The sequence below is a fragment of the Pinus tabuliformis genome, chromosome 3_1 (assembly GCF_031772625.1).
Source record: "Pinus tabuliformis cultivar Carrire ecotype Pingquan chromosome 3_1, CPIR1, whole genome shotgun sequence".
Taxonomy (NCBI): domain Eukaryota; kingdom Viridiplantae; phylum Streptophyta; class Pinopsida; order Pinales; family Pinaceae; genus Pinus; species Pinus tabuliformis.
In genome coordinates, this window is record NC_142301.1 from 532837053 (window position 1) to 532909141 (window position 72089).

At 38.8% G+C, this 72089-nt stretch overlaps 1 protein-coding gene and 1 pseudogene across 2 annotated transcripts; both read left to right on the forward strand.

The window, feature by feature from the left end:
* The first annotated feature begins 30270 nt into the window (after positions 1-30270).
* On the forward strand, positions 30271-31074 carry LOC149188172 (putative serine/threonine-protein kinase PBL22 pseudogene; annotated as a pseudogene). Its single transcript, XR_016255586.1, has 3 exons — positions 30271-30480; positions 30581-30789; positions 30931-31074. The product of XR_016255586.1 is annotated as a putative serine/threonine-protein kinase PBL22 pseudogene (transcript).
* A 1121-nt stretch (positions 31075-32195) lies between these two features.
* LOC149188173 (calmodulin-binding receptor-like cytoplasmic kinase 2) lies at positions 32196-32994 on the forward strand. The gene is made up of 2 exons (XM_089412951.1): positions 32196-32379; positions 32548-32994. The coding sequence occupies exons 1-2, from the start codon at positions 32273-32275 to the stop codon at positions 32720-32722; spliced, it is 282 nt and encodes a 93-aa protein (XP_089269077.1). The 5' UTR covers positions 32196-32272; the 3' UTR covers positions 32723-32994.
* Positions 32995-72089: the final 39095 nt, after the last annotated feature.

Below are 72089 nucleotides of genomic sequence, written 5' to 3' on the forward strand. Positions count from 1 at the left end.
GTGTGACGCTGCATCTGTAAAGGTAACTCGTCAATCTGTACACCTGGAAGGCCACGAGTAAGGCTCTCAACCTGCTCCTACACAGCTGTAAGAGTCTCAGTGTCGTCAAGATCGCGGATAACAACTCTCCTAGCAGGCTCCCCTGCTGGGGCAGCAGCTGGCGATCTCGGACGAACTGCTGGACGAACAGGACCAATGTCTGCATGCACCCAAGAGTACGATTAAAAGTCTTGATAGAATAAAGCACAGCAACGTTATGGATAAGAACAATAAACAGTAATGTGGTCAAAGAGTTTACCAATAGCGCCCCACTGCTCGCCATCCGGTAAAACCAAATCCGGATCACCTCGGAAATCCATACCCACATATGGATACTCAGAAAATGCCATCTCCTGGCACTCAAACCACCTAAAGAAGGCCTCAGTGAAAGTAATATGAGGTTGACCTGCATGCCTAGACATGTGGTCAACCCACCTCTGCATGCGTGGCTCGGTCGAAGAAGGCAAGTCAAGTATGATGTACTGAGGCTGCATCAGTGGGATTTTCTCCAAGGCAAAGGCAGTCAGAATAGAACCAAATCCAAAGTTCTTCAGCTTCCCGTCCTTTATCGTGGTCAATTGACTTTTCATCTGAACAAGTACTGCATCACACCAGTTGAATACTTTCGGTTGGAGACACTCCAAGGCGTGCTGCATATAGGACCTGTTGGCAATTTCTAACATAGTTTGTTGCAGCAATTGAAAAATACAGTACTACATTTGAAAAGAGAAAAGCTAGTAATGGTAAAAAATAAAAAATTTGACCACAATTCGAGCAGTTTTAGCATAAAGTTCATGCTCGTTAAAAAATAAACGCAAGTTCGAGCAGTTTTACCGCGGAATTTATGCTCGTTAAAAAATAGAAAAGCGAGATCCGAGCAGTTTTAGTGTCATAGTTCATGCTCGTTAAAAAATAAACATAAGCTTTTGAGCAAATTAAAGCTCGTTAAAAAATGAACTTCCCGGTAAATAACCATTGTGATCGTAAATTTATTAGCCATAAAAGCCTTGGTCGTGTTTGCACCCGCCACCTCCATTTCATTTGGCCGATCATTCACCCCCATATGATTGTTTACCCATTTTGAGGAACAGCTGCGAAGAGTGATTTCACTTAGCCATCCTTGTGACACTGCCGTGATTGGAAAATTCCAGCCTGTACCTGGAATCTGCTGCTATCCCTGTTTATCACTCGTTCCTCAAAAGACGAGTCTTCTTTGAGCTCTTTTCATCTGACTCGTAAAATATGAAAAGTTTGCCGAGTTTTGGCCTTCCAGCTCATTAAAAAGACCGGAAAAGCTATCCCTCCTTTAGATTTTAATCTTTTTGGACCTGAGGGATTATTGCACAAAAATGTCGAGCGCTTGTTTTATTCGGCTCGTTAAAGTTATCGAAAATTCATCCCTCCTGTATTGTTTTATACTTTTTCGGACTTAAGGGATTAGATGACGAAAAAGGAATTTTGGAGTTAACTTTCTATACCTTTTCAGACTCTCTAAAAATGAAAAGGACCGAGTTGTCTTTGTCGCTAGACTCGTTAAAATGATTAAATAGCGACAAAATTATCTTTAGACGAGAACGAGTTTCCGTATCGCTAGGCTCGTTAAAACATAGCGATGGGCTTGCCCGAAGGGCAGGTTATAGAACAAGCATATGTTATCCTCCTCAAGCTTGACAAAAATAAAGAGCTACTGGTCAGAAATGACTGGGGAAAATTGGGAGAATCTCGAAAAGCTTTGATGGTAGCAAGTCGCTCTTGAACATGACACTTTGTCCTCCGTACCACATCGGGTTGGGTTGTTTCATTCACCGGTCTCATCACCATGGTCCTCGCCAAACCATCCGTATTTGGGGTAATGCTACCGATCCATCACATTAGTGTCGTTATATGTTCAAGAGATGTGTTCAGAAAGAGTCAACCGTGTCCCATCCACTGCCATACATTATCCTTCATCCACGCATGATCGCCACCCTGAATCATATCTCACAGTTTGTTTTCACCTCCACTAAAGTCATTAGCTCCGTTCCGTGTCACTAATGTGGGATTCATTAAGGCCCTCCTTTGACGGATCGCTTCTTGTCGACTTCAGCTCATTATCCAAGAAGTTGATCTAGGAACAACCCCCCCCAGTACTTTGAAGCTTGCATGCCTCAATGGCAAGTTTCTCACTTTCGGCGACAGGTATACATCAATGACCTTCGACCAGATGATTTTGCGTGGTGTTCGACGCCAAGTCCTTTATTCACACCACGTGAATTGTACTGTAGTACATTGAGGGTCATTGTCATTATTGGTGATTCTTCTCGCGCTTGTTAACGGTTTACATTATTGACCGGTAATCAAGCGATGTCTTTCCATGTTCGACTTCAGCGTAATTCTCACATGGATCGACTTGTACTTGGAGTGAAGATCGAACGAGATTGAAGACCCCGGATCTAGTTTCATCCATCTGGGCTGCGATATATATTCAGGATATAAAGACATTTGATATGTACATTGTTGCAGCAGATGATCATCCTACTCAAAGGATGATAATTTCAGCAAAGAATTATCAGTCTATCATCAGACGGTCGTCTGTTATATGTACCAAAATGAATTTATAAAGCTGACCATGGGAATGCCCGCCTCAGCTAGATCATGAAAGGAGAATGAAAAATAATTTATTGTATTGTATTTTATTGCAGGGCACCTCTCAGCCGATTGAATGAACTTCGGATCCTCCTAATAAAGCATTTCACCCGATAAACGACCTCATACTTTAGGGGGAAACTGTTATAGACATTTTTGTGGCTAACAGCATGGAGCATGAAATGTCAATAATCTGAGGGATCCAAAGTCCCTAAACATGTTGTTCTTACCCTTAGAGGAACAAGGTCTGCAAACCACAGCACTGAAAATCAGTTCTCCACTCAAAAACAGGCTATTTTTGGATCATGTCAGCTGCTCCACTGAGCATTTGCGCTGAATGTCAACTGCTCCTCCTTGTACCTGCGCTGAAGGTCAAAATCAATGAAGGCTACCTGCGCTGGGCGAGATTTGCCAAGTGGCACAGTCATTCTGCAAGGTGTCAACTGCCTAGGAAGCTTCCAAACTGACACTTGGTTCAAGGAATTCACCATATGATGAGTAAGAGGGTCTTGATCTCCAAGTGGAAGCAAGATTCTCCAAGTGGACTCAAGAACTGAAGATTAACTAAAGTGGGAGAGGACACAAGTCAGCTTCAGGCCAGTCTCAAGATGACTCACCCTTTCTCCAAAACCCTATATATAGAGCTCTCTCATGAGGTCTAGGGGGGCTGGAATTTTGTGCAAGTAAGGAAGTGTTGTTGGTTTGTGATTAGAGCTATTGGGTGTTTGCTTGAAGGAGGTGAAGAGGAGATTTCATTCAGCTAGGAGGTGTTGCTGGATTGGGCCCATTGTGGTTGTAACTCTCTCAGAACTTTACTTCTATTATCAATAAAGTATTCAAGATTCTTCTATGTTCATGTATATTTATGATGAATAGATGTTTGTATATTTGATTTATGCTAATCCTATAATCGATTATGGATGTATGCTTCTTGTAGTTTCCTTTTCTTGTGCTTTTACAGGATCTGTGTGTAGCTGGGCCGGTGAAAGGGCAAGGAGCTAGGAGCGAGCAGCAAGGAGTGAAGACTGGATTCGACTATAAGCGCAAGATAACGGTTAGTAGATCATCCTTTTCTTCCCTCTCTCATCCCATAAAGAAGAAACTTTGAATAGCTTTGCATTCAGTTGTTGCTGGAGTACTATCACCTTCAGAGTAGGGATAGAGGCATTCTGCATTAGATACTTTTCCCCCCAACACACTGTAAGAGAAGCCTTAGCAACAACAACACAAAACAAGTAGAATGTATATTATATGGATGTGAAATGAGCATTCTTGAATGGAATTCTAGAAAAATATTTATGTGCAACAACCTCCAAGATATGAAGTTGAAGGGCAATAAGATAATGTTCAGAAGTTGAAAAAAATGCTATATGGACTCAAGCAAGCACCAAGAGCTTGATATAACAAAATTGACAGTTGCATGACCAAGAATGGATTTTAAAAAAACAATGTTGAGCCTACCTTGTACACAAAGTTAAATGAGCATGGATATATTTTGATTGTTTGTTTATATGTTGATGACATGATTTATACAAGTGATTTTGAATTAGATGAATTCAAAGCAGCCATGAAGAAAAAACTTGAGATGACAGATCTTAGACTTATGAAATATTTTCTTTGCATAGAAATTGAGCAATATTAAAAAATAAATTTTATTTGTCAAAATAAATATTCCAAATATTTACTAAAAATATTCCGGATGGAAATTTGTAAACATTCCCCTACACCAGTTGCAATAGGTAGAAAGTTAAGTAAGGATGGTGAAGGATCAGATGTCAATCCAACTCTATTTAAAATATTGGTTGATAGCCTCATGTATCTCACAGCTACAAGACCAGATATTATGCAAGAAGTTAGGTTGAATTCTAGGTTTATGGAGACTCCAAAAGTCACACACTAGAGAGAAAGAAAAAGAATTCTGAGAAACATACAAGGAACTAGAGATTGTGGCGTAATGTATGAAAACACAAAAAATAAGGATTTGATTGGATATACAGGTAGTGGTTTTGAAGGAAGTTTGGATGATAGGAAGAGCACTCCACATTATGTGTTTCATCTTGGTTCAAGTGTGTTTTCATGGGCATTTCTAAGAAGCTACCTATTGTGACACTTTTGGTAGGAGAAGACGAATATGTAGCAACAATATTAACAACATGTCAAGTAGTGTGGTTAAGAAGAGTATTGGATGGACTCAAATAGAAACAACAAGGATCAACATCAATATATTGTGACAATAACTCGGCCATTGCACTATCCAAGAATAGTGCCTTCCATCAAAATAACAAGCATATTGATACTAGATATTATTTTATTAGAGAACTTGTGAGAAATGGAGAAGTCCACTTGAAGCGTTGTAAATCAAGTGATCAATTGACTGATATATTCACTAAGCCATTAGCAAAATAAGTCTTTGAGTTTTACAAAGGAGATTTGTGTGTTGTAAACCTAGCTGAGACATATACTAGCCATTAGCAAAAGAAGTATTTGAGTTTTACAAAGGAAAGTTGGGTGTTGTAAGCCTAGCTGAGACATAGACTAGCAAGCATGTTTTAGTTGTCACGAGTCATGTTTTAGTTTAGTGGTCATAATTAAGGGAGAGTGTTAAAGATAGCTAATTACTCCCACATGGAGAGTTATGTAAAATGAGAGAGTCAGTTAATCGAGTCAAGTCGTTAAGTCGCATTTTGAATAAAATTGAATTTAGTATGTGGTTGCATGTCAAGTTATTTTAAGCAAGTCACTAGTTGGAAAATGTTTAAACACCCCTCAATGGGTTCATTGTAATCATCAAGTTTTTGTGTGATCAATAGAAAAGCCACACCTCATGTGTGTTTTGTGTGAACTATTTGTGTTATTTTATGCCTATCTTCTTCTACCTTTCCAACACTTTCTTCCCATATTGGAAGGTGATTATGCATTTTAATCTTATTTTCACTATCCACTTCTACAAGGGATTTGTTATGTAAACTTTGGAATCCAAGGGATTTGTTCTATATAATTTGGAATGTCAGCCTACCATTCCAGCTAGATCCATCCCATATTTTTATTGCCATATCCCTCTTTTCTCCTCTTAAAAATTTGACAATGTGAATATTTCTTTTTTATCTGTATCAAGTCCAACGTAACTAATTTTGAGTGTCTTTTCTATTTCACTCAGAAGTTTTTGTTGAAGTCCTTCCAAGCAATGTGTCCAGTCACGTATGCCATTTTTTCCACTAAGACTTTCCCCAAGCACATTCAAAGATAAAGGCAGTCCTTCACATGCATTTAAATACTCATCAACAAGAGATTCAAATCCTGGAAGTGGATTGGGCTGGTCGAAGGCATGTGAGCAGAAAAACATCTCAGGAATGTTGAGTATTTAAATTTTAGGGAAATTAACTTATAACTTAATGAGTTATGTACTCTCGAGTCTATGAGAACTTCTCTATCTTTAGATGTGATCAATATTAAGCTATTTGAGCTGAGAACAGTTTTGAAGGCCAAAAATGCAACCAACTGATCCTTATCATCGACACTGTCTAAAAGCAAAACAACCTGAAATTTTGAATGCACTTTAAGTTTCTCTATAGCTTCATCTATTTGTCTGTTCCCGGATCTGATCCAGTCAACCTTTGATAAAGCTTTCTTTGTAAAGAGTTTTTGTCTCTATTTTCATTTGATAAAAGACAAGATTTACTGTAACATGAACTATTCTTATTGGAGAGTTCTTTTCCATGGGTTGTCTTTCCGACTCCACCCATCCCAAAAATTCCCACTACCAGAGGTTTCCCACTCTACTGCTGCAGTAAGACTGTATTTTCAAAATCTTCAACCTTTTCATCCACACCATATGGATATTCGGCCACTGTGAAGATTATTTTTTCTATTTTTTCACTCTCTTAACAACCTTGTTGATCAGCTCCCCCTCATCGCTGGGTATACACAAGAAATAAATACAGCTAGTGAAAAACAAAATCTTGTATATAACTATACATAAAATAATACGATACGATACAGAGGGGATAGGTTGAATTCCTCCAATTTTCTATAGTCTCAGAGTCATATCACGGCTTATCTTTGTAAATGTGTTAGAAAACCTGCACAGATGAATCTAGCTAGTAAAGGTTGAACACATAGATTTGCAGAGCAAAAACACTAAAAAAATCGAAAGAACAAAAAGAATGATTGATTAACAGAAAATAGGTTACAATGCTTATGATATACTACATGAGATTCAACTAATACGCATCACTAGGTGAAGATCCCAAGGTAATGGCCATAGTGGTGATCAATGAGTGGACTCAACACCTACAACAAGTTCTAGAGAGAACTAGTGAGTTGCGGAGTGAAAGGAGGAGAAAAACAGGGAGTAAATCATGCAAAAAGGATCTTGCATGTAGTACCATGCATGCATGGACAGTCAAAGGTGCCAATCTGGTGAATATTCCAATGTTGAAGCCTTGCATGTCAATGAATGCTCTAACTAAGTGTTTGCATGTGCTAGTAATGAATATCCTAGGTGTGTAGTACCTCCAACACCCCCCGTGAACACCACTATGGGGAAAAATAGAAAATGATCCTTGGAAACTAAGGCCAAAGGTCAGCCAAAATACAGTGAAACTTGTACTAAAATTGAGGAAAGAGGGAAAACCTCATGGGAAAAACTCCCCCTCAAAATACAATGTAATCAAATGAAAAGAGGAAGAAAAGACAATTGCTAAGCAACCGTGTCCTTCACTCCAAGACGATCGCGCAGAGAGTGAAACTTCTACTCAGTGAATGTCTTGGTGAAGATGTCTGCAGTCTGTTCTGCTGAAGGATAGAACTGCAAATCAATGACCCGATCATGTACCAAGTCTCTGATGTAGTGCATATGGATCTCTATGTGCTTCGTCCGCTGCCGCTGTACTGGATCCCTGCAAAATTTGAGAGTGCTTTGGTTGTCACACCAAATGACAGTGGGTTGGTGGAACTGGATGCCCAACTCAGTGAGGAAGTGTTGTAGCCACAGACCCTGAATGGTGATGTTGACTACTCCTCTGTACTCGGCCTCTGCTGAAGAGAGAGCAATAACAACCCGCTTCTTTCTCGACCAATGGATAGGGCCAAACCCTAAACTGAGTGAATATCCAGAGGTGGACTTGCGATCAATGTTATCGCCCGCCCAATCAAAATCTATGAAGCCAAGGAGATTCAATGGAGTGCCTACTACATAGTGAATCTCGAAGGTGATGGTGCCCTACACATATCGGAGGATGCGCTTGGAAACTTTCCACTGTAGCTCATGCGGCTCCTACATGTATCTGGAAACTGCCCCTACTGCATATGAGAGATCTCGTCGAGAGTGGGTGAGGTACAGTAACCTCCCCACTAGCTATCAGTAGAGAGTGCTGTCAACTAATGGAGTGTCACCTCCATCCTCAAGGCGGACCCCACACATAAAAGAAGTTGGTGCTGGCTTGCAGTTAGTCATTTGAAATCTCTCGAGGAGATCCCGTGCATACTTAGCCTGAGAGAGTTTGATGTCTGTGGCATACTGGCTGATCTCAAGACCAAGAAAGAAGTGTAATGGACCCATTTCTATCATCAAGAAACTATCATGCAAGGTCCTCTTGACTGCAACCATGGCTGAAGCCGAGCTGCCGGTGATCAGGAGATCATGCACATACAAAAATAAAATAAGAAGAGAGTCATGTGTCCTGAGCATGTAAATATTCAGATCAGACTTACATGATCTATCGAAGTTTTGTGATAAGAGGAAATAATCCATCTTCACATACCAAGCTCTCGGGGCCTGCTTAAGGTCGTAGAGAGACTTCTTCAATCTGTAGACCAAAGATGAATCCTGAATGAAACCATGTGGCTGCTCCATGTAGATCTCCTCAGACAGGTCTCCATGAAGAAAGGCATTATTCACATCCATCTGATGTACTTCCCACCCCTGGGCATCCGCAATGGCAAGTGCAAGGTGTATGGACTCCATATTTGCTATTGGAGCAAAGGTATCATCATAATCAATGCCATGCACTTGCTGGAAGCCTTTGGCTACTAGCTTGGCTTTCTGTCGGGTGATTTTCCCATATATAGCACTCTTGATCGTGTAGACCCATTTGCATCAGACAAGTTTCCTTCCTGAAGGAAGGGGTACCAGATCCCAGGTCTGGTTCTTGAGGAGGGAGTTGTACTCCTCCTCCATGGCGGAATCCCAAGAGGGATGCCCAACAGCCTCAGCATAAGACTGCGGATTAGAAGACTGAACCAAATGACAATGTTGGGATGGTGTTGTTTCAGTGGCAGTGAGGGCAAGAGGAGGCTCAATAAACTCTGATCTAGTCCTTCACGGATCAGAATTATCCCCCATAAGGCCATTTCTAACAACTGGGTGGTCTTGTGCATATAACTCACTTAAGCTCCTTATTCTTTGATTTATGACAAGGGAAGTTGATTCACTGTTGGAAGCCCGATCTGGGCTTGGATGTGGATCATCATATGCATGCACTAGATTTGTATCTGAAGACTCTATCTCTGCATCTGCATGCTCTACCTCGGCATCTTCATGCTCTGTATCTGCATCTAAGTGTACTGAGTCATCAACTCGGTCATGAGTTAGATAAAAGGTGTATACATGCGGAAATTGAGGTGCATACGAGAGACTTTCCTCAAATTGGACACTTCGCTCAATGATGAGCTTTTTCGTAGAGGAAATCAGGAGTCGGTATCCCTTCACACCATCAGGGTATCCAACAAAGATGCACTCAATTCTCTGTGGATCAAGAGCTTTCCGCTTTTAAGAGGGGATCCTGGCCCATGCTTGAGAGCTAAAAACATGGAAGTGGGTGACCTCCGATTTAGTGTCGCTCCAAGCCTCAAAGGGGGTCTGATCCTTGACAGATCTATGAGGAGATCTGTTCTGGATGTAGTTAGCACAATTAAGTGCTTCATCCCATAGCTTATGAGGTAGTGACTTAGCATGCAACATGCAGGAAGCCATCTCTTTGAGAGATCGGTTCTTTCTCACAGCATCTCCGTTCTACTGTGGAGCGTATGGAACTGTGTGTTGCAACTGTATGCTGGACTGAAGGGAAAGGTTCTAAAGTGTTGTGTTAACATATTCCCCCCCATTGTCTGTACAGAGGGCTTTGATCTTTCTCTCTGACTATGTCTCAACTAGTTCTTTGAAATCTTCAAAGTGCGCAAAAACCTCAGATTTGGCCCTAAGAAGATACACCCAAGTATACCGTGAGAAATCATCAATAAATGTAAGCACATACCTTGCTTTGTTGATCGAAGGATGAGGAAAAGGCCCCATGAGATCACTATGGATCAGATCTAGAGGAGACGATGCTCTATGAGTCTTGTCGGTGTCAAACCTTTCTCTAGGATGTTTGCCAAGGATGCACCCTTCACAAACTCCTTTGGATAAACTGATATTTGGCAAGCCTTCCACCATCTCATGCTTGCTTAGCTATTGCATATACCTGTAATTTAAGTAACCAAACCTCTCGTTCCAAAGGCTACTACTATCATCTGCATGTGTAAGCAATAAGGAGGATTCAGATTCAATAAATTCAGAAAATGTATACAGCCTAGCTCCATTGTTTACCTCACAGGTTGCGATTTTAGAGCTGCTATGTAGGTCATATATGTTCACTGCATCTGGAGTGAATTCCACTCTCTTTCCGGTGCCAGAATGAGTGATCTGATAAACTGAAAGCAGTTTTACCGAAAGTTTTGGAACATGAAGCACATCTTCAAAGCTTCCGTGTAAAAGTTCCACTCTACCTGTCCAGGTGACCTCAATAGGTGAGTCATCTCCCATGAGGATGGCAGGTCCTTTGCATGCATCCAAAGAGGAATAGACTTCCTTTGTAGTAGCCATATGATGTGATGCACCAGAATCTATAATCCATGTATCATGGGAAGAGTTAATTGCAACTAAACCATGAAAATTGTTACCTTTTCCGTGTGGCGGATCCTCAGTTTTTTTCTTGGCGCCCTGAGGGATGTGGTCCCCAAGGTTGTGCTTCTGAAGGATTTCTGCCATTTGGTCAATTTTTTTCTTCATGCAAGAGGATTCTAGATGGAATCCTCTGTGACAATAGGTGCATTTGTCTCCTTTCTTCCCTTTGTCATTTGTGGAGCCAGAGGAGTCATTGAAGGGCTTGGTGTACCCTTCCTTCTTTGGATGGGAATGCACTTTGACCATGTATTTTTGCTACTGATTTTTCTAATTTGAATCAGATCTGTGATTTTTGTTGTGGTTGCCATCATGCATAGTAAGTGCATGCGCTTTTGGAGGTTTGATTTTCCCCATGCCAATGAGTTTATCTTGCTCAAAATTGAGGGACTCCATGTACTCTCTTAGAGAAGGCATAGTGTAGGATTTACCTGTTGTGAGCCTTATTGAATGAAATGTAGACACAAAGATGGAGTAATTTGGTCCGAGCTTTGACATAATAGAGAGAACTTGGTGACTCTCCTCCTTGGATTTGTCAATTCCATAACCCTTGAGTTGCAGCAATAGATCATTATATTTGGTGAAGAAGTCTTGAATAACTCTATGGATCCAATGAGAGTAGCTCCACTTGGAACAGATGTCCTTTCATCTCATCCTGTTTCCCGTAGAGTTCTTCAACCTTTTTCCAAATCTCATTGGGAGTACTGTAGTCGGATAGATGAAACTGCAACTCTGGGGAGATGCACATGCATATGGATCCGTGGGCCTCATCCATGCGGTTGGGGTACTTGGATTTCTATATGGCTGAAGTGGGTTCCACTTCTGCAGCCACAGTAATCCTATACAACCCTTTCCGATGAAGGTATCTAGCCATTTGGTCCTTCCATTCATGATAGTGTACGATGTTAGGATTGATTCTTTAGGAAACTCCACTTTTCTGTCGATCTTCGATCTCCAAGCTGTAATACCTGCAAAATAAAGTATTGGTGCGCCTTTTATCTAGAAATTTGTGGGCTTCGATACCATGTAAATGTGCTAGAAAACCTACACAGATGAATCCAGCTAGTAAAGGTTGAACACATAGCTTTACAAAGCAAAAACACTAAAAAAATCAAAATAACAAAAAGAATGATTGATTATATTAAGTAGAATTTTGGCATAAATCACATGAAGAAAACCTTTGTCGACACGTTTTGAAACAACTAGTGTGGTTCATCGTCAGGACAAGTTGAATGAACAGATCACACTTTTCATCTTAAATAGATAGCAGAACATTCTAGACTAGGTAACGGCTATAATGACAACGGCTAGAATTGACCAGGAAATGGTTAGTTGACTTAGATAAGGGTTAAAAACTTTATTAAATAAGTTAATATTCTTATTAAAATACGAAATGGATCATTTTATAATTATAAATATATATTAGAAAAAGTAAATTTGAATGAGTAAAAAATAAATTAATTCAAAATTGTTAGTTATCACAGTTATTATAAATATTAGTTAGTTATACAGTGATCTATAAATAGTTAAATTATATTTTTAATTAAAATATAAGTTTAAAAAACATATATTTATAAATATATATTCAAAAAAAAAAAAAAAAAATTAATTAATTAATTTAAATTAATTTTTAAATTAATATGTATTAAAATAAAATAAAATAATTTTAATTAAATGAATCTAAAATTGTTAGTTATAAAGTTATAAATATTAGTTAGTCTATAAATAGTTAAATTATATTTTAATCAAAATATAAGTTAAATCAAAATATAAGTTAGAAGGATATATATATATATATATATATATATATATATATATATATATATATATATAACTAAATTAATTTAAATTAATTTTAAATTAATAAATATTAAATTAAAAATAAAATAATTTTAAATAAATAAAGTTATAATATATAAAAATTAGTTAGTTATAAAAGAAACCTAAGAATAGTTAAATATATTTTGATCAAATTATAAGTTAAAGGGACATATAAATATATATTAACAATCAATTTTCAATTAATAGTTAGAAAGTTTTTAATATTAGAGAATTCAAGGGTTAGAAAAATTAATAATTTTAAATAGTTATTTATTTATTTATTTATTTGTTTTGTTTTGTTTTTGTTTTTTTTTTTTTTTCAATTAAAATCCTCAGGGATAATTAAAGGGGGGTTTTTAGAAAGTTTTTCTTTGGTTATTAATTTATTTAATTCCATAGGGACAAGAATGCTATTCTATTTTATTTTTATTAAATCTTATTCTATGGTTGTTAAATTAACTAACAACATTTAAAAAAAAAATAAACAAGAAGGTCAAGAACAGGACCATTAGAGAAACACTGAGCCAAAGGAGAAACCCTAGGAGGAAAGAAAAGATAAGGCTCAAACGAGAAGGATAAGGGAAATAAGGGGGAACTACGAAAGCTATAAAAGGTTAAAAAGCGGGGGGGGGGGGGGAGGGAGGGAAAGGAAAGCAAGATTAAGAAGAAAGGGTAGAGATCCAACAACTACTGATCTTCCAGCCATCATCTCTATTGAGATTGTTAGGCCTTCTTTCAATTTCAATAGCTTCCCTGAATTTACGGTGATGGAACTGCGCAACCTTGGAAATAACCTTGGCCTCCTCTATACAAACATGATGCTTGGTCTTTTATGCATGCTCTGCTAACACTGAGGACTTGGTTCTCCCATGTCTTAGGTCAGCTGCATGTTCGTTGATCCTCTGGTGGATGGAGCACCCTGTTTCCCCGATATAAGGGGTCCCACAAGAACAAGGGATCAAGTAGACTCCCTTCATGTCTTTAGGGTCAATGGGATCTTTCACCGACTGGAGGGATTTACGAATGGTGTTGAGGGGCCTAAAGGTTGAGGGAATGCCATACTTTCTAAGGATCCGAGCAATCTTGTCCGTGGTTCCTTGGACATAGGGAAGATTGACACCTAGAAGGCGTTCTTTAGGTTCTTTTTTAATTAACGAATTTTTAGAGGATTTACGAAAAGCCTTCTGACCGAGGCGCCTACTATAGCCATTCTCCACGAAGACATTAAGGAGATTGGTTTTCTCCTTATCGAAGCTCTCATTATTAGAAATCCTCAGGGCACGAGTGGCGAGGGTGTTAAGAACACCCAACTTTTGAGTAGTGAAATGATGGGAATCGGCATGAAGATACTGCTTAGTATGAGTTTTCTTCCAGAACACTGAGTGGGAGAGGGAACCGTCCTTATTCTTAGATATATGAATATCCAGGAAAGGGAGGAAACCATTGACCTCTTTTTCCATGGTGAACTTGATGGTAGAGGACTGATAGTTGAGGTGATTGAAGAAGAGATCCAACTCCTCTTGGCCATGGGACCAGATGACATTAGTGTCATCTACATACCTTTTCCACAGCCTGGGTAGGAGATGGGCTGAGGCTAAAGCTTTGGCTTTGAAATCTTCCATAAAAAGATTCGCAACAATAGGGGATAGGGGGGAGCCCATGGCAATGCCACAGGTCTGTTCAAAGAACTCACCCTCGAAACAGAAAAAAGTGGAAGTGAGACAGATCTCAACCAGATGCGCAGTATCGGGATCTGTCAGGCGATAGATCACTTCTAAGGCCTCCTTTATAGGGATACAAGTATAAAGGGAAACCACATCAAAGCTGACTAGAATGTCCTCAGGGTTAAGTTTTATGTCCTTAAGCTCTTTAATGAAGGATGTAGAGTCTTTCACGAAGGACTCTGTACGGCCAACTAGGGGCTTGAGCTTAAGGGCAAGGAACTTAGCTAGAAGGTAGGTCGGACCACCAATGGTGTTGACGATAGGCCTCAGAGGAGCCCCTTCTTTGTGAATCTTTGGCAACCCATAGATCCTAGGAGTAATGGGACTGCTCTCAATGAGTTTATGACATAGGGAACTCACAGAGCTACTGGACTTGATGGCGAGAGCCACCGCCCTAGAAATTTTCTTAAGAGGGTTCTTAGGCAGTTTTTTATAACTGCCACTATTGTAAAGATGATCTAACATCTTCTTGCGGTAATCATCCCTATTAAGGATGACCGCAGCCCCTCCTTTGTCAGCCTTCAGAACGATGATATCTTTGTTCTGGTTTAAGGATTTAAGGGCAATGAGTTCCTCATTGTTGAGGTTCTTCCGAGGGGGCTTAGCCTTTCTAAGGACGACAGCACAATCCTGCCTAATAGTGTCCTTGATATTATCCGGAAGATCTCTAATCCCATATTCTACGTCGCATATAATGTCATCCATCGGGATTTTTCTAGGGGCAAGGGCAAAGTTTAAACCTTTGCCTAAAAGTTTAAAAATCGAAGGGGAAAAGGGAAAACTAGATAAGCCAAAGCTTTAGCCTCGTCCCGTCTCCTACCCAGGCTGTGGAAAAGGTATGTAGATGACACTAATGTCATCTGGTCCCATGGCCAAGAGGAGTTGGATCTCTTCTTCAATCACCTCAACTGTCAGTCCTCTGCCATCAAGTTCACCATGGAAAAAGAGGTCAATGGTTGCCTCCCTTTCCTGGATATTCTTATATCTAAGAATAAGGACGGTTCACTCTCCCACTCAGTGTTCCAGAAGAAAACTCATACTAAGCAGTATCTTCATGCTGATTCCCATCATTTCCCTGCTCAAAAGTTGGGTGTTCTTAACACCCTCGCTACTCGTGCCCTGAGGATTTCTGATAATGAGAGCTTCGATAAGGAGAAATCCCATCTCCTTAATGTCTTCGTGGAGAATGGCTATAGTAGGTGCCTAGGTCAGAAGGCTTTCTGTAAAGCCTCTAAAAATTCGTTAATTAAAAAAGAACCTAAAGAACGGCTTCTAGGTGTCAATCTTCCCCATGTCCAGGGAACCACAGACAAGATTTCTCGGATCCTTAGAAAGTATGACATTCCCTCAACCTTTAGGCCCCTCAACACCATTCGTAAATCCCTCCAGTCGGTGAAAGATCCTATTAGCCTCCTATTGCAATAGGTTTCATATTTCATGATTGACAGTGGAAGTTCCAAATATGTTCATCTTTTCCATGCTGCAAAAGTTCGATATTTGAAAAACTTCAATTTGTAATTTTGTCACAGTTAAGGGAAGGCCAAACAGCTTAATCTTGGCTTCCCTAGGTTTAAATTTCTTGTTTTAGAGATAGAGAATAAATATCTATCGAAATTGTTTAATCTTGGCAGATTAGTAGATAGGTAGAGAATCAAGGGTGCTCAACAGCTTAATCTGAGCCCCTGGAAGATATAAGGGTAGATTTAGATAGGAAAATAGCTAAAAGAAAAGAAGGAAAAGCTGGGTTTGCTAGTTCAAGTGCACCCAAACAAAAAGAAGACAAAATGTTAGGCAAGTAGGTAGGGTAGGTAGCTTTGAGGTTGTAGAATGAAGACTTGTGATCAATTTTGTGTTTCAAAGTGTCAATCTACTTCAGATCATAGGTATAGAGGCATTTTCCCTTGGAGCAGCTCAAGTGAGGCATGACTAACTTCCCCTTCCTCCTTCTTCCCCAATTTACTCACTAATTTCCCCAAAGGATATTGGGATCTACTCAATACTCCTAGATTGCTCCATTTAACTCTTTTCTCCCCTTTTAAAGCCTAAGTTTTCTATACTTAGCGCTTTCTCCTCAAAATTCATATTAAATTCTAAATTATTATATAAATCCCATGCTTTCCCCTTTCCCTTACTAAAAATATAGTAAAAATCCCCTTATAATACATATCCCCTCCCTCTGGTTGAAATATAACCATAAATAAAGCTTGGGAATTACTAAGTTTGCTTGAAGCTTAGAAAGAACCCCCATTTTGCTCATCTAGCCATCTTCCAATGCATTTGGACCCCTTCCAATGCATAAAAGCCCCTATTTCCTCATAAAAACCCCCTCTGATGTGTTTGGACTCCTTCCAAATGCACAAAAAACCATCTTCCAACCTTATTCAACCTCTTCCGATCATATAAACACTCTTCCGATTTCAGTAACCCTTTTTCAAAGTATAGAGCCATCCTCCGATCACATTGATCCCCCTCCGACGCGATATCGCTGTCGGAGGCGGCATGCACAAGTGTTCAGCCCCTTTGTTAATGCCCCGATATCAATCCCGCCAATGCGATTATCGCAATCGGAAATCGCAAATATATATTGGCCCACACCCCATGTCCCCCACCGATGTGATATCGTCGATCGCGCGGCAGCCTTCCGATCTGCCCCCAGATCCAATGGTCCCGATCATGTCGCAAGCCCCCATTTCGCTATCGCCCATTAATAAAGGCCTTTGCCCATTCTGCCCCAATGTGCGATCGCCAATACAAATATCACAGGTCGCATACATATGTAAGTCTCCGCCCCCCTGTCCCCTCCGATTGCGATATTGCGAAATCAATCTCAGTCGTCCGATCTGCCCACACTAGATCCAACGGCCCAAATATTTCCAGAGCTACAGTGTTCACTCCCGCCTCTATTTTCATCAGATTTCCCGTGTAATATGGTTTTTGCCTTTTATAAGGAAAAAGGGCATTTCTTCATGTTCTTCTGTTTGCACCCTCGTGTGCTCCTTTTTCAAAGGAAGCTTTGTCGTTCTTCGGCCATTTTGCATCGCTTCAGCCCAAATTAGCTCCGGACAATGAGCTCAACCTCAATACAGTCATCTTTATGCAATCCTCCGCCATTTTTGCAATATTTCTTCATTTTGATAAGTATTTTGATCGGCCAGCACCGAAGCATGCCTAAAGCCCGCAGAAAGTAACAAAAGCGCAGTTAGCAGTTAGATTTCCCATAAAGTGGTAGGCAGGGGTGATTTATCAGCATTAAAGAGTATCAGTTGAGAGAAAAGGGCCCGATTCAGTGAAAGAGGATCAGTTCAGCCGAGAATTCAAAGAATATCAATGCAGCAGTAAAGCCACAGCAAAAGAGCATTAAAGAGGATCCATTTAAGTCAAAGAGTATCAGTGAGGAGTTTAAAGCCATTAAAGGCTCACCAGATCAGAGTTAATGCATATAAGGCCACCTAAGGGCAGCGCTGCAGAAACCAAAGCGCAGTTATGGCCAAATGAACAGCGCAGAGCTCAAAGGACACATATGAGCTCATTTTTGATGCTGCTGCCGCCAGCGCAGCATTCGATAGATATTTTTGAATTAATTTCAGTAGAAGTTAGGTTAAACAAAGTTATTTCCTTAGATCTTCCCTGAGATTTGTTTTAGTAGATATTTTTCCTATATATACCACCCTGAGCTATGTAATAAGGGTTGGTTGGTTGATTAAGTCATTCTAGACTTGCGCTGTATCTTTTGAGAGCTTCTATGAACAAAGATTGCTGGAATATTTGCTTCTGAACTGGCTGGTTGTGGTTTTAATGGCTGAAGAGCATGTTATGGAATTCTTGTGCTTCCTCATGGATCAATAAGTCTTTTCTCACCTCTGTTTCAATTTATATATGTCTATATCATCTATATATCATGATCTAAGTTGCAGAAAGAAAGAATAGCTCAGATGTTACTTAGGTGTACTCTGTGCTCAATTTCTGTGATTTCTCTATGTTTTCCTCTGAATTAGTCATGAATATGCATACTTCATTGATCATGTTTAAGCTAATTCTCTCATTTCTGAATGTTGTTTAGGAATCCTTCATTGCTCCTAGATATTATTCATTCACCTTCCCCCTTTGGCTGAATGAGAGATCCTTAATTGCCTCTCATTCCCTGACCTCCATTTCATCTTATTTCCAGCATTAAAGATTGTTCCATGAGTAGCTACCTTGCTCTATATTCCTCTCTTTTACCAAAGATAACACACCCAGCAGTTCACATTCATTGACTCCATGCCCAATGGTCTGAACTTCTTATACTTTGTATGCCAACTCTGTCTGAAAACATCAACCATCCCACCAAAATCAAACAAAACCCATGCACATCATAACTAGCCTAAAATCACCCTTAAACAAAGCTAAATCATAAAGAGAGAGCCCTCTCTGATTGCAGGTAGGCTAGGACCTGCAATCCAAAGATTGGTCTATGGTTACCTCGGTCGTATTCCCTTAGGAGTCAAAGGGAACAACCTGAGTGATAACAGATCCCATTGACCCTAAAGACATTAAGGGAGTCTACTTGATCCCTTGTTCTTGTCGGACCCCTTATATTGGGGAAACAAGGCTCTCCATCCACCAGAGGATCAACGAACATGTAGCTGATCTAAGACATGGGAGAACCAAGTCCTCAGCGTTAGCAGAGCATGCGGAAAAGACCAAGCATCATCTTTGTATAGAGGAGGCGAAGGTTATTGCCAAGGTTGCGCAGTTCCATCACCGTAAATTCAGGGAAGCTATTGAAATTGAAAGAAGGCCTAACAATCTCAATAGAGATGACGGCTGGAAGATCAGTAGCTATTGGATCCCTGCCCTTTCTTCTTAATCTTGCTTTCCTTTCCCTCCCTCCCCCCCTTTTTTAACCTTTTATAGCTTTCGAAGTTCCCCCTTATTTCCCTTATCCTTCTCGTTTGAGCCTTATCTTTTCTTTCCTCCTAGGGTTTCTCCTTTGGCTCAATGTTTCTCTAATGGTCCTCTTCTTGACCTTCTTGTTTTTTTTTTTTTTAAATGTTGTTAGTTACTTTAACAACCATAGAATAATATTTAATAAAAATAAAATAGAATAGCATTCTTGTCCCTATGAAATTAAATAAATTAATAACCAAAGAAAAACTTTCTAAAAACCCCCCTTTAATTATCCATGAGGATTTTAATTGAAAAAAAAAAAACAAACAAATAAATAAATAAATAACTATTTAAAATTATTAATTTTTCTAACCCTTGAATTCACTAATATTAAAAACTTTCTAACTATTAATTGAAATTGATTGTTAATATATATTTATATGTCCCTTTAACTTATAATTTGATCAAAATATATTTAACTATTGTTAGGTTTCTTTTATAACTAACTAATTTTTATATATTATAACTTTATTTATTTAAAATTATTTTATTTTTAATTTAATATTTATTAATTTAAATTAATTTAGTTCAATATATATTTATAAATATAGGTCCTTTTAACTTATATTTTGATTAAAATATAATTTAACTATTTATAGATTATATTTAACTAACTAATATTTATAACTTTAACACTAACAATTTTAGATTAATTTAATTAAAATTATTTTATTTTATTTTAATATATATTAATTTAAAAATTAATTTAAATTAATTAATTTTTTTTATTTTTTTTCAATATATATTTATAAATATATGTCTTTTTAACTTATATTTTAATTAAAAATATAGTTTAACTATTTATAGATTACTTTATAACTATCTAATATTTATAATAACTGTGATAACTAACAATTTTGGATTAATTTATTTTTTACTTATTCACATTTACTTTTTCTAATATATATTTATAATTATAAAATGATCCATTTCGTATTTTAATAAGAATATTAACTTATTTAATAAAGTTTTTAACCCTTATCTAAGTCAACTAGCTATTTCCTAGTCAATTCTAGCCGTTGTCATTATAGCTGTTACCTGGTCTAGAATGTTCTGCTATCTATTTAAGATGAAAAGTGTGATCTGTTCATTCAAATTGTCTTGAGGATGAGCCACACTAGTTGGTTCGAAACGCGTCGACAAAGGTTTTCTTCATGTGATTTACGCCAAAATTCTACTTAATATATGCTATGGATCATAGAAGCCTCAATTCAACAGAATGATTGATTAACACAAAATAGGTTACAATGCTCATGATATACTACATCAGAGTCAACTAATACGCATCATTGGATTAAGATCCCAAGGTAATCTGCCATAGTGGTGATCAATGAGAGGACTCAACACCTACAGCAAGCTGGAGAGAACTAAGGAGCAAATCACGGAGTAAATCATGCAGAAATGATCTTGCATGTAGTCCCATGCATGCATGGACAGTCAAAGGCACCAATCTAGTGAAGATTCCAATGTTGAAGCCTTGCATGTCACTAAATGCTTTAACAAAGTGTCCGCATGTGCCAGTAATAAAGGTCCTAGGTGTGTAATACCTCCAACAATCTTAGTTGCAACGTCTTGAAGGGCTTTAGTGTACAAGCCTTTTCCTCCTTGTTTCCATATGAGATCGGAAGGCTTGACATGGTAAAATACTAGAATACCCTTCAGCGTATAAGTCTTTTCCTTATTGTTTACATCTGAGATCGGAAGGATTGATATGGTAAAATACTGGAATAATAGTACTGCCCGTCTTCAGAAGGATTGATATGGTAAAATAGTGGAATAATAGTACTACCCGTCTTTTAGATTCCTTATACCCTGGAGAGAAAATAGCGATGTGGAGGGGGGTGCTTTTGATAGCGCGTTCAATTTGAGAAGTTATATTTTCTCCCTCTTGCATTCACCATTTGTCCAGAAAGACCTTCAATCCATGCGAAATAAGGGAGGGAGCTGGCGAGGGTTTTCTTGACATGGGGCTCACGATGGTTTATGTATATCTATGCATAATAATTATTTCTAGGAAGAGCAGGGCCGTAGGTAGAGGCAGATGGATGATTTGTTTCAACCACAACTTCAGTTTCAGGGTGTCTTGTGGGGGTTGAGGATGCAGATGGTAAGGAAGCCATTCTTCCTTTACTCTTATGAAACAAAGTCATGAGCAAGAGGGACCCAAGTGAGAGGAAAGACAGGAGGAAGGTGCATTTTTAGACTACCCCATTCTTCTTTACTCTTCACGTACACGCGTTTAGATAAAGCATATAACACTTGCAGTTCTTTTGAAATAGGAAGCAAATCAGTCTGAATCCTCCTTCCATTTCACTGCTAGAAGTATAAAGCACCTTTTAAAAATTGGGGGAACAATGGACAAAATTCGTTATGGAAAAAGGAGCTGTTGGATGCAGCCAATGGGCGTTCTCTTGAGTTTGCTAGCTTTTGTTAGTCCTCAGCAACCAGGTATATGATGTAACATTCCAAGTTCAAGAAATGGCTCAAGTACACTAATGCAGAACTTAAATGTTAAGCGTTCTCGTTTTGTCGACTCTTTTAGAATTGTCCATCGATCATTTCTTTTTCATATTTCGTGAACACTATATACTTTGTTTTTCACTTTTTGATAGTGTGCCAGGGTTTTTGAGTATCAACTGCGTTGGGAAACCAATCACAATGCTGAAAATAATATAATATGGATTGGTGATGTTGGTTACATAAACGTGGGTAAGGCAGTAGAGATAGGGAATGCCTCTGCCTAGAGTTCCTATTTCCATACTCTCTGTTTATTTCCAAAGCCTCTCAACAAGTCGTGCTATCAACTGCCTTTGACACCCAATACGACTTACCTCTTAAGATTATCGTTTGCGATGGAAATTACGGTGGATTCCAAAATTTGCCAAGGTTCTCTTTCTTTGTTGAGACTGTAGATATTTTGGCTAAGAAAACCGTAACGCTCACAAATACAAACACAATTTATTACGAGATGATCTTGGCCAGTTTAGGCACAGTGTTGAATATTTGCTTAATCAGAATCTCTGAGAGCGATGATCCATTTATCGGTGCCATCGAGTTGAGGACCCTTTGAAATGGCATGTATGATGGGCAGGCTAAGCTAGGAACATTGCTGGAATCAATATGGAGAGTGAATATTGGTGGAGATTTGACGGTTAGGTGATCATTTTGAACTTTATATGTTTCCCTATGTTGAAAAAATATTTGGCGAATTTAATTTTCGTTTTGCGGAGGGGGGAGACATAGAGTTGTGACTTTCGTGAAGCTATTTTCACGAAACTAGGTTCGTGCACCACGAGGCCGATTTCGCTGAGCTACCTTTGCACACTGCGAGACTATTTTCAAGGTTGAATATCGCACAACTACTTATTTCAGAGACTTATGAATAATATTTGCTCACGACAAAATGAGGAAGTAGGTTTTGGAGCAATACAATGAACTTAGTATTGAATTCTAAAACATGAAATACATTTACATGAGACTGCTGCTTATTCATCAAGTAGAATAAAAATTACAATGATTTAAACTTATACGCAACACTACACAGTGAAACACAGTAACTGTTGTTTTACACGCCCACCAAAAAATTGCTCCACAATTTTCTCCACAGAGACTTGCGCTCCTTTTCTACTTGCTCTCTAACATCTCCACCCAGTCTTACTCTTCTACGCTCTTTTTCTTCAAAATGAATTTTTACCTTCATATTTAACTCAATAGACAATTTTACATTTAATTTATGACAGAGTTGTTGTTGAGTGTGATCAGAACAGCGCAGGTGTTTCTGGAGTGTGGGCAAGGTTGTTGAATTAATGCTTGCCCATATCAGTTTACCTAAGTACATAAATTATTTAAATGCCTTTTCTAAGTTTTTGAATGGTTCACATCTGGCTTCGGTCATCTATCTTCACGCTGAGACGTAACCTACAAAAATGTCTTCAAGCAGAGACGCATCCTGCAGAAGGCACGTCTGACAAGTATGGCTCCTATCCGACTGTTTATTGCGGTGGTCGGGATTATTATTTCCAACACCCCCCCTTAATCACAACTGTCGCCATTGACAATTCCTACACAGTTTATGAGATAAACAAAATTTTCTCCTGCCAATGGCTTTGTGAAAATATCAGCATGCTGTTCCTGTGACCTGCAGTGCTGCAACACAATCTCAACATTGTTAATCAGCTCTCTAATAAAATGATATTTAGCATCAATATGCTTGGTCCTTTTGTGGAAGACATAATTCTTTGACAATGCAATTGCTGAGGTGTTGTCGCAGAAAATAGTTGTTGCGCCCTCTTGGTCATGACGAAGATCCCTCAACATCCTTCTCATCTAAACTCCCTGACACGCTACTACTGTTGCTGTGACATATTCAACTTCTGTTGTTGACAGTGACACTATTGGCTGCTTCTTGGAGGCCCATGAAATGGCTCCGAAACCCAAATGAAAAACATATCCTGACGTGCTCTTTTTGTCATCGACACTGCCTGCCCAATCACTGTCAATGTAACCAACCAGCCTAAAATCATTGGTTGTTGTGTACAAAACGCCATACTATTTTGTCCCATTGACATACCTCAGAATCCTTTTCGCTGCTTGCCAATGTGTCTCCTTGGGTGTCTCCATGAACCTTGACACCAAACTTACTACATATATTATATCTACCCTAGTGGTGGTCAAATAAATCAGGCTGCCTATCATGCTTTTGTATAATGTCGAATTGACATTGGTGCTGCAATCTCCTTTGCTCAACTTCAACCCTATGACAGTTGGAGTTGGTGCGCACTTGTTGTTCTGCATTTTAAACCTCTCCAAAATTTTTGCCACATACTTTGCTTGAGAGATAAAAATGCCATTTTCTATTTGCTTCACTTCTATGCCCAAAAAATATCTTAGCAATCCCAAGTCAATCATTTCAAACTCACTCTTCATTACTTGTTTAAAATCACCGATGAGGAAATCATCACTGCCTGTAAAAATCAAATCATCTACATATCAGACGACAATGAGAATCTTACCTTCCCTCTCTTTGATGTAGAGAGTAGTCTCACCATCACACTTGTCGAAACCACTGTCCAACAAGTAAGCATCTATCCTACTGTACCATGTGCGCTGTGCTTGCTTCAATCCATAAAGAGCTTTCTTTAACCGATATACTTTGTCTTCTTGGCCTTCAATCTCATAAATAGGCGGTTGCGTGACATACACTTGCTCTTTCAGCACTCCATTCAAGAACACTGACTTTACGTCCATTTGATACACTGTCCATTTATGCTGCGCAGCAATCGCCACAATTGTGCGCACTATCTCCATTTGCGTGACTGGCGCAAACGTCTCCGCGTAATCTCTTCCATGCTGCTACTTGTATCCTTTGACAACTAGCCTTGCTTTGTGCCATTCAATCTTTCACTCAATGTTGCTTTTGGTCTTGTAGACCCACTTTACTTCAATGACATGTTTTCCTTTCGGAAAGCTCACTAAGGCGCATGTGTCATTCCTTTCTATTGCTTCTATTTCTTCCTCCATTGCCACAACCCTTTTTTCTTCTTTTTCTACGTCTTCAAAGTGGATTGGGTCATCTACATGACAAAATAATGTACATAAGGAATTCAGACCTGTGCCACTATCAACTTCATCTTGCTCATAAATTTCATTTAAATTTCTAAATTTTGGCCTTCTTGTGCTTGCTGAAGATGGACTTGATATGTCACTTGGTGTCGTGCTTCATGGTGTGCTTGAAGAGGCACTTGATTGGCTGTGCAAAACTGTCCTATTATTTGTTGATGGCATTTCTTGCTGCCTACTTTGCTGCGCTTGAATAGGAGTAGAGGGAGTCACAGTTGGGGAATTACTTGTTGCTGTTAATTCCTCTATGTCCTCATTTCATATGCATGCTTTGACATTGATTGTCTTTTCTAAACTTCCATCCCATGCTTTCTCTTCTATGAGCTGCACATCTCTACTGATGATGACTTTCTTGGTTAATGGATTGTAGAGTTTGTATGCCTTGGATTCATCGTTGTACCCTACAAATATGCATTTCTCCCCCTTGCTATCCAACTTCTTTCTCAACTCATCTGGGACATGTGCATAAGCCACACATCCAAAAACTCTCATGTGAGTGACATTTTGTTTTCTTCCACTCCATGCCTCTTCAGAAATAATGTTCTAGACGCTTTTTGTTGGACACCTATTCAAGATATATGCTGCACAAGCGACAGGTTCAGCCCAATAGTCATTTGGCAAATGCTTTGCCTTCAACATACTCCTTGCCATTTCCATAATGGTCATATTCTTCCTTTCTGCCACACCATTTTGTTGTGGTGTATATCTTGTTGTAAACTGCTTGTGAATTCCATGCTCCCTGCAAAATTTAAGGAAGTCATTTGAGATGTATTCACCACCTCTGTCAGTCCTAAGGACTTTGATGTAATGTCTGCTTTGCTTTTCAACAAGAGCCTTGTATTGGCGAAAGTGCTCAAACACTTCACTTTTCTGTTTTAGGAGAAAGACCCACATCTTCCTTGTGTAGTCATCTATGAAGTTCAATATATAGTGACTGCCACCAATTGATGGTGTTTGCATTGGTCCACATAAATCTGAGTGGACAATCTCCAAAGGTGCCCTCGCCCTCACTAAATTTCCTGTTGGAAATGTCTCTATGTTGCTTGCCCAAGATACATCCTTCACATATGCTGTCTGGTTTTTCTATGAGTGGTAAACCCTTCATCATGCTTTTCCTATGCAGCAAATTCAAACCTCCAAAGTTGAGATGTCCAAATCTCAAGTGCCATAACCAATTTTCATCTTCTACCTTTGCTTGAAAGTTCACTTGTGTGACAGTTGCCCCTTTTCTTCCATCCTCTTTTGAGTTCATTGATAGTTGTGCTTATGCACCTTCTTTCAAATCTGATCTTATCTTCAGGGGAAACATTCTATTGTCTGTCATCTGAACCTTTTCAATCAACTGTCCGCTTGGAGGCCTATCCAAAATTGTGCACACAACTTTTTTGAAGAAAACATTGTAGCCTTTCTACTTGAGCTGTCCAACGCTCATGAGATTATGTTTCAAACCGGGGACAAAGTAAACATCAGAGATGTATTTCTTCTCCCCCTTCTTTGTTAGGATATTAACTCTTCCTTTACCCATGACAGAGACTTTGCTATCAGTCCCTAATGTCACTTCAGATTTCACACTTTCATCTAGATCGGAAAACATTTCTATGTTTCCTGACATGTGGTTGCTACACCCTGAATCTAGATACCATATATCACTCTGTTTTTCTTGTGCTACATTACAAGCTAAAAACATGCTATCATGGTTATGATTTTCTCTTCTGCAATTTATACTTGGTTTGTTACTAATATCATATTGCTTCTTTCTACATTCATTTGCATAATGACCATACTTCTTACAGTAATGACATTGAACTTGAGATTTATCATACCTATGACCTTGTGCTCGATTTTGGCTTGGGCCTTGACTTGGATTTTGATTGCTGCCTCTTCCATTTGAGCTTGAAGGGTTGCTTTATCCACCTCTGTGTGGGCTTCTTCCTCTTCCTCTAGCATATGATCTTCCTCTACCTCGACCTTGACCAAATGACAATTGTGTCTTGAAGGCATGCTCCAATGAGGAGCTTGCTGCTCTGTTTAGTCTATGTTCATGAGAAATCAGTGATGCATTAAGCTCATCCACTGAAAATTGTGAGAGATCTTTTGTCTCTTCTATGGCCACAAGAATGGCCTCAAACCTTGCTGGCAAACTTCTCAAAATTTTCTCAACTATTCTTCTTTCCTCAAGTGTCTCACCATGAGACCTGATTTGAGTAACAAACCCACTTATATGTGTAAAAAATGAGTCTATATTATCAGACTCTTTCATACAAAGTGTTTCAAAATCTCTCCTCAACATTTGCAGCTTCGCTGTCTTGACTTTTTCCATGCCTTGGTACATTGGCTGGAGGATGTCCCATGCTTGCTTGGACTTCGTTGTTGCTACAACCCTTGCGAAAATACTTTCATGAACTGCTTGAAAGATATAAAATAGGGCTTTTGAATCCTTCTTCTTGTTGTCCCTTAACACATCTCTTTCTTGTTGAGATAAGGCATTGTATGCTACTGCATCTGCTGGTTCTTGAAAACCATTTTCCACCAAATCCCAAATATCTTGAGAAGAAAACATGGTTTTCATTGTAATAGCCCAATAATCATAATTTTTTCCATTAAACTGAGGTATTTGAGGATTAGTCAAGCTTGTGCTTGATCTTGCCATTTTTTACTGTAAAAACAAACTTTCTACATGTTGGTAAATTTGCTAAACACAATCCGCGCTCAAAACAACTTTCACTATTAGTAAAAACACTTATTTTTACACTAATAGAGTTTAACCCGCTTTGATACCATGTTGAAAAAATATTTGGTCAATTTAATTTTCATTTTCGCAGAGGGGAGAGGCAGAGAGTTGTGACTTTTGCGAAGCTATTTTCGTGAAACTAGGGTCGCACACCGCGAGGCCGATTGCACAGAGCTACCTTCGCGCACCGCAAGACTATTTTCAAGGTTGAATATCGCACAACCACGCAACTATTTCAGAGACTTATGAATAATATTTTCTCATGACAAAATGAGGAAGTAGGTTTTGGGGCAATACAATAAACTTAGTATTTAATTCTAAAACATGAAATACATTTACATGAGACTACCGCTCATTCATCTAGTAAAATAAAAACTACAGTGATTTAAACTTACGTGCAACACTACACAGTAAAACAGTAACTGTTGTTTTACGCGCCCACCAAAAAATTGCTCCACAATTTTCTCCACAATGTTCTTTTTCTACTTACTCTCTAACCTCTCCACCCAGTCTTACTCTTCTATGCTCTTTTTCTTCAAAATGAATTTTTATATTCATATTTAACTCAACAGACAATTTTACATTTAATTCATGACAGAGCGAAATTATTTTTGATGTTGTTGAGTGTGATCAAACAGCGCATGTGTTTCTGAAGTGTGGGAAAGGTTGAATTAATGCTTGCCCATATCAGTTTACTTAAGTACATAAATTCTTTAAATGTCTTTTCTGAGTTTTTGAATGGTTTGCATCTAACTTCGGTCCTTCTATCTTCACGCTGAGACGCAACCTCCAAAAATGTCTTCAAGCAGAGACGCAACCTGCAAGAGTTATGTCTGACATGTATGGCTTTTGTCCAACTTTTTATTGCGGTGGTTGGGATTATTATTTCCAACACCCTATTGAAATCTAAGAGCCATAATTGTTTAGCTAGTCATGTTGATATTTATTGTGACATGTTTTTCTCCCGGTCAGAAATTTATATATTTCCATGCTAACAGAGAAATATCTCTATGGCTAAAAGAATTATGATATCCGAGTGTTAATTTTGATGCAGTACTTATATTTGGCTGAGTAGTTTTGCATGGCTCATCAAGCAGGTATCCTCAAGACAACTTCAATCGCCTCTAGAGATCAAATTTAGAGGTGAATGTTAGAAATACAAATCTTTTACGGCCTGTATCATTGGAAGAGCCTATTTCAACAAACAATACCAATGACCTTCCTCCAATTGCTATCATGCAAACAGCATGTGTTTTATACGATGACATTAAGTTTCCTCCATCATCTTTGCAAGGAAGCAAAGCATTACTGGTGTTGTATTTTGCAGAAATCCACACGCTAGACATGTCTGAACCGAGATCATTCTACATTGACATAAATGGTGTAAGACCATCAGAAAACATTACTCTCGTGCCAAATTATTCTACCGTGGAGCTTACCTTCCAAATCAATGCACCAAATTCCTTTAATCTTTGGAATACCTGTGACTCCACTCTTCGTCCAATAATCAACGCTTATGAGCACTACGGGCTGGTTCACACGAAACAGGCCACATACTCACAAGATAGTAAGAGTTTCCGTAAGTAAGTTTATCATTCAGAAACCACTGATATCATAATTCAATGCCTAACTGAGTAGTTATTAAACTGCACTTGACGCTCTTGACACTATCAAAAATTGGTTTGACATTAAAGATTGGATTTCCGATCCTTGCTATTTGATACGATGGGCAGGTATTGGTTGTGATCACACCTCATCAACTAGACGAATTTCGGAAATGTAAGTAGTTCCTTAATTTGATTACAGATGATAAAACTATCGAGATTTATATGTCAAATTATGTGAGCTCACCACATTACCCTTGCTGCCAGCAATTTGTCGGGAAGTAATCTCACAGGATCAGTGTCTCAAGATCTTGCGAATTTAACTGCATTAGTTAATTTGTAAGCACAGTTCGACATTTTTTCTCAATAAATCCCAATAGAGTTCGACCTTTTTTTTTTCTGAATATATCCCAAGTGGCCCTTTAAGTAAAAAAACTTGAAAATATTAAAATACCAATGCTAACATTTTGTATTTAAACATTAAACAGAAGGTTTCCATTGTTTGTTTTGAAATTAACAGGTCGCTTGACAACAATCATTTGATGGGATCATTGCCAGATTTCTCTCATTTAGCTATGCTGGAGAGACTGTGAGTTTCAGCTCAATATAAAATTCCCATTTTCCTAAGTCTGGCTGCTATGCATTTTGAGAAAACCAAATTTATTTTGTTATTATGTTTTTCACAAACCGAAATTACTTGGTTATTGTGTAGATATTTACAAAACAATAACCTTAGTAGCATTGTTCCACAGTGGCTTTCTAAACTGAAAAACCTTAAAGAATTGTAAGTCTTTGTTTCTCCTACTTTCTATTTATTTTTCTCCATAGATTGGAATTAATCAGTAAATGTTCTATGCCAGTGTTTTTGCCAAGGGAATATAGAGAACGATAAAATTTGTACTGCAATCTATCTTTATTTATGGCCACTGGAATATAATTATTTATTTCCACAGGAATATAGAGAACAATAGTTTCAGCGGGGTAATTCCTCCGCAACTTCACAAGGGTTCATTGAAGTTCAGGTATTCATATCTTATTTTATATTTGCTATCTTTCGACACAGATCCTATTTTAAGATTCCGAGGTTCAGAATTATATTTCTTACTTCTTTATCAGAAATGCTGGAAAAAAATAATGAAAAGTTCAAATGCTAAATCAATCTCACCGCAGGATGTTCATCAAAAATCCTTTTGTTTGGTGTGTTGCAGTTAATCTGGGAACCCCTACCTGCTTATTGGTAAGGGTGAATGTTTTCTGCAGAATTCAAACAAGGAGAAAAATAATTTGAAGCTTGTAATCAGAATAACACTCAACGGAGTTCTACTCATCGCTTAGTGGTACCAGTGCGTATTGTTGTGCATCGCAAAAGACTCGGGAGAAGTAAAGAAGAGAGGGTAACCACCAGAAGCAGTGGGGTGGAAATGGAACCAAGACGTTTCGTGTACCAAGGTCACGAAATAATATTTATATTATGACACCTAAATGAAGCTAGCTAAGAAATTATCTGTTTTTACTGCTACTGACTTTACCTCCTATGAATGGATTGTAGATTACTCAATGATTATGGTGCCGAATCCAACAAAGTCCCGTGCCTTCACTCTAGATGAAATGGTAGCTGCTACACAGACCTTCAGTCGGGAGATTGGGCGAGGGGGATTTGGATCGGTGTTCTTTGGCAAACTGTCAGATGGAAAGGATATAGCTATCAAAGTGTTGTCATTGTTCTCCCGCCAAGGAGCTCAAGAGTTCTTGAATGAGGTAACTCTCACGTATAACCATGTAATACCGTCCACTTTGGATCCGATTTAAGAATCTGTAACCCCAAACAGTTTTGGTTGCACTGAGAAGTACCATATATATATAGTTAAATTCACGCCAGTGGTTTGACTTGATGAACAGGTTGATCTTCTTTCTAAAATCAATCATAGAAACTTGGTGTCTTTGCTGGGATATTGTAACGAAACTAGAGAAGTTATGCTGGTCTATGAGCACATGCCAGGAGGTTCCCTAAGGGACCACCTTTATGATGAGTTATATTTCTGAGAGATATGTCTGTTACAGTTGATATTTTTTTCAGCGGCAAAAAACATTATCTTTCATTCAAAAAAATTTGATTACAATTGATATACATTCTTTACCAAAAAAACAAACAAAACATTTCTGTTACTTGTTTGTCAATTTACTTAATAAAAATTTAGTACAAAATATTATTTATTTATCATAACCCCATTATCCCCTATGTTTCTACTTTGATAATCTATTAACATATCTTTATACGGAATTTTACAGGATCAAAATAATTCTTCCATTTATTACTTTACTTCGGAAAGCAGGAAAGTAAATCAAACTTGTTTTTGCTGCAATACCTTTTTTTGATAACTTGCTGCAACCCCATTTTGTTTCGGGTACACATGCCTATATGTAATTTATTGAAAGGTCTGCTCTTTCCAGATACGCCTCATCTATGCAGAAAGATTGATAGGATTGAATTGAGTGTATTCTTATACGAATTCAATGACACTTTTTGAGTCCCCCAATATCTTATCTTTATAGCCTCAATACCCAGGCATTTTGCATCCCCTATCCTATGATTTCTTTTCGACTGTTTGTACCACTTACTCCTTCTTACCCAGAGTGATAAAACTTAACAAGTTCCAATACAATATATAACCTGTATCCACATTTCTTTTATAAACCCACTCCATAAAAAACTCATTGACAGTTCACTCCAAATATTAATATATTTGAAATTACCTCTGTAGACCTTTCTAATAATTGATCTAATCTCCTCGTAGTATATGTAGCAGTCTTAATAATGGTCGTCCCTATGTCTGGTTCTTGCTCCTCAAAGAGACTTTTGTTTCTGCATCCCCAGAATATAACCAATGTGCATTTCGTTTATATGTTTTTCTCCAGGAACTGGGGCTGAACATTCCGAACTAAATTGGAAAAGAAGGCTTAAAATAGCTCTAGATGCAGCGCAGGGTAAGTCGTCATCTAAATTACTTTGTAGAGCACTACCTTTATGATCTAAACGTTGGTTGTTTGAATAATTGATTACAAGAAAATCACAGTTAAATTTTATTTATTTATGTCAGTAACAACAAATCACCAGTTATCATATATCTAATATTGTTGACTTGTAAACTGTGTCTGAAGACTCGAATACCTGCACGTGGGTTGCACTCCAAAGATAATTCACAGGGACATCAAGAGCGCCAACATACTTCTAGACAGCAATATGAATGGAAAACTAGCCGATTTTGGTCTTTCAAGGATGACAATTGATGGAGAGGCTACTCATGTTACCACTGCGGTGAAAGGAACGGCAGGATACCTCGATCCAGAGTATGTCTCACATCGCGCTTTCTTTGCCATATTATTGATGTCAAATGAACTGTAATATTCAGCATGTTAGACGAAGTCATTTAATTATTAAGAGGACATTAAATTTCATTTTTTTATATCCACCCTACTTGATAGCCTTATGAGTTTTTTCGGGCAACGTTTCGTCAGGTATTACAGTACTCAAATGTTGACGGAGAAAAGTGATGTGTACAGTTTTGGGGTGGTTTTGCTAGAGATCATATGTGACAGACCACCAATAGATCTAAGATTATCTATCCATGAACTAAACATCGTCCGACGGGTAATGAATCTTGGCATCAATCATCCAGAATATAAATTTTAGTATTGCATCTTCTCCTAGATGGCTGACAGCAATTATTGGCATAATTACAGGTGACACCGTATGTAATGGAGATGGATGAAAATAGTGGAAATATAAGAGAAATCATAGACAAGAGATTGGGCGGAAGTTACAACATGAATTCCATGATCCGCGTTATAACGGTAGCCATGAGATGTGTTGAGCTTGAACAGTCTTGTAGGCCTACCGTGAGTGAAGTAGTGGCAGAGCTTAAAGAAGCTATCAATCACCACAATGAGGATATTGCTTCTATTTCAATGTCGTGTTGGGAATTTTCTGCTAAATTCCAAAACAAAATAATGAACAGAGAACAATGCTCTGTTTTTACATAGGATCTTTAACACAGGGAATCAAAAATTATTCGCTGAGAGAGTTTCTTACACCCACGAAACAAACATTGTATTCATTAATAAAAACTGCCTGATACAAATTTCTTCCTCTCAACAGAGGGATTCACCAAGAACTTCAAGTTCCATACAAAAAAAAATTACTCTGTCTCTTCTGGAAATTTTACTCTGTTTCAACTGCAAATTTTAACACACTGATGTAAGGAAAATTACATGGATTTACTGCTGTAAAAGAAATCTCTTACATATGCTCTACTGCGAGTTTCATTTTTTTCTTTCAAAGAACAGCCACTAAATAAAAAAAACTTCACGCTGCTGCACTCTCTGTATACATCTTTTCTTTACACTGCTGTGTAATTTTCATTGCATATTCACCAACAAAAAAAAAAATTACATTACCCTTTTCACTGCTGTGTGAAAGATTTCTTCATTCGCACTGATGCGTGCTTCCCTTTTCGTTTCAACCAACCACACTCACACTACTGCGTCTCTTTACATTACATTTCATATACAAAAATAAAAACAAAAAACATTACATATACCATACGAAAAAAAACTTACATCCGTTTACTTGTGCCCCTACTCCCACGGATAAAAAAACATTAAAATTAAAATACTTCACCTACGTTCTACCAAACACAATTAATTTCATTTATTGTTTTACTGGCGGTCAAAATGAAAACTTCACGTTATGTCCATGGTGCAGGCCTGTATGCAACTTTAGTTTCAATCAACGGTGGTCTGCCTTCCTTCCAATCCAACGGATATCACTCGGTCAAATCACACGAGCTTTACGCTCCGATGAAAAAGTGGTTTTGGAAAAATGCTGTGGACACACGTCTGCGCAGGGTTTTATCGCATCCCCTCCTGAGAATATCACCGCTTGCTGAAAAGTGGTGCGATGGAGTCTGGTGGTTTTCCGGAACAGTACACAGTAGGGGAAATTACATTTCAACACTCCCCTTTAATTTCAACTGCTGGGTTATCAGTCATACCCAGACATTTCCTCAAAAATTCAAAACTTTTCTGTCCCAATGGCTTGGTCAGAATATCAGCAACCTGCTCCTGAGTCCTGCAATGTTTTAAAACAATTTCTCCATTCCTTACCAATTCCCTGATGGAATGAAAATTTGTTTCAATGTATTTTGTTCTCTTATGAAACACCGAATTCTTAGATAATGCAATAGTTGAGCTATTGTCACAAAAAATCACAGTTCCTTTTGTTTGCTCTTGGCATAAACTCCTCAACATCCTTCTCATCCAAACTGCTTGACATGCTGCTGCTATAGTTGCCACATATTCTGCCTCTGCTGTAGACAATGCTACAATAGGCTGCTTTTTAGAAGCCCATGAAATGGCTCCTGAACCCATGTGAAAAACATAACCGGGTGTGCTTTTCTGATCATCTACACTTCCAACCCAATCGCTATCAGTGTATCCAACTAAATCTAAACATTCTGAAGTAGTATATAAAATGCCAAACCTTTTAGTACCTTTAACATACCTCAGAATCCTTTTCGCTGCCTGGCAATGTGCTTCTTTTGGCCTCTCCATGAATCTGGAAATTAAACTAACAACATACATTATATCCGGCCTAGTTACAGTCAAATACATGAGGCTGCCAACTATGCTCTTGTACAAACTAGGATCAAAATCCTTGCTACTGTCCTCTTTGCTGAGTTTTAATCCCATCACTGTGGGAGTGATTGCTGCCTTGCTCTCCTGCATGTTAAATCTTTCCAACACTTCCTTAACATATTTTGTCTGTGAGATAAAAATCTCATTTCCATTTTGTTCTACTTCTATTCCTAAGAAGTATCTCAGCAAACCCATGTCAGTCATTTCAAATTCTTCTTTCATGATTGTTTTGAAATTTTCAATAAGATAATCATCATTACCTGTGAAAATAACATCATCAACATATAACACAACAATTAGTAATTTACCATCCTTTTCTTCGATGTAGAGGGTGGGTTCTCCCTCACACTTTTCAAATCCATTTTCCAGTAGATAGGAATCTATCCTACTGTACCACGCTCTTGGTGCTTGCTTCAGCCCATAAAGAGCTTTATTCAATCTGCACACTTTGTGCTCTTGGCCTTTCTTTTCGTAGCCTAGAGGTTGTTCAATGTAAACCTCTTTCTTTAACACTCCATTTAGGAATGCTGACTTCATCTCCATTTGGTAAACTTTCCACTTGTTTTATGCTGCTATGGACAACACTGCTCTCACAGTTTCCATTCTAGCAACCGGTGCAAAATTTTCCTCATAGTCTCTCCCATACTGCTGCTGATATCCTTTGACAACAAGTCTTTCCTTGTGTCTTTCTATTTTGTCTTCAGCATTACTCTTGGTCTTGTAGACCCATTTAACTCCAATGACTTCCTTTCCTTTTGGTAGTTCAACTAAATCCCATGTCTTGTTTCTCTCTATGGCATTGATCTCCTCATCCATAACTTCTATCCATTTCTTATCCTTAATTGCTTCTTCGAAATGAATAGGGTCATCAACATGACAATATAAAGCAAACAAAGAATTCATACCTTCATTTGCTGCCTCTTGCTCATAAATATCACTTAAATTTCTGAACTTCTTACCTCTTTCATTTGGTGTACAAGTGCTTGAAGAAGCACTTGAATTTCCTCTTTGTGGTGTGCTTGTAGAAGCACTTTCATTTCTCCTCAAGGGTGTCCCTTGCTGTCCTTGTGTTGGTGTTGTTGTTTGGGGATGTATTTCAGCCATCTCCTCATCATGTTCATCATGTGACAAAGAGATTTTAACATTCATTGTTTTCTCTATGCTTCCATCCCAAGCTTCCTCCTCAATGAACTGAACATCTCTACTCACAATGAGCTTCTTGGTGGATGGGTTATACAACCTGTAAGCTTTGGATTCCTCATTGTACCCAATGAATACACATTTCTCCCCTTTGATGTCCAACTTCTTCCTTAGTTGATCTGGAATGTGTGCATAAGCCACACATCCAAAAACTTTCATGTGGGTGACTCCTTGCTTTCTCCCACTCCATGCTTCTTCCGGAACTCTATTCATCACTGCTTTTGTAGGGCATCTATTCAAAATATACGTTGCACAGTGTACAGCTTCAGCCCAATAATCATTTGGCAAATGCTTTGCCTTTAACATACTCCTCGCCATATCCATGATTGTCTTGTTCTTCCTTTCAGCAACTCCATTTTGCTGCGGGGTGTACCTAGTGGTAAACTGCTTATGAATTCCATTTTCTCTACAAAAACGTAGAAATTATTTGGAGATATACTCACCTCCTCTATCAGTTCTCAGAACTTTGATATGCAGCCCGCTTTGGTTTTCCACAAGTGCCTTGAAATTGCAAAATCTTTCAAACACTTCACTTTTGTTCTTAAGGAAATAAACCCAAGTTTTTCTTGTAAAATCATCAATGAATGTTAATATGTAGTGGCTGCCTGCAAGTGATGGAGTTTGCATCGGTCCACATAAATCTGAGTGGACAATCTCTAAGGGTGATTTTTCCCTTATGCTTTTCCCAGATGGAAAACTTTCTCTGTGTTGTTTCCCCAAGATACAACCTTCACAAAGGCTGTCTGGTTTCTCTATCAATGGTAATCCTCTTACCATTCCTTTTCTACTCAACAAATTAAGACCTCCAAAGTTGAGATGTCCAAATTTCAAGTGCCACAACCAATTTTCATCCTTTGGTTTGCTTTGGAAAGCCTCTTGAGTCACTGCTGCAATTACTTCTTTATTTTTTAAATCTTCCTTCATTCTAAGAGGGAACATCCTGTTCCTTGTCATCTTCACTTCAGCAATACATTGTTTGCTGGGTGCTCTATCCATGATGGTGCATACATCATTCACAAAGAAAACATTGTAACCCTTTTGAACAAGCTGTCCAATACTTAAGAGGTTACATTTCATTCCAGGAACATAATAAACATCTGCTATGGTTTTCTTTTCACCTTTTTTTGTTAAAACTTTTACTTCTCCTTTTCCCATAAAAAAAACTTTATTATCAGTCCCTAGTGTGACTTGTGACTTCACACTCTGATCTAACATAGAAAACAGGGCTATGTTTCCTGTCATATGGTTACTGCAACCAGAGTCTAGGAACCATATATCTTCACTCTTTTCTTCAGCCATATTACAATCTAAAAACAAATTGTTTTGGCTGATATTTTCTCTAGTGAAATTTGCACTAGTTCTATTACTCATATCATGTTGTTTCTTCCTACATTCATTTGCATAATACCCATATTTTTTACAATAATAACATTGGACATTGGATTTTTCATACCTTTGTCCTTGAGCATAATATTGTCCACTTTGCTGGTTTCTGCCTTGGCCTTGGTTCTGATTTGGATTGCTGCCTCTTCCTTGAGCATTCGCTGGACTGTTTCTTCCACCTATGTTTTGGCTTCTGCCTCTTCCTCTCTTGTTTCCTCTGCCTTGACCTCTTCCTCTTCCAAAGGACATCTGGGTCTTGAAGGCATGCTCTAGAGATGATTTTTCATTCCTACTCAACCTATGCTCATGTGTTATCAGTGATGCATGTAGTTCATCAACTGAAAAGTTTGTGAGATCCTTTGTCTCTTCTATGGTGCTGACAATCACATCGAACTTTGAGGGTAGGATCCTCAATAGTTTCTCCACAATCCTGCTTTCTTCAAGAATCTCTCCATGAGACCTTATCTGTATGACCAGACCAATTACTTGTGTGAAGAATGAGTCAATATTGTCTGACTCCTTCATGCAAAGATTCTCAAAATCTCTCTTCAGCAACTATATTTTTGTTGTCTTCACTTTCTCCATGCCTTGATAGGCTGTCTTGAGAGTTTGTCATGCTTCTTTGGATGTCTTGGCTGCTGCTATCCTTGGAAACACACTCTCACACACTTCTTGATACAAAAATACGAGGGCTTTTGAGTCCTTCTTCTTATAGCTCTTCAACAGATCTTTCTTTGCTTGAGTTAATCTATTAAACTCATCTTCATCTGCTGGTTCTTCATATCCATCCTCAACAAATTCCCATAAATCTTGTGAGGCAAGCAAAGCCTTCATGGTTATTACCCAATAGTCATAGTTTTTCCCATTAAACTGTGGGAGCTGGGTATTAAAGATACCCATGCTAGTGCTGGTTCCAACCATCCTTGCACTCTCTCAGCTATGCTTCAAAATACAGTCAAGTATTTAAATGACAGGCTTGAGAAATACCTTTGAATCTTTCTTGACTGAGTCTTCACTCTGCTAGAGAAGCTGCTTCAGCAAGGAAACCCTTCCTTCAGCTTCTTTGACACCTTCAAAGAGCCTGGACAAGCTCTGATACCACTGTTGGGAATTTTCTGCTAAATTCCAAAACAAAATAATGAACAGAGAACAATGCTCTGTTTTCACACAGGATCTTTAACACAAGGAAGCAAAAATTATTTGCTGAGCAAACAGAGTTTCTTACACCCACAAAAAAAACTTTATATTCATTAATAAAAACTGCCTGATACAAATTTCTTCCTCTCAACAGAGGGATTCACCAAGAACTTCCAGTTCCATACAAAAAAAAATTACTCTGTCTCTTCTAGAAATTTTACTCTGTTTCAACTGCAAATTTTAACACACTGTTGTAAAAAAAAATTACATGGATTTACTGCTGTAAAAGAAATCCCTTACATATGCTCTGCTGCGAGTTTCATTTTGTTCTTTCAAAGAACAACGACTAAATAAAGAAAAAACTTCACGCTGCTGCATTACAAACTCTCTGCATACATCTTTTCTTTACAATGTTGTGTAATTTTCATTGCATATTCACCAACAAATAAAAACTTACATTACCCTTTTCACTGCTGTGTGAAAGATTTCTTCATTCGCACTGATGCATGCTTCCCTTTTCATTTCAACCAACCACACTCACGCTGCTACGCCTCTTTACATTAAATTTCATATACAAAAATAAACACAAAAAACATTACATATACCATACCAAAAAAAACTTACATCTATTTACTTGTGCCCATACTCCCGCGGATAGAAAAACATTAAAATTAAAATACTTCACCTATGTTCTACCAAACACAATTAATTTCATTCATTGTTTTACGAGCGGTCAAAATGAAAACTTCACGTTATGTCCATGGTGTAGGCCTGTATGCAACTTTAGTTTCAATCAACGGTGGTCTGCCTTCCTTCCAATCCAACGGATATTGCTCAGTCAAATCACACGAGATTTACGCTCCGATGAAAAAGTGGTTTTGGAAAAATGCTGTGGACACGCGTCAGCGCAGGGTTTTATCGCGTCCCCTCCGGAGAATACCACCGCTTGCTGAAAAGCGGTGCGATGGAGTCTGGTGGTTTTCCGGAACAGTACGCAGCAGGGGAAATTACATTTCAACATGTCACAATAGATTGGTATCGCAAATGATGATTCGTCGACAACCCCAGTGTCTTCATCGTTGGAATGGAGTGATAACAGATCCAACATTTCAAAAGTAGGAAGATAGGTTCGCGAGAATGTCAAATCTAAGGGTTGTGACGATGACACAGATGACATTAGGGTGACGTGTTTAGTTGCCGAATCTTTATGCATTCATTGTAAGGCCGTGGTGGTGCATGTTAAGAGTCAGAATGAAACTTCTTATAGTTGGTTTTGAATTTGCAACGTTATTAATGATTTATAGATTATTTGGTAATTCAATCGATAGGGATACTTTTGTTTTTTAATTCTGAAGCTTTTTAATATCAATTCTGTAGAGATAATAAATACATTTAACTATTATATTTATTTTTTAAATGTGTTATAACTCTGGACCAAACGTGCTCTTTTTATTTTTCAAAATCAATAAAAATTATCTCATGATTTGATGGGACAAATGTGTTTTTATTTTCTTTATTTTTTTAATTTAAATAAAATAGGATCGTGAGGTGGATCTGGGTGTATGTAAGACTAAGGTATTTTAGGAGTCTATGACGTAGTTATAGGAATGGATTGGTTGGAATGACATGAGGCACTCTTAGACTACAAAGACAAGATTCTACATTTCATAGACGATGATGGCCAAAGAAAATCATTAAGGGGAAAGGACCGAGGGGTGTCCCTAAGGTTCATCTCCTCCATACAACTAAAGAAATATAGGTGAAAGGGATGTCAAATGTTCTCGATGTTAGCTCTAAACGATAAGGGTGGTTTTGAAAACCTTGATAAACATCCATTTCTTGTTGAATTTAAGGATGTATTTCCCGAAGATCTACCCTATATACCCCCAAAAAGGGAAATTGATTTCACCATCGATCTTAAACTAGGCACTGAGCATATTGCAAAGGAACCCTATTGTATGTCAACTCTATAGCTAAAGGAATTGCAGATCCAATTAAAGGAACTGTTGGACTTGTAGTTCATATGAACTAGCATATCTCCGTGGGGAGCCCCTGTGATTTTCGTTAAGAAGAATGATGGGTCTTGGAGACTGTGCATTGATTACTGCTAGTTGAATAAAGTGACGATAAAAAATCAATACCCTCTGCCAAGGATAGATTACTTGTTTGATTAAATGAGGGGGGCGACTGTGTTTTCAAAGATAGATCTAAGGTCAAAATATCATTAGTTTAGAATCAAGGAAGAAGATATCCCGAAGACATCCTTTAAGACAAGATTTGGGCATTATGAATTTGTAGTTTTACCCTTCGGATTGACAAATGCCCCGAGTGTCTTCATGAGTTTGATGAATGAAATATTTTGGGATTACTTAGACAAGTTGGTTCAAGTCTTTATCGATGACATTTTGATCTACTCAAAGACCCTAGAAGAGCATGACGAACACTTGAGGATAGTTCTACAATGTCTTAGAGAAAACCAATTATACAGGAAGTTATCAAAGTGTTCCTTTTACCAAACCAAGATTCATTATCTTAGGCACATTATCTCTGGGGATGGTATCACATTAGACCCGGTAAAGGTCGAGGCCATCATGGAATGGCCAACACCAACTAATGTTCATGAAATATGAAGTTTCATGGGCATGGTAGGGTATTATTGTAGATTTTTCGAAGGGTTTTCGAAGATAGAAATCCCCATTACCGAGCTCCAAGGAAAGAACAAGAAATTCAATTAGACTGAAAAATGCGAAGAGGCATTCCAAAGGTTAAAGTGCTATTAACGATAACACCAATTTTGAAGGTGCCAGATATAAAACAAGAATTTTTGGTTTGCACTGATGCCTCCAAGGAAGGGTTGGGTTGTGTGTTGATGTAAGAAGGAAGAGTAATAGGTTATGCATCAAGGAAACTTAGAACGCATGAAGAAAACTACGCAACCCATGATCTAGAAATGGCAGCCATTGTTTATGCACTAAAGATTTGGAGACACTACCTTCTAGGTTGGAAGTTTGATCTTAGGACTGACCATTGTGGGCTACAACACATATTCACTCAAGACCACTTAAATGCAAGATAAAGACGATGGTTTGAGACAATTAGTGAATATTATTTTGATATCATTTACATAAAAGGAATGGTAAATAGGGTGGCTGATGCTTTAAGTAGGAGGCATCATATATTTTCAGTGATTCCCTTAAAGACAAATTTGAGGGAGAAGCTGCTTGATTTACAATTTAAAGACACCTGGTATGAGGAGGTTAGCAAAAGTTTTAGAGAGGATGAGATGAGGGTCCCAAAATATGAAGAATACTCCCTTGATAATATGGGCTACTACGATTTCGAGGAAGGATATATGTACCACCAAATGAAGATATACACCAGTTAATCTTGAATGGAGCACATCACGCAGTATACATGGTACACCTTGGTGTTAAGAAGATCAATGCAGACCTGAAACCACTCTTCTTTTGGAAAGGGATGAAGAAGGACATCGTAAACTTGGTAGGAAGATGCTTAGAGTGTCAATGAGTAAAAGTTGAACACAGGCATCCAACAAGATTATTACAACCCCATGAGATACCAAAATCAAAATGGGAAGTTATATTAATGGACTTCATTGTGGGACTACCAATGACCTCAAGAAGACAAGATTCCATATTTGTAGTGGTGGAAACGTTGACCAAGAGCGCCCATCTCATACCAGTTAAGACTACATATAAGGCACCAGAAATAGCGAGATTTTTTATTGATGAGAATATGAGATTGCACGGAGTGCCTAGGAAGATCATATCTAATAGGGGGGAAGTCTTTACAGGAAGGTTTTGGACCAGTTTCCAAGAAGCCTTAGGAACCCAATTGAACTTCAACACTACTTATCACCCTAAGACAGATGGGTGGACAGAAAGGACTAATAAAATCCTCGAAGACATGCTTCAGATGTATGTGATGGACCAACAAATGAGATGGGAGGAGTTTTTACCCCTCGTGGAATTTGCTTACAATAATAGTTATTAGAGTTCCATCAAGATGGTGCCATTTGAGTTCTTATACGGGAGACCTTGTAGAACACCTCTCAGTTGGGACTGACTAGAGGACAGAGTATTAATAGGACCAGAAGTGGTGCAAGAGATGGAAGAACAAATGACTATGATTAGAGGAAGGCTAAAAGAAGCACAAGATTGACAAAAGAGCTATGTTGATGCTCATCGGGTAGACCGAAGTTATGAAGTGGGAGATAGGGTATTCCTGAGAGTAAGGCCCCAAAAAAGGCTCTATAATATTTAGAAAGCGAGAAAAATTATCTCTGCGGTTTGTGGGACCTTTTGAAATCTTTGAAAAGAAAGGGCCAGTGGCATATAGGCTTGCCTTACCTCCATCTTTAGTGCGTATGCATGATGTGTTTCATGTTTCTATTTTGCGTCATTATATTTCAGATCCTTCGCATGTTATTGACTTTGGTTGTTCGCAGGTTTCGGACGAGGGAACAGTGATGGCCAAACCAATTCACATACTGGACCAACGAACTTTGCAGCGTAGACGATAGTTAGTGGACCAAGTTAAGGTCCAGTGGGACAATTATAGTCCCAGTTCAGCTACTTGGGAGGACACCGAGGAGATGCGTCACCATTTTCGTTTCCTATTCCAAGGACTTCGAGACGAAGTCTATTATTAAGAGGGGGTGTATGTAGTTCCCCACTCTAGTTAACTGACAGTGATATGACATTAACATTTATTTATCCCTAAGCCCCAAACTTTATCTTTTGAGGTCCTCAAGTTGAGGATATAGACACATGACTCTATTATTAATGGTTGTGATGTTTATGGATGTTCTCCATTGATATTATGATGAAGATAGCATTAATGGTTATGCATGTTCTCCATTGGTATTATGATGATTGTAACATTAATGGTTATGCATGTTCTCTATTGATATTATGATGATTGTGGCATAAATGGTTATGTATGTTTCCATTGATGTTATGATGATGACAGCCATGATGGATGTGTCCCCTATGTTACCTACTTGCATTAGTTCTGGTTCACAATGAACAATGATGTGCATGACCAGGTGATGGTAATGATGTTATTATGACAATGAATAACACTGAGAAACCTTGTTACTGATGATTATTGAGTATGGAAGGAAACCACCAGAGGGACTCGCATATGACGAGTTGATGACACCTAGTTTGATGAAAATTTATATTATTTTATCCTTGAAATTCTAAGTCAATTTTGAAAAACCTGTTATATATGTTTATCTATATTTTGATGATATGTAGTGGTTGCGGGCACCAATTAGTTGCTTGTCTGAATGACTCACATATGGGTGAGGGGGTTGTACAATTAGATGGAACTGCATGGGAGGGGTGAGATAGTGTCCCTGATCTCACCCACTAGCACTCCCGACGTGACTTGGGCTGCAAAAGTTGAAACACCTTCACCTTGAAGATCATGATGTGATGAGGGCAGGTCCCAAAGTTGGGTCGCTCATGAGGATTTTACCAGGGGGCACACATCAAGGTGGATTCCTTGATCCCCAACACCATTAGTCTCACTATAGTAGGAAACATAAGAGATGATAGTAGTCTCTGTCATTGCACCTATACTTTCCCCTCGTAGCCACTGAATTCTTAAAGGGAAACTGGCGTGGCACCCTTAGAACTTCAAGTGAATTTCTTGAAGGGAACGACCAACTTGTCACCCTTGGCATAAAAAATAAACTATTAGCTGTGGCACCCTTGGAACTTCAAGGGAATTTCTTGAAGGGCACGACCAAACTTGGCACCCTTGGAATCATTAAAACTAAAAAAATAATAATAAATATAATCAAGATATGAAAACCAGGTAAATTCACATCAAGGATTAATGATTTTAGAAACCGAGGTAATTAAATCATGAATAAAACTTGGGTTAAGAGGATCACAGGAAGAAATAAAATATTTTACCTCAAAAATTCTACCCTTCCATGTTGGAAAGTATTAGGTGATAATGTAGTTTAATTAGGTAAAAAGGGGAAAGATGGACATAAATTTAAGGATCAATAGTAATCTTTAAATAGTTAAACCTATTTAAGAGAAGAGGATGGTGAATTAAAATAAGATTAATAAATTAAATTTTAGAGAAATATAGAGAACCTCCATGTGGCAACAACCAACATAAGAATATCCATCTAAGAGATAACTTGAGTTAAATTAGGGAGTAGATAAGGGATCAAATCTTGACTTATCAATTGACTTTAGTAATGAACACAAATTATGGAGTAAGAAGGGGATCAAGAGACAACTAGGAGAAGAAATATGAATCTTGTTGAGGTGAGGAAAAATATTATGTTTAAATTAAAATTTAAGTAAAAAATTTTGGAGATCCTTGATGAGAGAGTGACACATGGGTGGGTGAATAATCAAACTATTGAATTATAAAAAATAATTAATTATGCATGACATGCCAAGTGACACCTATGAGGACTCCTATAAGAGAAGGGGCAAGCCATGGGAGGTTGGATGGATGAGACTATGTTAGAGTAGTGACTGTGGCTATAGTGAGTTTGGTAAGGTAGAGAACTTTAGAGAGGGGACTCTTGAGCCAAAGAGTGCTCTCCTCTACGAGCTATTATATTTGTCCATTGTATAACCCCATTGCAGCTTGGGGGTTCGCGGGGAAGAAGAGTACCCAAGGAGTAGGCTGGGAGGTCAACTGGTGGGTCACTGCATTCGGATCAAGCACGTCGTCGTTCACACTCAGAGGCGACCAACAACAAAGGAAGACAAGTAGCGGCAAGTCAAGTTTGAATCTCATGTTCTGGTGAACATTACCTATGTGTTATAATATTCTCTTGTATGACTTCTTTATGGCTTTAGTTAAATATATACAAATTAGATTATATGTTCAATGAAATGAAATTTAGAGATGTGTTAGATAGTGCTTAATAAATTTGAATTCCCAATGCTATTCTCTTTTGGTTGTATTTTTATTTTGATTAAAAAAAATATAGGATTGGTCCCTACAAATATGAAGGGACATAAGGTGAAAATATGAGTTGAAAATGTAGTTTATTTATTTTGGTAATCTTTTACATACATAGATAACTTAGAAAAAATGTTAATTATAGATATTGGATTTTTATATTTTTATTACTTAAATTTAAATATGAAAGGAGATAAGCTGAAAACACGAGTTGAAAAGGTAGTTTATTTATTTTTTGTAATCCTTTTATTTTTTAACTCCAAAAATGGTGAATCATCCCCATGGTTGACATCATCATCTTGAATCCTATTGGTTCTTATAAAGTTGATTTTGGTTGTATGCTTTTATTTTGAATTCCATTTTTTACATCAAAATTTCTCTAATCACTCCGCTCCTAACACCTCTTCCTTCTCATGTCCATTCTTGTGGTCGAAGAGGCTATTCCAATTCTTAGACACAGATGGGTGGAGACAAAGAAGAACAATTCAAAATTGTTGTTGTATATATTGTTTCTCATCCGTTCCGCAATATTTATGTGAGCCACATGCATAACATTAGATCTCTTGGCAATGGGATTAGCATTCATGTAGCTTGAGAATACCAAGGATTTTGTAGTTGTGTTAAGCATAATGAATGGGAAGCTTGGAAGAGAAACATCAGCGAGTTGTGCAGAACAAGAGAAGAATTCTTGGATCAAGATGAATATCAATATGAGTAAAAGAAATAAAATATTAGAGAGATAAAACAACAAAAATAAGAGCCATGCCAGAAAAGGCATATAGCCTTAATGTATATTGTGTCTCATTCACACACACTCTAAAATAATGAGAATGACACAATATTAATACATCGAGAGTATGTCTCAACATAATGTGCCTATCTTGGAAACTCAATCACTTTGGTTGAGTAAATATCTCAACCATACGCTAATATAGGAGCCTAACTAGTTGGAAAGAGTCTCTCAACCAACTAGACCTAAATAAAATCCCAAGTTTGAGGAACAAACACATTCTAGAATAGACAAGTAGGAATTAATCCAAGATTTACAATTTTAATTATTTTGAATATTTTGGACTTATTCATTGTTTTTATGTGAGAGTGATGCTAACATTCCCCCCGAAATCATAAGTCCAAAGTAAGAACTTGGAACCATCTCCAAAACCTCATGCTGAAACTACTGAGTCGATCCTGAATGAAGAACTGCCTGAAAAACTGCCAAAACTGGATGCCAAAAGCTCTAATATGAAGAGAGAAAACCAAGAAACATGAATCAACTGCAAGTCTAATACATCCTTGGAATTTTCTTGACAACTCCATCAAATGTCAAGATGTAATGCAAAAGGATCCATCCGTCCTTTGCTTGGTCCAATGATCATAAAAAAGAATGTCCACAAATGCTCTCAATCAATGTCCCAATAACTTGTCCATTGAAATTTTTTTGATGATTCCCATTGGCATATTTGTTGAATTTTATATTCCCAATCGCTTGTCCACTGAAAAATATTTGATGACGCCCACTGACATATTTGTTGAATTTCAGATTCCCAATCACTTTCCCAAATGGAAATTTTGACGATGCCCACTAGCCGATTTGTTGATGCCCACTGGCAGATTTGATGATGATGCCCGCTAGAAAATTTGTTGAGTTTGTCAAAAAATTTAGTTTGACAAGCATCTTCAAATCCATTATCATTTCCCCCCTTTGTCAGCTGAAAGGAGAGACAATAATCTACATTTGTTTTTTGAACTCCCCCTCTTAAGGTGTAGGAGAGTATATCTTTTTAATCTTTACCTCTGTCTTAAGTATATTGTAAGACTTATGTAGTTTCTTCAAATCTAGAGTCCATCTCCAAGGGTTTATCCAACCATAATTAACTATCACTTTAGTCTTCTTTTGCATTCAACATTTCTTAGATTGATGATTTTTCTTGCCATAATGAAGGCAAGGATGGAGGTCAAAACATTTACTCTCTATATGACCATTTATTTTAAAATGGTTACACTTAACAAGATTGTGGGCATTTTCTAGAAAACCTGCACTTACAAACTAAATTGGTTGTGAGAAATCTGGAACATAAAATTTGTTTTCCTTGTTGTACCCCAAAACATGTCGATATTTCTTGAATGAAATTTCCTCCCAAGGCCTGATTACCTTCTTGGAAAGACCATTTTGTTTTTTTCTTGACACCTACTACTGCTGCTAACATTCATTAAGTCATATGTATCACACTGAGCATCAATAATTTCTATTAACAATTCATTTGTATCACATGTTGTATCAAACTTTTCAATTAGATCTTGAGTACTACTAGTTGTTGTTACTTGCCATATGAATGGTCATCTCATTAATAAGCTTGACGATTACAACAACTTCCACTAAGGGTTTTTCCTCCCATTATTCATCACGTGGAAGACATCATCGACATCCTTGTTAAGAGCATTGATCTCATTGGCTCATCCTTGTCTACTAGCTATCATAGTTTGTTTAATTCAGTTGAGTTAGCTTTAGTTTAGTTGAGTTTTACTCTAGTTATTTATTGCTAATACTCCTTTGTCTCCTATGTAATCTATTCAGCTATTACTCAATGATGAGAAGAGTCAGTTCACTCCACTTCTATTTTGAGTTTATTATTTTCCATGGTTTTTGTCTCTCAATTGTTGTCATGGTATCAATGCGTGAGGTTGCATAAGTGTTATAGGAAAATTTGGAAACATCAACCCCAACTTCCAGATCAGTGATATTAGGGTCCATCAACCCCTAATTTAGTTGTTGTCATTCCCTAATGAAGTTAACCTACATCATGCTTGCTTCCCAAGAGTTTCATGACACCATTCATCCAAAAAATGTCCCTAAAGAGACCATTGCAGGTATCCTTATATTTGGTTGGCAATGAATGGCAGGCACTACACTGTCAGGGTGTTATGCATAGCACCTCACCTTTGTATCACATGTGATGGGCGAGATCCAACGAATTTTTCAAATGAATCCATTGGATTCCTCATCCAATGGATGCTTCTAGATGTTTCTAGAGGGATTGGGCTCACTTTTGGGTGAGGAAGGAGATGAATGAACCTTAATGTATTATCCCTTCCTCCATGGAACCACTTCCCAAATAAGGAAAAGCATTCATGATGGCCATTAATGGCTTAACCTCCTCCATTCAGCTATAAATGGAGCAAGCCTTCAAAGGCTAGGGAAGGTTGGAACTTTGTAAGTTAAGGAAAGGCTGCTTGAGTGAGACTTGAAGCAGAGTAATGTTATCATGTCAAATTGTTGTTTCCATGAGGAGAGAAGGGTTTGAAGCTGGGAGGATGACATTGAATCGAACATGCATCTACATGGGTTGTAATCTTCCTTTTTATGAATAAAGAGTTCTATGCTTTTTCCCATTCATGTGTTATGAAATGTACATTGTATTTTTGATTCTATAATGTGTTTAGTTAATAGATTTATATGTATGCTTTGATGGTTTTCTATCTCGTCTTGTGTGCAGGTACCTTTCAAGCGAGTTAAGTACGGAAGGGAGTGGTGAAATCAGTCAAAGGGAAGAGGAATCAAGTGACAGATACAGGTTGGTATTGTTTCTCCTCTTTCTTTTTTTTGTTAGCTATAGGAAAAGCAATGGAATTACTTTAACTGTTGTTCTAGACTTCCTACTAGGTCTAGGGGTTATTCGTTCGAAAAGACACTAAATTTGCCGATAAAAAAATGGAAACTCTGCTGGGGATCGACTTTATCCCTTATAGTAGCTAATCCATCTCTTGAAACATTTTGACATACTTTACCCTTTGTTTCTCATCGAATTTAAGTCCAATTCACTGAAATTGAGTCAATTTTGAGCATAAAATTGTCATTCTGTAATCATAGCACCTTTGTAACTGGTAGGGTGCTATGCATAGCACCCTCTGCACTGAGACAGTGCTATGCATCGCACTGTCCCTCACTGTGGCATGCGATGGTTCCTTTTGGAGCAGTTTTCCCATCTAGGAGTTGAATCCTTAAGTCAATTTTCAGTTGTTTGAATTGTCTGTTGGATTTAGATGAGTTCTTGTCTCTGAAAGCAGTCTTTGTTTCCTTGTTTCAACCCATTTTAGACTGGATTGTTAAATGTTTGTTTATGTATTTGTTTATCATTTGCAGTCCTTACTCGAAGTAGTTTCAGTCGATTGTTTTGAAGTGCCGTAAAATCTTCCTTTATTGAATAATCGATTGGTCTATTTTGTGCATCTGATTCATATTTTCATTTAAGTGTTGAAAATCTTCGTTTCCTTAAAGTTAAAAGTGTTGTTTAGTCTTCCTTTATCTTTAAGTGAAATTTTCATAAATCGACATTTGTGTGAAAAGAGTTTTTGAATCATTTGTTCATTTGTTTTTCTTAGTGCACAATTCACATTAAGGAGAACGGAAAAGAAAAAGAAATACATGTAACTGCATCTTAGGGTTTGATTGTGTGTGTTTAAACGGAATGGTTAGGGAAATGCATTAATGAGTGCTCTTTGTTGTTTGATCCAAAAAGTACTTGTTTGCTCTATCCCTTATTAGTTAGGATTTTCATTGTTGAAAGCAAAATGGAAAGAGTGCTTCTCATTTAGCTGCATTCTTAGGAATCTTGGAAAAACATCACGTGGTGAAACCGAAAGGAAAATTTTAAGCAAGATCAACCTAAAATTAACCTCAATTAACCTAAAAACGCATTGGAATTTAACACAAACATCTAGAGGTGTCTAGGCTAGAGACGTGTTCCAGTGTCTTAAAACCTAGTGGTTGTCGTTTCATTGAGGTTGGGTGATTCCTCCTCTCTGAACCGGTAAGTACTAGTACGGACTTGAGCTCCCTGTACCGTTATGTATATAGTGGGAGACCCCAATAGGCTTACATCCTTTATCCCTAGGAAGCCGAGTCTGCCACCTTACCGATCACAATGCACTGAACACAACATTCGGGAAGACTGACTGTCGTACGATAAATCCTTGGTAATTTCTCTTTAATTTACCACCAAGGTATATATTGCAGTTTTGTGATTAGTTTGGTAAACCCTCTTGCTTAGTATCTCTAGACTAGTCACTTTTGTTCCTTTTTGACTCCTTAAAAGAAAAGGTTCATCTGAGCGCTTGTCCTTTCAAGCTCATTAAACAACGAAAGCGACTAGAGTCATATTTTGCTTTTTCTCAACTCTTAAAAAATGAAAAAGCAAAGTTAAGTTCTAGTGTCGTAAAAATTAATTGACAACGGATAACATCCTCCATGCTTGTTTTTTTAGTCGATCATCGGTTGAAACATTGGCAACCTCCTTTTGATGGGAATCCTAGTCCTTTTCCTCTGTTTGGAAATATTGGTGCTCCATATATGGCTACATTTTCCCTTCCGAGATTTACCATTGGCTTGCTATTATGGTTTTTTTCAACCTCCTTGGTTCAAAATGTCATGATTTCTCTGCAATCGAGTACACCTCCAACTAGAAAAAATCAACCTCCAGTTGATCCTAAAGTTGACCCTTTGCCTTCTTCCTCGTTTTTTCCTTCTTCCCCTTCTTTCTCTTCGCCTAGTGAAAGTATTGGTACTAGTAACCAAGTGGCTAAGAAGAAGAAGAAAGGGAACAAGAAGAAGAAGAAGCAAATTCAGTAGAGGGGAAACCAAGCAACAATTGCTTTGAATGCAAAATATAATGAGAAACCGTACATTAAGCCTCACAAAGTTCGATATCCATGCAAACTTTGTGCAGGAGAACATCTTCTTCAAAATTGTCCTGATATTCCTTATATCTTACAGGAATGGTCTTCTTGTTCACAACATCTCATGTCATCAACCTCTGGAGATCATGTTGGTGACATACCATCAACTAGTGATAGTAAAGGTCATGGAAAGAAGGGAAAAGTCAAGTTTCCATGTAGGTTATGTGAAGGGAATCACCCCATTCACCTTTGTCCCTATCTGGATGAAGCCAAAAGAGTGTTGGATAATCGTCCTACTTCACTACAGTGACTTCCATCTGGTTACAGGAAGCTCTCCCTAAGTCCTTTACTAGTTTATGAATTGACTGACTCAAATCAACTGTCAGTTAAACCCACTCTCTCTGAATGTGAATCCTATGAGTCTATGCCTGACCCAAATCAATAGGTCGAGGTATCACTTGACCCAATTTCACCTTCAGTCAATCGTACCTTTCCCGAAGAGAGTGAAAATGATATCACTGAAGTTCTTTTCATTTCATCAAATTCAAATGAGCTTGGGAGCAGTCCTCCTGTTCCATCAAGACAAGAGGAAAATCCTCCAATTCTCGTAACTCAAGAGGTTAATCCTCCTGTTTCTACGGTTCCCCCTCCAGGTAGTCTAGTCACTTCCTTTGATTAGAATTGACTGGCAGCATTCCGGCTTCCTTCTTATGAGCCTTTCCAAATCATAGTACAGGTTTGCAATATGATTGTATCAAGCACTATTATAGATGAAGGTGCATCAGTAAGTATCATTTCCTCAACTGCTTGGCAAGTGCTTGGTTCACCACCGCTTGTGCCTATTACATAGAATCTGTTGGGTTTTAATAGGGGAACTAGTCAACCATTAGGGATCCTCCCTCGGTTACCTATTACTTTGGGAGGAAAAACCATTTATCTAAACATGATAGCAGTCCCAGGACCTTTATATTATAATTTACTTCTAGCGCACGATTATGTTTAAGGCATGGGCATTATGTTTCCCACACTCTTTCAAGTGATTTGTTTCCTGCATGAAGGCAGAATTGTCACCGTTGACCAGCTTTCATTTCCTGGTCCAAATATGGCTCCTAGTCAACGATCTTCCCTAAATGGTCCATTTATACCAATGGTATCATCCCCACCATGGGTTAATTATGTGGCAACCTGTTCCATACCTACATCAACTAATGATCAATTCAGTGATGTTGTACATCATGTACTAAGGGCATTGGAACCAGATCTCACCTTCATGACCACTTACGAGTTGTGATCAAAAGTATGAGGATAGTTCGTTGTCTTGTGTCAACCTTGTTAAAAAATGAAATAACGAATTCTAGGATAGTTCATTCCCTTGTGTCAACCTCGTTAAAAAATGAAATAAGGGTTTACGTCGAAAGTTTGTTGTCTTGTGTCAACCTGATTAAAAAATGAAATAAGGGGTTCGAGGATAGTTCGTTTTCTGGTGTCAACCTCGTTAAAGAATGAAACAAGGGTCTATGAGGATAGTTCTTATACTGTATCAACCTCGTTAAAAAATGAAACAGATCCATGAGGATAGTTGCTGGTCTTGTGTCAACCTCGTTAAAATATGAAACAAGGAATCAGAGTAGAGTTCCTTGTCTTGTGTCAAGCTCTTTTAAAAATGAAACAAGGTCCCCTGGAGCAAAGTTCCAATTCGAGTCTTTGATTAAATCTCGTAAAATCCTAGTCGAGTCTTTCACTTGATCTCGTAAAAGAACCTTCATTCCATTCACCTGATAGCCACAAGTAGTCTACTTAGGTGAATGCACTAGTGGTAAAGTTAAGTTTCCCTATAGGTTATGTCAAGGGAATCACCCCATTCACCTTTGTCTATCTGGATGAAGCCAAAGAGCTGTTGGATAACCGTCCCGCTTCACCGCAATGACTTCCATCTGGTTACAGGAGACTCTCCCTTTCATCATGCTGGGGGCATGTAAACTGAATTCAAGCATAGTTTTTCATTTTAAGATTGTGTAAAAATGAAACTGAAACCAAGCATAGTTTGTTCGTTTCAAGCTTGTGTAAACATGAAACCAAATCCAAGCATAATTCCCTATGGTTCAAGCTTGTGTAAAAATGAAACCATTTCCATTTTTGACCCTCGTGATTTCCATTCTATCAGCCTTTTTCATCAAATGAGCCTTGGTTATTTTCATTCCATCGCCACCATCCCTTTGGCCGATCATATGCTTTCACTTGGTTGTTTTACCCTTTTTGAGGAACAACTGCAATGAGTGGTCTTATTAGCGAGGCTATTCACATAAATCAACATGTTTTGAGAAGTTCTAGCATCACCGGAACCAGTTTCTATCCTAGACACCACTCATTCCTCAAAATGGAGTCCTCTTTAAGCTCCTTTCAGACTCTCTGAACATGAAAAGATTGTCAAGCACTTGTCGTTTCTAGCTCGTTAATGGATGAGAATCGATATCTACTCAGTATAGTTTTACCCCTTCTTCGGGATGAGATAGATTAACTACGAAAAAGGTACTCATTGGTCAAACATGATCAATAGGTTCTCTCTTGTATTGTTTTATGCTTCTTCGGGCTTGAGAGACAAATGTATGAAAAAGAACTTGTGGAGTTTCCTTTTAGTCCCTTTTTAGACTCTCTAAATATGAAAAGGACTGAGTTATCTTTGTCGTTAAACTCATCAAAAGCATCAAATCGTGACAAGCTTGTCCATATAGAAAAGAACCGAGTTTCACCTTCGCTAGACTCGTTAAAACATCAAATAGCGATGGATTCACCCAAAGGGTGGAATTATACAACAAGAATATGTTATCCTCCTCAAGCTTGATTAAAAATAAAGAGGTACTGGTTAGAAATGACTGGGGAAAATGGAAAAAAGCCGAGAACACTTTATTGTAGCAGGTCGCTCTTGAACATGACAATTTCACCTCATCACCGTGACTATGTGGGTTGGGTTATTCAGCTTGATGGTTATCACACCATTGGTCTATCATACCATCCATCACTTTGTTTTGGGTCAATGTTACCAATTCACTTTAGTGTCGCCAATATGTTCAAGAGAATTCATTCAGTTCAAAACTTCATCCTTTACAATAATGTAAACCTTCATTTTCATGCCCGCCATTCCTCAACCTTGTGTCGTCAGTCGAAATCAAATCTCCAAAAATCATTTACCTCATTTCGTATCGTTGATGTGGGATACATCAAGGCCCTCCTGCGACGAGTCACTTCTTGTCGACATCAGCACATCATCCAAGAAGTTGACTTAGAAACACCCCTTCAGTACCTTGAGGCTTGCATACATCAATGGCAGGTTTCTCGCTTCCAGCGATAGGTTGACATCAATGGCCTTCGACCGAAAGACTTCATATGGTGTTCGACATCAAATCATTTATTCACACCTTGCAAAATGTACTACAGTACCTTGAGGGTCATTATCATTATCAGTGATTCCTCTCGCATCTGTTAACGGCTTACATCATTGGTTGGTAATCAAATGATGTCTCTCCATGTTTGACTTCAGATCATTTATTCACATGGTTAGACTTGTACTTGAGTGAAAGATTGGACGAGATTGAAGACCTCGAATCTAGTTTCATCCATCCGGGCTGCGATATATTTTTCAGGAGTACTATATCAAATGTACAATGGCCTTACATTCATGGTCATCCACTCATGGGTCTACATCTATAGACGACTATATTTGTACATGTAATGAAAGTTTATAAAGCTGAGCATGGGTATGCCTTCCCTCAGCTAATTGTGAGAAAAAATCAAAGTATCATGATATTTGTATTGTAACTGATGCAGGTCACCTTCTGGTTCGAAACCTTCTCTCCAAAGTGGTAAAGCACCTCACTCGACATGGTTATTTTCGACTTCATGCTTTAGGGGGCATCTGTTATAGGAAAATTTGGGCACATCAACCCCAACTTCTGGATCAATGATATTAGGGTCCATCAACCCCTAATTCAGTTGTTGTCATTCCCTAATGAAGTTAACCTACATCATGCTTGCTTCCCAAGAGTTTCATGACACCATTCATCCAAAAAATGTCCCTAAAGAGACCATCACAGGTAGCCTTCTATCTGGCTGGCAATTAATGGCAGGTGTTATAGCCTAAATCTACCTCAGGCTGAGAAAGGTAGGTCTAGGGTAACATCAAATCATGCTTAACCTGGTAGCTAACCCTACTAGGTCAAGAGAGGGCTCTCTCCTTGTCAATCTCAAAGAAAATATGGCAAGTAAGGCATGAGATGACTAAAATGAATGATGATTTTAGGCTAGGTATATACTCAAAGGAATTTAGTTTATTTTTAATGGTTGGTTGCTGGATCAGATGAGGAAGGCAGCTTTGTGTCCGGGAAATCAAACTCAGATTTGCAGAGGTTTCTGTGGGGCGAGGTAGGAAAGTGTTTTAGCACTTTGAAATGAATGTGATGGTGAGTCTAAAGATTGGTGAGGATTTGGAGAGGGCATGCAAGTTTCATGAGTCCTCTTCAAACAACAAAATACATTTAAAACTAAATAAAACCCCAAGGCAAAGCACTGAACATCAATGGATTCCACCCTTTAATATTGATTCATTTAGCTATGCAGAAAAAGAGTGAAGATGGAACATATACACATAATATAAACTGAATAACAGAGGAGAAAACAATGCTAATTCACATTACCACAAGAATCCCACAAAATACTGCAAAACCCTGGTTCATTTCCTTGCCAAACTGCAGAAGTGATTTACAAAGTAGCTTAATGCATCCACAAGAGTCCAACCTTGACAAATGACTAAGAAAGTACAAGATATAGGCATCAAACCACCTATTCTAGCCATCAGGGGTCGAATCCATGAGTCAAGGAGTTGTTTCAACAACATCTAAACTAGGAACTACAAAATAGGCAGTGGAACAACTTGCCTCTAAAATTATGGAAACTGATTCATTCATCCTCCAAGAAATTCTAACTGATGTATCTACCCCCTCAAGTGATTTTTCATCATATTTACATCATATTACATCATATCACATCATATTACATCATTAATTTACCAATGGGATAAGAAAAAGTCAACTGATAGCTAAACAGGGTGAAATTATGAACAAACAGCCAAAACTGGCAAATTTCTCCTATGCACAACGCCACTGATACTATGCGTAGCTCTTTTTCCAGGCCAGTTTTGGAAGGCTTATCGAAGTCCAAATCAGGTGCAGAATAGCTCATTGGAAATATTGGTGAGTCTACCTTTTGGAAAATCTTGAATATTTTGATTTGGAGTCCATTTTCCCTTCTAAAAATGAAATCTCCCAAGACTACTTACTGTGTGGCAAAAAAGTGGCAGAGAGGGCACTTTTTGGGTGTTTTTGGCCCTTGTGGAGGTCCAGAACTTGTCAAAATTTCTCAACCATTTTCGAACATGCATAAATTTTCATGTTGATTCCAAAAATGTAATTTTTTTTGCAAATGGACCCCCCCATCAAAAGTGTAGCACTGGTGGTGCTACGCACCCGGTGAAAAAGCCTGTTTTGAAACTTTCTATGTGTAGCGCCACTGATTCTATGCGTAGCACCACTTTTAGATCACGATTTGGGGGCCTTCCCGGTGTCCAAATTGGGTGTGGGATAGCTCATTGGAAAGTGTATCAAGTCTACGTTCCAAAACATCTTCAATCTTCCAATTTGGAGGTCATTTCCCTGGAAAAAGTCAAATCTCCCAAGATTGGTCAAAATGTAAAAAATGAGGCTACCTAAATGCAGAGTGTTGTTGGAGTCATCTTTTGAAGGTCTTCTGTAACTCCAAATTGAGCTCATGATAGCTCATTAGAAATATCTCTCTGTCTAGATATCATTTCCCTCATCAAGCAAGTCATTTGGCCAACCAAGCTAGGAGAAATCTTGATTTTCCCAAGGCCACTCCAAAGGTGCAGCAATCCTCCTGAGGAAACTTTATTTTTGACATTTCTCTAAAACCATGACACCTGTGTAAAAATTGAAGGAGTTTTTTATTCCATGGCCTGTTAGGGACAAAAACCTCTCTCACTTTTGTCAAATTAATCTTCTATTTCTCAGAAACATCATTTGCGTAAAACCTACCCCGATGTGTGGAACAGGGGACTTGTCGCAATGAAGGGAAATGAAGGGGATAAGGGCCTTCTAAATTCTTGAGGAAATTTTGAGAGCTATGGAGGGATGTTAGGAAACATGATAAAGTGGAATTTCAAATATTGAGTGAGGGGAAGGTGTCCAAAAGCGAAAAACGCAGGCTTATCCTAGAAAATTGTCAAATTGTAGCAAGAGACTAGGGTTTGTGGGAAAATGAGGAATTTGAGGGATATCAGTGATGGGAATTGTTTAATAAGGTACATTAAGGATAGGGGAAGGTATATGAACATCGGGACACAAGTTTTGTTGACGATTTGACCATCCAAGAGAAATTACCTTCAAAACCCTAAGAGAGGGAAATGAATCTTACCGAAGTACAATTGAAGCACGAACAAGGTGTAAAATGACCCATTAGAACCTGAAATGATGATGACAACTCTCTGAATGGTGGTACACTCAGATGAATGGTGACATGGACCGAAATTTGGACAACTTTGAAAGGAGTGTAAACAAATCCTAGACCTAATACCTAGTGACCAAATTTTGCTTGAAGATTCTCTGAAATGACAAAATTTGACTGTAACATCTGTTATAGACATATTTGGGCACTGCAACCCCAATCACATATGTCCATAAAACAAGGGCTTCTAAGTCCCTAGAAGTGTTGTTTCATACCCTAAAGGAGCAAGGTCAACTGATTACATCATCTCCCAGAAGTTCTCCATGAAAAACTACTCAGAACTGGTCAAAGCAGGACCATACAGACTGCACAATGCTAAAGGTGTGATGCATCTCACCTGCCACATGCAAAAAGTGCAATGCATACTGGAAATCGCTCCTATAGGGTGCGATGAGCGAGAGCAGACAAATGGCACAAGCAGTTTTCTAGGTGGAAACCCAAAGAATCTTCTAGAAATTGCTCATTTGACGCTTGCCCCTCTGAGTTCGCCCAGGGATGAGTAATAGATCTGAAATATCCATGTGGAACCAGGAACTATCAGAGAGATGACACTAATAAAAATCCCAGAAGCTGACTCACCCCCCTGCAAATATCTATAAATGGATCCCTCATCCCTGAGATCCAGGAGGTTGGAATTTGGTAATTTGCAAAGAGGTGTTGTTGGTTTCTCTTTGAAGACATTGTTGGTTGATCTTGCTTTGTATGAGGTGAAGAGGGCTTTCAAGCTGGGAGGATGGTGATGGGTCAGTCCAAGTGGTTGTAATCCTCTCTTCTACTACTTTTACTAATAAATCTATTTGAGTTTTCCTCCATATTCTTGTGTATCTCGAAATATTGTGTTGATATATGCATTTGTATGGTCAATATATATCTGATCCTATATTGTTTACAGTGAAAGATCTCTATGCTTTGATGGTATTATGCCACTGTGAATCTACAAGTGCTCTTTGAAGCAGTACAAGTAAGGAAGTAGTGGCGAGATTCTGTCAAAGGGGAAAGGAAACAAGCAAGGAGCCAAGCGGAAGACTGAGGTTGGTACTCTCTTCTTCTTTCTCATCTCTCTCTCGTAAAGGAAAAACAAGTGACTTTAATATGTTTGTTTCTAAGATAGCTACCCATCTTAGTGGGACTAGCAGCTCTGAATAGACACTAGATTTCCTGATAACAAAATGGCTACTCCACTGGGGAGCAATTAGTTTGATTGCTTGTCTCTATTTGTTTGATTCATAAACCACAGACGGAGCCTGAAGTCAAGCCAGTTAGCTTTCGAACTGCATTTGATATGCAAGTGCAAAGTAGATCAATGCTGCTTCAGTCAATCTCCAGGTTTTTTTATGAACTGAACAACTGACTTGCAAACATACTAAGTGCCCTAGAGGTAGCTTGAGTAACCTCATTAGATCATCCCTATACTTTGTAGTTACTGACTATCATTTTCTCAGCCTAAATCCCTGAACTAGGTTGCAATCTGTGACCAAAAACCAAGTTAAAGTCTCATCCCTGGATCATCACACCTTCTCTTCTTGGCAATCTGGATGCATCGAACCTCCCGTGTGCAGTAGGTGGGATGCATCCTTGTTTCCCTGTGTTATAGGTGTGATGATCAGACAAGACTAGATTTGCCTCTAGATTTTGGTTTTTTCTTCACTCTCTTCAGCTTTATTCAGGAGTTTTGCTGTCTATGATCAGTAGACCACTGTTGAAACCCCCTTTCTTTGCATCATCCAACCTCCATTGTGCAAATATTTGTGAATTTTTTTTATGTATTTTTCTCCATTCACAGTTCTCATTTACAAAATGGTAGCTTAATCGAACTGTCGTCTTTGGATTTGAAAGTGTCGCAAGTGTCGTTTTCAGTCAAGGAAAAGAATCCTTCTCTTTTTGATAGTCGATTACACTGTTACTCTTGTATTTGATCTGAATTAATAGTGCTTCAAGTGTCAAAAGAAGTTTTCAATTCAAAATCACAAAGAGTCGTCTTGTCTCCATTTTTGTTTTTTTTGAAAAGAAGATAGTTAGTACTATCGCTTTGAAAGAAGATATAATTCAGATTTGTGCTTAGCATTATTTTTGTCATTCACACATTAAGAAAGAGGAAAACAAATACATGCATGTGAATTTTCATTTATACTTGTTGATTGTGATTTAGGACAGTGCATCTAGTGTGTGCTCTCTACTCTATGTTGAAAGAATTTCATTTCTCTTTCCTTAATAGCTAGGATTTTCATTGCAAAAAGAAGATTAAACGACTGTTTATCATCTTAGATTGAATTTTGGGAATTGTATATCTACATCGCGTGGTGAACCTTAAAGGAAAACTTCTTAAGAAATATCAACTGTAAAATAAATTAAATGAACATAAAACGCTTTGGAACCTAACGCACAACATCTAGAAGTCTAGGCTAGAGACGTATTCCGACGTCGTAAAGCCTCGTAACTATCGCTTTCATTGTAGGTTGGGTGATTCCTCCTCTTTGAGATGACAAGTGCCAGTATGGACTTGTGCTCCCACGTACCATCAAGTATATATTGGGAGACCACAATAGGCTATATCCTTTATCTGTAGGAAGCTGTGTCTACCGCCCTATCGATCGCAATGCACTGAACACAGCATTCGGGAAGATTGACTGCTGTACCGTAAAAAGTATTTTGCAGTTTTGTGATTGGTTTGGTAATCCCTCTGTCTATATTTCCAGAGTAGTCTCTTTCGTTCCTTTCCAGACTCCTTAAAGGAAAAGGTCCATCTGAGCACTTGTCACTTCAGGCTCATTAAAAATCAAAGGCGACTAGAGTCATCTTTAGCTTTTTCTCGACTCTTAAAAAGTGAAAAAGCAAGTTGTGTCAAAGCGTCTAAAATTTATTTTAATCAGAATAATGTCACTATTCCCTCGTTGGTATTAGGTTGAGGAAATTGAGTCCACCAACCAAGGATTTCCCCTTGGGGGAAATCCTAGTTCTTTCTCCTCTTGGGGAGATGTTGGTGCACCTCATATGGCCACATTGTCCCTTCCAGGACTTAAAATTCACCTATCGGTATGGCTTTTCTCGACCTCTGTCGTTCAAAGAACTATGATTCCAGAACAATCGAATCAACAACTAGACGATACCAAAGTTCCCCCCCAACCTTCTACTTCGTTTATCACTCCCTCTCCTTCTTCCTCTTCGCTTGGTGAAGATAGCAAAACTAAAAACCAAGTAACTGAGAAGAAGAAGAAGAAGGGGAAGGAGAAGAAGAAGAAGGAGCCAATGACAAAAAGGGGCAACCATGCATCGTCTAGTGAAAATCCACACACTGCACCATCCAAACCTAAATCTCCATGTGTCATCTGCAAAGGAGACCACTATCACCGAGATTTTCCTTGCATCACACAAATCCTAAGGGACTGGTCTCCCCACTTGCACAATTTGGTGTCGTCAACCTCTAACGATCATGTTGAAAGTACACCATCAACTAGTGAAAGCGAAGTCACCAGATAGAAAGGAAAATCTAAATTTCCCTGTAGACTGTGTGAAGGTGATCATGCCCTCCACCGTTGTCCCTTCTTGGACGAAGCTAAAAGAGTCTTGAATAATCGTCCTGCATCACCGCAGCAACTCCCCCCTGGATATAAGAAACTCTTGCCGAATCCATTACTAGTTGAAAATCTGACTGACCCACCTTTGGTGTCAGCCGAAGCACCTATCATTGAAGATAAACCCTCTGAGTCCACATCGGACCAAAGTCAACAGGTCGAGATGGTAGTCGACCCCATCTTGGCTTTGGAAGATTTACCTTCAGATGATACAGCCACCAAAGAGAATGAGAACGACAAGTTCAAATTCTTTTCATAAACACAGACTCCGATGAAAATGGGGTCAATCTGCCCATTCCTTTACCGCAGGAAGGAAATTCATCAGAGTTGTATCCGGCCCACCTCCAAACAACCTAGTTATCCGGTCCCACCTCCAAGAAACCTAGTCGTTTCCTTCGATTGGAATCTACTAGGCAGACCCCGTTTACCATCTAATGTACCATTCTGAATCATAGTGCAAACTTACAAAATGGTCATGGTCGGTACCATCATAGATGAAGGGGATTCTATGAGTATCCTTTCCTCAACTACTTGGAAAGCACTTGGTTCGCCATCGCTTTTGCCTGAGATGCGAAATATGACAGGCTTCGATAAAGGAACCAGTCGACTGTTAGGGATCCTTCCAAGTTTGCCTATAACTTTGAGAAGGAAAACCGTTTATCTGAACGTAATGGTAGTCCAAGGACCTTTAGATTACAATCTACTCCTTGGGCATGACTACATTTATAGCATGGGAGCCATTGTCTCCTCACTCTTTCGAGTAATGTGTTTTCCGCATGAAGGCAGAGTGGTCCAGCTCATAGACTAGCTTTCATTCCCCGGTTCACACATAGCTAATAGTCAAATGCCATCCCTAATAGGTCTTTTTGCGCAAGGAATGTCTCATCAATCTCCAGTCCGTCCACCTGATGAACGCGAGTGATTCAGTGGTCGTGACTGAAACCCAGGGGGCATGCACCCTGGTCTGCTTCAGCAGGAAAACTTCAGGTATAGGGTAGGTTTCCGCAAAGGATATATGACTAGTCTGACACACCCGTCCGTTTAGGAAAATGGGATTAGACCGGAATAAGATACCTTTGTTAGAAGGTAGGCCTTTCCCGATAGAACAAATGTTTTGTCTGCAAATTGAAGGGTAACTTGGAAAAGGTAGGCCTTTCCCGATAAAAAAAATGTTTTGTCTGCAAATTGAGGGGTAACCTGGGAAACTCTACTTCGCTATACCTGGGGGCATGCAAACCGTTTTGCGTGAAAATGAAAGAAAACCATTTATTTTCTTAGTTTGTAGGTTCTTAACCCTTTAAACTTGTAGGATTGGTCGTTCCTAGGTTACATAATAAAAGGAGTCGGAGCATAATTTCGAATGGTGCAAGCTCCCTAAAAAATGAACCTATCGATGAGACATCCTTATTATACGACTGGCACGAGCAGTTTTACGCGAATTTCATGCTCGTTAAAAATTAAACCAAGCAATGAGCATATGTTCCATCAGAGTTTAAGCTCATTAAAAAATGAACCCACCTTCGGTAAATAACCATTGTGAATGATTATCATCAGCTCTTGAGCCTTGGTCGTGTTCTTAACATCACCTCCACTTTGTTTTAGTTGATCATTCACCTCCATTTGATTGTTTACCCATTTTGAGGAACAACTACAATGAGTGACCCTCTTAGCCACCTTCTTTACACTGCCATGATTGGGAAGTTCCAAACCTTACCTGGAACCAGCTATTATCTGAAAACATCACTCGTTCCTCAAAAAACGAGTCTCCTTTAAGCTCTTTTCATCTGACTCGTAAAATATGAAAACTTTTCCGAGCAATTGGCCTCTCCAGCTTGTTAAAGTGATTGGAAGTGCTATCCCTCCTCTAGATTTTAATATTTTTGGACCTGAGGGATTATTACACAAAAAGATCGATCGTTTGTCTTGTTCGGCTCGTTAAAACTATCGAAAAGTCATCCCTTTTGCATTGTTTTATACTTTTTCGGACTTAAGGGATTATATTACGAAAAAGGAATATTGGAGTCTCCTTTCCATCTCTTTTCAGACTCTCTAAAGTTGAAAAGAACTGAGTTATCCTTGTCATTAAACTAGTTAAAGCAATAGTGACAAACTTGTCCATTCAGACAAGAGCGAGTTTCACTGTCGCTACGCTCGTTAAAACATAGCGACGGGTTTACCCGAAGGGAAAATTATAGAACAAGAATATGTTATCCTCCTCAAGCTTGACAAAAATAAAGAGGTACTAGTCATAAATGACTGGGGAAAATTGGGAAGAAAACTTGAAGAAACTTTATTGGTAGCAGGTCGCTCTTGAACATGACACTTTCACTCCATCACCATGATTGAGTCGGGTTGGGTTACTCCATTCACCGATCATACCACCATTGGTCCACCGTACCATCCACTTTTGGGTTTAACGCTACCAATCCATTTCAGTGTCGCCAATATGTTCAAGAGAAGTCTCTCAGAGAATTCACCTACCCAGCTTGTGTCTCATCTGCTATAATACCTTCACGCTTCATTCTTTCATGACCGCCACCTTGAACCTTGTATCATCAGATCGTTTTCACCTCTACAAAATAATTTGCTCCGTTCTGTGTTGTAGATGTGGGATCCATTAATGCCCTCCTACGACGGGTCAATTCTTGTCGACATCAGCTCATTATCCAAGAAGCTGACCTAGGGACAACCCTTCCAGTACTTCGAAACTTTCATGCCTCAATGGCAAGTTTCTCACTTCCGATGACAGGTTTACACTAATGGCCTTCGACCGAAAGATTTTGTGTGGTGTTTGACATCAACTCATGTATTCACACCGCGTGAATTGTACTGTAGTACCTTGAGGGTCATCATCATCATCTGTGATTCCTCTCACATCTATTAACAACTTACATCATTGGCTGGTAATCAGGCAATGTCCTTCCATGTTCGACATCAGAACATCTTTTCACATGGATCGACTTGTACTTTCGGGCGAAGATTGAATGAGTTTTGAAGACCCCGGATCTAGTTTCATCCATCTGGGCTGCAATATAATCAGGAAAATAAAGAAATCAAATGTACATCATTGCTGCATAGATAATCATCCAAACTAAGGGATGATGGCTCTACTAGAATCATCAGTCTGCACACAGACAGTTGTCTGTCCTATGTACATGAGAATGAATTTATCAAGCTAAGAATGGGAATGCCCACCTGTTGTGGTCACCAACAACCCCCCCTCTTTGCTTGATATTAGCAATAACGTCGAGCAAAGGGGGGACCCTGAACAAAAAAATCCCAAAAAATATTTTGTTAAATTTTTGTATTTTTCTCCCTAAGGCTTAAATCGCATCGCAAAGAAAGGTTGAAGCATTACTTAAAGCGCAAAATGTAAAACTGCAAAAGAGCGACGTGAAGTTCATCGTGTCGCATGCATCTCAAACGCGCTCTAAAAGGAGGACCTCCAAGAAGTGCCGATCGCCGATATGCGACATCGCACATCGCAAACGTCACGCTATGGCACCATGAACCATTGAATAAAATCCGCGATCTGCGATCTGCGATATCTGCGATCTGCGAAATCTGTAAACTGTGATCTGCGATCTGCGATCTGAAAAGAATCATCACACGATAAACCCAAGACCAAGCGCACGCCTTAAAGGAAATTAATGACCGCATGCTTGAGTATCAAGGAATGATTGCATCGCATTTATCGAAGAGTCAAGTCATGATGCATGTCAGGATTACGCATTCATTAGAGTTTAATGCTTTTATGTCAATATTTTCATTTCCCTTCTTCTTTGCGTAGACTGCAAGACATGCAACTGATATAAATCTATATGCAGGAAACATCTGAGAGAAAGGGGAAAGCGCCAATCAAATAGCAGAGAGAAGATGCCTCCGCAGACGAATGACGCATGCAGCAGGACCGCGGATTCTAGACTATCAGACAACCGACACTGATGAAATTAGACTATCCAGGACTCAGATTCAAAGGCACACAAAAGCAGCGTGTTCACAAAAGATCTTGAAGCTCAGACTGGGTAAAGCAAAAAGAGAAACGCAAAAGAAGGGGGACGCTCCAGAAAAGCCTGGAACAAAGAGCGGAAACAATTCTCGAAACAGGGGATTGTCCATACAGCGCGACTCCTAACCCACTCAGCCATTCGCACGACCGGAAATCGAAACAACAACAGCAAAATCAGTTCGAGAAGAACCTGGGTTGTGCTAAGTATACACGCGGCGAATACACCCAGCTAGAGAAAGGTTTTCGAAAGTATCTTCTGGTCTGTCAGAAGGAGGTGCCAGCTCTTGTTATTTCCACTTTTATCTCTCGAGCAAAAGAAGAAGGCAGCTAGCCGACTCTTCCCAGGAAAGCGTTGCGTTGTTGACAGCACTAAAGAGAATATACAGAAACGGTCAGAAATTAGATTTAAAGTTTTAGAAATAAATTTTCTTTTAGTAAAGGGCGGTCATTTGAGGCCGATTCCCTAGATTCGTGTAATTAATATCAATTAGCTAGTAGTATTTAACCCTTCTCATGGCATTTGGAGAAGGGTCCGGAAATCTGTCAAAAAACTTGTCCTCAGAACATGCACTTCTGCACCCTCAGAGGAGGTTTTTGATGAATGGATGGATCGAGATTTATTTATGTTTGCATTTTAATGTCTGTTACTGATGTTGCACTTATGTACTCTTAGCAGATATTTGAAACAAGTAGAAGTAAATCATTATTGCTTGAAGTTTATTAGTGAAATCAGTCATAAATGGTACTTTTATCTCTTGACTAAATTCTGCTAGTATCCCTAAAGTGATATATAGCTGAGTTCTTTATATGTTACTGTATGAATGTCTGTATTACCATTTGGCACTTCTGTACGGTGGAGTCATTTATTTATGCTTGACATATAGAAAACTGATTATGCGATATGCTGTTCACAACTACTCTTCCTAACTTCTTATGCAAAATGGTTTATCTTTATCGATTTATATTCTGATAACGGTTGAATGATCTTTATTACCAACTGTTGTTAGAAATCTTTCTAGATCGCATAACAAAAGACAACACCCCGGGTTAGCGTAGATTAGATGTATTGTTTCTTTTCATTAGATCACATTAGTATAGAAGTAGTTTAGCTGTTAGAATTAAGACTAGTTCAGAGAAACCTTTTAGATTAATATCATCAAACTCTACACACACACGCACACCCTTCACATTGGGAAACTGGTCCCATTACCCCCAGTCGGACCCGCTACTCCAAACAGGCAAGGAGCCGCCAACCAGGTTTCGGACAGGGTGGGTATCCCCCTTGTTGTTGACCCGACTTCGGGGCCCTCAACATTTCTGGTGCTAGAAGGAGGGCACGAGGTATGAATGGCGCATAATTCAAAATCCAAATACCATTCTGAGAGCAAATCACCCTCACCAACTTCCCCGACTTCTCCAGTACGATTAAACTCGGAACTAGAAGTCGCTCGGACATCCACCGCTGCTATACACCCCGATACATCAGACCGTCCTATTTTCGATCCCCCTGAAGTTCAAACGTTGATCCGTAAACTCCAAGGATTCTCTATTTTCACCCAGAAGTCTGATAAATCTAAAGGCAGCTTGACTTCGCAATACAACCCTGCTCATCCCCTGACCCGATTGAAGAGTGAAAAGTTTGGCATCCAGCCAACTGAAACCCCTCTCCCTACTAGGAAAAGAGCAAGGAAAGCACTTCCAGAGTCTGACAGAGAGACTCTTTCATCCACTTCATCCATTTCAACTCCCTCTCCGTGAAGTCTACCACCCACGTCGTCACCTCAAAACACTCATCCACCTCCCACAACCCTTCCTCCGCAATCGTCGAAGATCGTAACATCTCCATCTTCTCAACATCCAAGATCATCTTCTGCACTTTTGTTAATTAGTCACTCAGTGATGGCCCAATCTCCATGGAACAATCCTGGGGCGGTTTTAATGCCTCCACCCCTAAGTCCAATACCTTCCCATCCTGAGAAATGGCTGCCGAAATTCAATCCAGAAACAGGAACGCTAGCTGAAGAACATATCAATAATTTCATGCTTTCTGTTAATCTCAACGGAGTTACCAACGAAGATGCCGTGGTCCGACTTTTCCCCTATACAATGCAAGGGACAGCCGGGTCATGGTACTTTTCGCTTCCCTCCGGATCTATCACCAGCTGGGACATTTTTCAAAATCAATTTCTCACCAAATTCGGCAATGATAGATTGACAGCGACCCTAATCAACGATTTATCCAATCTCAAAGCTGAGGCTAGAGAACCCATTAAAGATTTTAACTTACGGTTCAACAAGATCCTCAACAAAATCCCTGCTGCTTCTCAACCCAGCGAGGAAGTAAGATGCGAATGGTACATCACGAACTTACCTTCAAACTTGGCCATCTTCGTAGATAGGGCGAGCAAGACAACCTTAGTCAAAAATTTGGCTAAGGCGTTGGCAATTGAAAGACGCGTAGTAGCCCTAGAAAAGAGATCTACAATCGAAGAGCGTAAATCTAAGAAAATCACTTTCAAAGAAGACACCAAGAAGAAGCAAACGAAAGATCCTTTCGACATGGAAGGATTACAAAAGGTATTAAAGGCCATGTCCAATGAGATGATTGATATAAGGAAACAAGTAGCAGAATCGTCCCCAAGAAAGCCTTTTAGGAGTTTTAAGAGAAATCCTCCTATGGAGACGAAACCAACCAACGTGGTCTCAAACGTGGAATCTGACGAAGAAGAAGAAGAGAGCACCATTGAAACGCAGACCGACAATGAAGAAGTGGTGGAACTGCAAGGAATGTGGGATTTCATCCTCCCACAAGAGGAAGATCAAGAAGCACTTCCGGTCAGTACACGAAGCAGAAATCAGCTTGATCCTCCCCATAATATCCCAAAACAGAAGGGCACAAGCCCTGCAGCAAAATAAAGGGTCGCACCAAAGAAAACAACTGCTAAAGCGACCTCTTTTAGCCCAGTCCAATCAGAGCAAACACCTCCATCAAAGACACTAATAGTGTCAGATGAAATGGAGTATAACATCATCGATGACATAAAAAAGACTAGGGCTAATATCACCCTGTACGAGTCGAGCAAATTGAAACATCAACAGAAAATCATGATGAAAGAGTTACACGCCATACCTACTACGCCTTTACCTACAGCCGTAGCTTCCCATAATATAGGAAGACCTCCAATCAACACGATCAATAAAATCGATCCAAATGACATCGCTTTTATTGGAGGGAGATCTAGATCTCATGCTCCTCCTTTCCTCCTCACTTATGAAATCTTTAACAGAAACGTGCACAACTGCTTGGTTGATTCTGGTGCTTCAACCAATATTCTACCCAAGTCAATATGTGCCAAACTCAACGTTCAACCACAAAAATCCGCACTATGCATAGTTCAACTTGATCGATCACAAGTCGAAGTGATAGGCGAACTGAATCAAGTGACCATAAGACTGTCGTCTAACCCCAAGGTATGCCAAGTTATCGACATCCTAGTGGCTGACATCCCTGAAATTTATGGCCTGATTCTTAGCAGAGACTGGTCCGAGAAACTCCACGGATACTTTTCGACCGACTGGTCGCATATGTGGTTACCCTTCAACGGGAAACCAAATCAAATAAAGGTTGAACGAGAATTGCACCAAAAATACATAGTGACGGATTTGGAAGGAGAGAATGAAGCCATAGCATACAACAACAGCATCATAGGCAACTACTCGGTAGAATCTTTCCTCGGAAATTTCAATGCTCACATATCACCATATTTAGAAAATTCAGTTTTTTCCCAAGTAGAAAACTTTTCCCAGACTGATGATTCAAAATGTGTTAGTTTCTTAGATAACCCTGTAAATACTTCTTTGTTTTGGAAATTGTATTTTGATGGCTCTAAATCCAACGAGGGAGTGGGAGCAGGATGCGTTTTGATTAGCCCTGACGGAAATAAGACCACGCTCACATGCAGACTGGAGTTCGATTGCACGAACAACATAGCGGAATACGAAGCCTTGGTGCAAGGCCTATACAAAGCAATCGGCTGCAACGTCAAATATCTTCAAGTCTTTGGAGATTCCGAGATCGTCGTCAAACAGGTACGTAACACCATACACTGCCTGTCTAGTCATTTAAAGCACTATCAATCTTTAGTACAAGATCTCACTGCACATTTTACAGCGTTCAATATTTCGTCAATCCCGAGACTTCACAACGCAAGTGCAGACCTATTAGCTAACGTAGCCTCCAGACTCATTCCCTCCGAAGACTTTAGTCCAGATAGCTTTTCGATAGAATTGATTTTTAAACCGTCTATCCCTGACAACATCACTAACTGGAGAGTATTCAACGACGACCCAGACATCGTAAGTTTCCTCACCTTCAAAGGATCCTACTCAAACCAGATAATCGACGAAGACTGTCATGATCACCAGATACAACAAAGTAACACTGGTAATGCCATACCCAAATCAGTGGTCAAACTAGAAGACTTATACGACTTGAAAAGTCGGTTCAAAAGGTTAGCTAATGCCAAACTTTACAGTTCAACTTTGAACTATGAATCAGTGAACCTAGGAACCGATGAGAAGCCGCAAAACGTTAATCTAGGCCAAGGCCTGGCTCCTGAAGAAAAATCAGCATATATCCGTCTTCTACAACAGTAAAAAAACGTCTTCGCCTGGAATTACAATGAGCTGAAGACCTACAACACTTCTATCATTCAACACACTATCCCCATGATTGACAACGAGAAACCTATCCAGCAGAAGCTCAGGAAAATCCACCCCAACTTGGAAAGTCAGATAAAAACTGAGCTGAATAAATTGTTGAGAGCCAGAATAATCTTCCCGTTCAGACATTCCAAATGGGTATCCAATATGGTACCCGTTAGGAAGAAAAATGGAGATGTTAGAATCTGCATCGACTTCCGGAACCTCAACAAAGCCTGTCAGAAAGACAATTTTCCCCTCCCACCTATGGAGCAAATATTACAGGCAGTCGCAGGCTCAGAGTTAATGTCTTTCCTGAACGGATTTTCAGGATATAACCAAGTGTTGGTACACCCAGATGATCAGTTAAAAACCACCTTCCGAACTAAATGGGGTACCTACGCGTATCGGAAGATGCCGTTCGGTCTGATCAACACCGGCGCTACTTTTCAAAGGGCCATGGACATCGCGTTTAAAGGTTTAGTCAACAAGTCGGTAGTGATTTACCTGGATGATATAACTGTGTACTCCAAGAACCGAAACGACCACCTCAAATATTTGAAGCAAATCTTTCAGAGATGTTTAAGGTATGGGATCTCGCTTAACCCGAAGAAATCTTTTTTCGCATTGAGTGAAGGAAAATTGCTAGGATTCACAGTGTCCAAATCTGGCATTCACATTGAACCTGACAGAATCAAAGAAATTTCCGAGATATCCATGCCCCATAACAAAAAGACCATGCAATCTTTCCTAGGACAGATCAATTTTGTCAAAAGATTTGTCCCAGATTTTTCATGTATTATTTCTCCTTTACAAAAAATGATAAAAAAGAATTCAAACTTTAAATGGGGTCTAGACGAGCACGAAGCGTTTAACTTAATCAAACAAGCCATCATCAACGCTCCATCTCTAGCAACCCCAAACTTTTCAGAGCCTTTTGTCTTATACACGTTTGCCTCAGAGAATTCTTATGCTGCAATCTTGACTCAAGCGAATCAAGAAAGGGTAGAAGCTCTGATCGCATTCTTTAGCTCAAACTTACAAGGTGCTGAACTGAAATATTCGGACGTAGGGAAACAGGCATATGCCGTTTTTAAAGCGATTAAATATTTCAGACCATTCTTGCTAAAGGCCCATACCAAGGTCATAGTACCATTCCCAGCGGTAAGAAATCTCCTGATACAGAAGGATGTGGGTGAAAAGAGAGCGAATTGGATCACCGCCTTGCAAGAATACGACCTGGAGATCAAGCCGGTGCACATCGTTCGAGGCCAAGGCTTCTGCAAGATGTTAAATGGAGCATCGCAAATCCCCGAAAAATCATCTGAAGAGGTACACGCGTATGAGGTAATCCTAAACAACGCAGAATCGTTATGTGCTGACATCATTTATTTCCTAAAGAACGGGCATGCTCCATTTCACCTGGATCACATCAAGAAGAGAGCCCTAAGATTAAAAGCCAAACAATACCAGCTCGTGAATGATGTCATGTTTAAAAGAAATTATGATTTTGTGCTTCTTAGATGTCTTGAGAAAACTGAAGCCAAAAAGGTTTTGCAGGAACTCCACGATGGACCAGCAGGTGGACACTATGCTGGAGAAGCCACCGCGCACAAAATCTTACGCGCAGGATACTACTGGCCCACGATGTTCAAAGACTCGTACAATCACGTAAGAAAATGCCAAGTCTGCCAGACTGTTGTAGGAAAACAAAAGAAGTCATCCATGCCACTGCAGCCGGTTAACATCGAACAGCCGTTCAGCCAATGGGGCCTGGACATAATAGGTGAGATCGTTCCTCACTCCTCTAAACAGCATAGGTATATCCTCACGGCAACTGACTATTTTACTAAATGGGTAGAGTCAGTTCCTCTCAAGACAGCTAATTCTGAAAACATTATTGAATTCATAGATCAGTTTATCATTACTAGGTTTGGATTGCCAACAGCCTTAATATTCGATAATGCTTCATATTTTTCTGGAAATACCATGACTGAGTTCGCACTCAAAAGAGGGTTCAAACTGAAGTATTCTGCCAACTACTATCCGCAAGGTAATGGGTTGGCTGAATCAACGAACAATAACCTAATCAGGATTATCAAAAAAACAGTCGACCAAAACCAAAAGAATTGGCATAAAGCGCTAGTAAA

Excerpts from the sequence above, each read along its gene's own strand:
- LOC149188173 (XM_089412951.1), top strand. The coding sequence starts at position 32,273 with ATGAATGGAAAACTAGCCGATTTTGGTCTTTCAAGGATGACAATTGAT. Across the intron at positions 32,380-32,547 it reads GCAGGATACCTCGATCCAGA|GTATTACAGTACTCAAATGT; the intron begins GTATGTCTCACA and ends ACGTTTCGTCAG.